At 45.6% G+C, this 71,499-nt stretch overlaps 1 protein-coding gene and 1 long non-coding RNA gene across 2 annotated transcripts; both read right to left on the bottom strand.

Annotated features, from left to right (window-relative positions):
* Window positions 1–10,866: 10,866 nt before the first annotated feature.
* LOC118009124 lies at window positions 10,867–18,164 on the bottom strand. Its single transcript, XR_004678821.1, has 4 exons — window positions 18,057–18,164; window positions 11,888–12,044; window positions 11,482–11,518; window positions 10,867–11,087 (listed from the first exon to the last, which is right to left on the bottom strand). It is a non-coding gene; the product is annotated as an uncharacterized LOC118009124 (long non-coding RNA).
* A 12,179-nt stretch (window positions 18,165–30,343) lies between these two features.
* On the bottom strand, window positions 30,344–67,490 carry SLC15A1 (solute carrier family 15 member 1). Its single transcript, XM_035003146.1, has 22 exons — window positions 65,545–67,490; window positions 64,854–65,025; window positions 64,613–64,754; window positions 63,577–63,696; window positions 59,355–59,454; window positions 59,042–59,132; window positions 57,120–57,203; window positions 54,720–54,802; window positions 51,840–51,926; window positions 51,203–51,292; window positions 48,801–48,845; window positions 48,665–48,697; window positions 48,488–48,576; window positions 47,958–48,039; window positions 46,064–46,183; window positions 44,871–45,017; window positions 43,826–43,875; window positions 34,858–34,965; window positions 34,624–34,735; window positions 33,486–33,629; window positions 32,234–32,341; window positions 30,344–31,303 (listed from the first exon to the last, which is right to left on the bottom strand). The coding sequence occupies exons 2-22, from the start codon at window positions 65,008–65,010 to the stop codon at window positions 31,112–31,114; spliced, it is 2,184 nt and encodes a 727-aa protein (XP_034859037.1). The 5' UTR covers window positions 65,011–65,025; window positions 65,545–67,490; the 3' UTR covers window positions 30,344–31,111.
* Between the last annotated feature and the right edge of the window lie 4,009 nt (window positions 67,491–71,499).

Raw genomic sequence — 71,499 nt, 5'->3', positions numbered from 1 at the left:
AAAATATGAAAGCCATGGGATTTGGGGCATGGCATAAGAGAAGAATTTTTCTTTCAATTACCCTCAGTGTTGTTGATACAATGCCAACAACATTAATACTTCCTGAGATGCTGGTGGCAAATTCTGGCTTCGAGAACTTTGCTTTGAGGACTTTAAAAAAGTAAGGTCCTATTCTTTTTTTTTTTTTTTTTTTAATATTTTTGAAATTCGGATTAGTTTGCGTCCGAGTGGATAAACATAGTAGATGTGAAAGCCTTCATGGTGGGTCTCTGAAATTGGCCAGAATCCACAAATGGGAAGATTTCCGTACATAGTTAACAAATTGTCACATAAACAGGTTCTTGAGATGTAGCAACAAGCGAACATCTGAGCCCTCTGCGGAGATACCCACCTATCCCAACACTTCCCTCACTCCAGTCTCACTCTCTCTCTGCAGCCACCTGACTAAGTTAGAGGCTGTCCGCTGCTCTCGCTGCCCCACCCCTGCCCTGTGATTCTGAAAGCACAGGGTGGCCTCCACATCCATGGTTCTCAGCCAGGGGCTGTTGGCCCCATCCACCCCCACCGCAAGGGATATTTACCAATGTCTGGGGAAATTTGGGGTTGTCACAAACAATGCACAGGACAGCTCCCCACAGTAAAGAATGATCCAGCCCAAAGCGGCAGTGCTGAGGTTGAGAAACTGTGATTTAGGGATAGGAGAAGTGAAGCTAGGATGTGGGCTTCTGGCCCTGGTCCCCTGTGGCCGGCTGCCATTTGCAAAGGTCATGAGCCAGTCCTGCAGCTCCACCCCAGTGACCTCATCAGCTTCTAGAAACCGAGTGCCTGAAGCCTGACCCAGACAAAGACTGATCTCACTGGAGTCTGCTCACTAGCGGATGCGGGGAGCTGGACCTTGCCCCGAAAAAGTGCCTGTGACATCCACTCCTGCTTCTTCGTGCCAGTCGTCCTTTCTGGAACACCTGTTTCTCAGCGCAGTAAGCTTCCTGCAAAACCAGTTTCTCAAGCTGGATGGCCAAATCCAAATCTCTTCCTTGATCGTGTGAACGCCAGGCACAAGGCGACATGCAGGCCAGACCTAGCCCAAGGGGAGGGGAAATTGGCCAAGAGGAGATCCTAGCAGAAATGCTCGTGAAACAATCAAGCCAGAATGAGGAAGTGCAACTAACACTGGCCGAAACCCCACCCAAGGGACTTTGAGGACACGGCAGGTCCATGAGCTCGGTCCTGAGAGTTGGCTTGTCGCACCAAGAAGGGAGAGATGAAGAGGAAGCAGAGACCGTGGGATCCGAGAAGAAAAGGGTTCACCGAAAGGATAAAATAATGTCCATGCCTTGAGAATCAAGAAAGGGAAATAATTACCTGACCACGGCTTGGGGAAAATACTTCTTACACCATCTGGCTCCTTTTTTTTTTTTTCTTTTCACGTAAACTCTACACCCAACGTGGGGCTCAGACTCTGCCACCCTGAGATCAAGAGTCACGTGCTCTACTGACTGAGCCAGTCAGGTGCCCCCACCATCTGGCTCCTCTTACTTTAGTTTTGTATTTACCGTACAACTCTGACCTCAATGTTTTGTTTTGTTTTTGAGGTCATGCTTTTCTGTTGACCAGATAAAACGAAGACTTGACTGCTTTAATCGCAAATTAATAAATGAGTATTTTGGTTTTGTTGAGTCCCACCCATTCCCTCTTGGGAGAGTCTAAGCTGCAGGACCGGTGGTGCTGAGGGTCAGGGAAACAGAGCTGGAGGCCTTTGGCATCTCCCAAGGTGACAAGATGAGGGGCCATCTTGCTTCCGGGGGAAGTCTTTCCATCTCAAGGTATTAAAAATGGTTTTCAGCATGAGTGGCTCTCTGTGCAGATTGGCACTGACACTAAGGCCCTTGTCAGTCCCTAGTGGTTGACAGCATCGTAGAGGGAAGATAGAAAATCAGGCCTCTGTCCCACCAGGTCATTTGGCTCTTCCTCTCCCATGGAAGAATTTCGCTCTCCCATCAGTCCTGCTGAGTACATAATCTTATTAATGAACCAAGACAATAAAAGGTAAAGAAAAGGGAGAGGCTTTTAAATCCAGAGGAGTGGGACACATGGAGGAACCCAAGCCGGTCGGTAGGCATGAAAGGTTTTTCTAGCAGAGAACTCAGCAGAATCTTGAGAGCAGTTGTCAAGGCCAGAGTGGTTAACCGAGCAGGGGCCAGGTGAGGCATTCTCTCTCAGGGTTGTGCGGGGGAAATGCCCCTGGCTCTCCGAGCTCCCAGCCCCTGCTCACTCTCGTCCCTCCCCTGGTGGTTTAGGCCTTCTTCCAGCTGCTCCAAGGGCCAGCTTCTGGAATCTCTGCAGTTTCAAACCTTCTGCTCCAGACTTTGCCATTGCCCAGTGGATTGAGGCTGCTCAGATTCTGGGTCTGCTTCTCTGGTCTGGATTCCCCACTTGGCTTCATCACACCCAGACCTGCCCGGACAGAGTCAATGTACAGGTTCCACCAGAGGTGAATGAAGGTCGAGTTCCTTCCAGCAGATCCCACATGCTTAATCTGAGATCAAGGCAACAGAGAGAGAGTCCAAGCTGCGTCGGGAGGAAGATCCCAGCTGTACCGTGACATGTGCACATTAAGGTCCCTGGAAGCCCCGTGGACACGTGGTGGCTGTGAAGCCTGGGTCACGGCCAGGAAGGGGTGCTCGCGTGAATCGTCTCCACAACATCGCCTAGGAATAGGCACGGTGCCGTGAAGAGATTTCTCAGAGTCCACACTGTCAGAGGCACCTGGGTCTCCAGTCCTGGTTCGGCCAAATCACGACATTGGAGGCTAGAGCCCAGAACCTGGACTTGAGCCAAGTTTTCCTAGCGGTTCTTATGGACTCTAAAGAATGAGAGCCACGGTGGAAAGAATGGTGAGCTTAGGACATAACCCTGCAGCAAGGAATTATGTCCGATTTGTGGCATCCCTGGTGGATTCTTCTTACCTCACCCTTTTTGCTACTGCTATTTTACCTTTACGGTGAGAAGGGAAGTATTTTACTTTTACAAGAAAAAATAAATAAAACAAAAACAAATACAACGGATAAAAATTTTAAAATATGAAATCAAAAGGAGGAACGAGGAATTGGATGGAGAAGGATGTGGTGGACACAGGGACGTAGGCAGGCAGCCCTGATGAAGACAGGACCTGCCCGGGGCAGCGGCAGAAGGAGAGGAACGTTAAACCCAGACTTACAAAACTTGGGTTGGATGCCAGCTCGGCGCTACTGGCCATTAACTTGGGGTAAGACGCTGAGCCTCAGGTTTTTGTGAAACCCCGAATTTAATACCTGCTGACATCGTGCCAGTCCCTGTTCTCAGTGCTTTACCTGGATGATCTCATCCAGTCATCACAGAAACACGTTGGGATAGATACAGTTATCATCCCAGTTTTCCAAGTGAGAGACAGAGAGGTTAAGTAACTTGCCCAAAGATGCTCAGCTAGGAAGTGACGGAGCTGGGAAGTAAGTATGAACGTGCCTCGTGAAGCTTATGTGTCCGGAGGCAACTGGGTTTTTTTCCTAGTGGCAGAGTAATTCCCTTTAATCAGAAGGAAACCTTTAGCTTCTCTGTGCGATTGTCTGCTCTGTTCCCAAAGGGTTGCTTTCTCTGAGATCAGCCCTAAGACAGACTCCAAACTGGTCTGCTGGCAAAATACCAGCCCTAGCGGGACAAGTGAGTGTTGTCCTAGGGACGCCCAGTAGACACCAGCATCCTCACGCCACATCTGCCCTGGGACTCGAGGTGTCGCCTGCACTTGAGCCTCCATGAGCCGGCTCTTGGGCCAGAGCGTGGCTTTCAGCATCAGCACATCTGGGCGCCCAGCCCAGCCCTGCCACCTGCCGGCGTCAGTGGCACCTCGGGCCATTCCTTTAACCCACGGGCTTCAATCTGCTTGCTCTGCGGGCTGGGCGTGCGGATTACTGGGTTTTTAAAAAGCCCTGCGGGCAGCAATGTCCACAATAGCCAAACTGTGGAAAGAGCCAAGATGTCCATCGACAGATGAATGGATAAAGAAGATGTGGTCCATATATACAATGGAATATTATGCAGCCATCAAAAGGAATGAGATCTTGCCATTTGCAACGACGTGGATGGAACTGGAGGGTATTATGTTGAGTGAAGTAAGTCAAACAGAGAAAGACATGTATCATATGACCTCACTGATATGAAGAATTCTTAATCTCAGGAAACAAACTGAGGGTTGCTGGAGTGGGGCGTGGGGTGGGAGGGATGGGGTGACTGGGTGATAGACACTGGGGAGGGTATGTGTCTGGTAAGCGCTGTGAATTGTGCAAGACTGTTGAATCTCAGATCTGTACCTCTGAAACAAATAATGCAATATATGTTAAGAAAAAAAAAGAAGAAGAAGAAGGTAGCAGGAGGGGAAGAATGAAGTGGGGGAAATCGGAGGGGTAGACGAACCATGAGAGACGATGGACTCTGAAAAACAAACAGGGTTCTAGAGGGGAGGGGGGTGGGAGGATGGGTTAGCCTGGTGGTGGGTATTGAGGAGGGCACATTCTGCATGGACCACTGGGTGTTATGCACAAACAATGAATCATGGGACACTTCATCTAAAACTAATGATGTAATGTATGGGATTAACATAAGAATTAAAAAAATCTAAAAAAAAAAAAAAAAGCCCTGCGGGCGATTATACCGTGCAGCCGGCATTGAGCCCCTCTCTAAACTTCCCGTTCCTTATGTGTAAAATGGGAGTGGCCATTTATAATCCAAACTTACTTCTTGAGCACCTCTTAGGCATTTTCTCATGTACTGATCTGAAAAAGCCCAGGGATCCAGCACCCCGTATCTCCTCTTTCACGCTGAGTTTGCGGTTAGTGGCAGAACCGAGACCCAAACCCGGGTGTTCAGAGACCAGCACAATCCCCTCCATGCCCGACATCCCTCCAGTAACATGTATTTTTCACACGCAGTTGTTCCGAGTTAAGAAACTCCCAGCATAATGCCTGGTACGTAAAAAGCTAATAAATGTAAAATACCTCATTATTAACTTGACACGGGGATTTAGTCTAACCTTCATCTTCCCAAGTGTCTTGGAGCGCTCATGCTATGTTTTGTTTTGGTTTTGTTTTGTTTTTTTAGGGGCAAGGCAATATGCCCCTCTTCAGTGATTACTGGATGCATAAAACTCAAAATTGGGGAACTTACCTCCAATCCTGGATTTCCCAGGTCAGCCTTGCTCAGCCACGGTCGGCCTCGGGTGGGCCTTTGGGGCCACTGTGACACAGGATGCGTTTCCTGGAGCAGAACAGCACGGTGGCCTTCCAGCCAGGGTGGTGGGGGTGCTGGGAGGTGGTGGTGACGCAGGCTGGGTGCGCTGCATCCCCTTTGTCTCGTTTCAGGAAATCTTGGCCCGTTGTCCTTGGTTGGCTGGGTATCTGGGGTGACTTCCTGCTGCAGTCCAGAAATCCAGGGCTAAGGTCATGGCCTGGCAGCCCCGTGGGCCAGCTGAGGGCTCTGAACCCTCCAGGCGACCGTCTGGATCACAAGGGGGCGTGTAAAGGGCACAATATGTCGGCAGAGCCTTCCTTGAATCTCCCGCCCCCGCCCGCGGCCCACTTCACCTGCGTGCATCAAAATCACCTGCAGGGCTTGTGAAAGCACCCATTTCTGGCCTCACGCCCAGAGTTTGATTGAGTACAGCTGTGCGTTTTATTGATTTATTTATTTTATTTGCATTTGCATTTGCATTTATTCTGTGCAGAATTTACTCCCGGGCCCTAAGTTTTTGTTTCTTCAGTTTCTTCTGGGCTATCTTTTTCTTCTGTGCAACCTCCTCTTCTGGTTTGGGAACAATCTGCTCTTTCAGTAAGGATCATCTCAGTGTGGCAGGGAGAGCTCATGTATGGGTTAATCCGACCACGAGCCCTGTACATTCTACGCTGCATTTTGGGGGCTTGTTCACCTGGATGTGCTCAGTGACCAGAGAATCAGCATCTAAACCCTTAAGTTCAGCATTACTCTCTGCATTTTTGAGCATGTGCAGTAAAAATTCAGCACTCTTCGTGGGCCACCGACCCTGTGTCCACCGCCACTGTTCGGCCTGGGCACACCAACCAGCTCCACCATTGTAGCGATGGAATGGCACACCCTGCTTCTGTAAAGTGATGTCTTTCAGGTACTTGGTGGCTTTTCAGATACGCATACCCTTGATGGCCTGGGCAGTTTCACGTGCGTTCTTAAAGTGAACACGAAGATCTGAGCCTCTTGATTTACATGATTGTGTAGGGTTTTCTGGGTCAAGCGAATAGCGAACCATTTTCAGAAGTCACCTCAGGCCGCTTAGGGGAAGAGGAAGAGCAGTGGCTCCGGGGAGAATTCCCAGCTGTGCGTTTTAACTCGTTCTCAGATGCTGCCGCTGATCCAGGGACCACACTTGGAGAACCACTGAGCTTGGGAGACAGCGGTCATGATTGCCTGCTTTGTGAGGTCCCCTCTTGGAGATGCCGACAATGGCTCTGAGGCAACCTCATGCCTGGCCTGGCCCGGGAGCTCCTCCTCCCCTTGGTCACGCTGAGGCCAGAAGCCAGGAGGCGGTGATGTTGGGCAGACGAGGACCGGGGGTCTAGGAGCTCCAGTGTATTGGGTCGGGTGATACCCAAGGCTGGACGGGGACAGTCTGTAGCTAAGGAAGTCTTGCACGCTAGTCGTCACAGCGATAGCAAAGTCCAGGGAGAAGTGCAGGGCTCAAACATGGAGAAAGTCTTCAAAAATAATGGCAGGCGAGGTCCGGGGACTACGTAATTTGGAGTTGTGACACTGATGAATGGGGATTCCACCACCAAAACGGGTCCTTGAATGGAAGGACTTGATATTCTTTTTCTTTTTTAAGATTTTATTTATTTATTTGAGAAAGAGAGAAAGCGGGAGATCACAGAGGGAGTGGGAGAGGGAGAAGCAGACTCACCACTGAGTGGAGAGCCCGATGCGGGGCTCGATCTCAGGACCCTGAGATCATGACTTGAGCCAAAGGCAGACGCTTAACCGACTGAGCCACCCAGGTGCCCCCAGAAGGACTTGGTATTCTGTATGCTTTACACTCTGGGTGCAAAGGCAGCAAAGGGAAAGCATTGCCCTGTGCTCATAGGGGAGCGAGTAAAACTGAAGGCAGAGACAGGAGTCCGTGGGTGTGCTCTGCTCCTGATGGGGCTGAGGCAGAGGGGCTCAGGGTCCCATGAATAACTCTGGCAGAGCCATGTGCAAGTATCCGTGTGATGGACACGTGCTTGTTGCCAGGGGAAGCCTAAAAAGAATTTTTTGTATGATGCTTAGTGATGCAAGAAATTGATCTCAAGAAACCGTTTTGGTAGAAAAGTCTGACGTCGATGGCTTTTGCACAGTGTAGACAGTTAGCACTCAGCCCTCTCTTGGGTTGATCTAGAACTGGCCACTGCTTTGTATCTGCTGGGTCTGTCCCAACCCCGGAAGCATCCCCTTCATTCACTTTGGAAATTGTACTGTATTCTGCAAAATGACTAAGAGCAAGCAAGTTGGCAAAGCTGAGGCCAAGATTGGTTATAACTCTCTCCCCGCAGTACATGGTGAAGCGCTGGCTGAGCCCCGAGCCTTTCCCGAGATCTTCCATTAATCATTCAGGCTCTCTGACATTTCCAGACCAAATGAGGAAAGAATATGACCTAGCCTGGGAGTTACCATTTGTTCTTAAGAAAAAGCTGTACACTGCCTCATTATAATAAAAAAAAACTATTCTCGACCCACTGCCCTTCAGTTGGTAAATTGTTCTTATCAGAGCATCTTCGTATCATTAGACGGATGTGGGCTCCAGGGGCGCTCGTGTCCAGGTCAGAGGAGGCTCACCCCTTGCCCGAGAGCCTCTAAGAGAACCCCAGGATCTGAATGCTTAGCAGCCTCCGGTGGTAAGCTCGAGACAGTGTTGTCTTTCCTCCTGATGGAGTTTTAATTCCACCGCAAACCTGTATTGGCTAAAATAAGGTTCAGTGATAGACAGGGAGCATTAAGATGCGTAAGCACAAGAATGGAACAGGAAGTGAAAGAATTCCAGCGTGTGACAGACAGTGACAAATGAGCCAGGCTGAGAAAGTCTCCCGGGCTGATAATAGCTTCAACATTGTACTTGTACCAAAAGGGGCTTGGAACAGAATGAGAGAGACAGCGAGTTTGATAATAATGCTCCACACGTCTCCTCGGAGGGACTTTTGAAAACATTTCTCCTAAGTCAAGAAAGGTCTGCAAAGTGGCATCCAGGGCATTCGCCGGGTTAAGTATTCACATGGGTGTCATTTCGAGAACGTTCTCAGACCAAACAGACATCACTGCTGTCACCAGCCAACTGGGATGGCCCTCAATCCATTTTTGGCTACATTTTGATGACAAGATGAAATCGAAACATCGCTGGTACGCAGTGGTTCCAGCCACATAGATGTTTGTTGGCATCTGCTTTGTGGATGTCTTTCCTTTCATGCGGGGCCTTAATTCTGTAAGGCCTCCAGGACTTTTGTGGGCAGTACCAAGAACAAACAAGAGAAGAACAATACTGGCGTTAGCCAGGACGTCTAGCCCAATCTAATCTCTGATAGGTACACACATTTGGGGGCCTGGTCTGGTGTGTGTCTTTCTAATCCCCGGAACATCCGACATGGCTGAGCTCACACTCTCTCATAATGTGCAAGAATCACTTTTAAGGAAATGGGAGTCTCTTCCCAAAGGCTTTAGCATAAAGGATGAGGGCAAGGGTCACCTCCTCTGAATATTTTCATGGAAAGTTCTTCCATTTCACGAAGGAAGAGCTGGAGAAAGTGTCTGCAGCTCTATCCCGCGGGGTCTGAGTCACTGTTTCTGTAGGGAAGCTGACTCAGCCTTTGTCTGAAGGGTGGGTGGCAGAGAAGAGGCAGCCTGTGGTTTGTATCTGGTCATCCGTCTCACCAGGCATCAGATTCCCCCAAGGGCTTGCCAAGCAGAGTTCTGCTGATGCTGTGAGGGTCGTCCATCGTGGTTTCCTCCTGCTTCCAGGATGACCTCTGGTGGGACCTCTGTTTGCTTTCCAAAGGAGACGGGCCAGTGCGTCCCTTCCCATGCAGCACCAAAATGACCCCCCCAGGTCTGAGGCCGGAGTAACTGGAGTATCCCTGTGGGGTAGGTGCTTCCAGAACATGTGAAAGCCACCCCAGGCTCCTGTCAGACCCTCTCCTCGTCGGGGGAGGGCGGGCTGGGACGCTTGGCAGGCCTGTCAGGTAAGGCAGTGTCGGGATTCTGGAAGCTGACAGGTGACACATGCCATGACGTCTTTCATAAGCCTCTGCCCGTGGCGACCACTCACTTTGCTCCATCCTAAAAATCATCTCTGGCCCCCTGGACATGTCATACAGACTCACCTTGGCAGGAAGGAAGGACATTGCCCTGTCACTCCGCACCCCCGCCCCAGGCCCCCCATCCGCCAGGCTGGACGGCATCTTCTCTCTCCCGAGACAAGAGAAGTTGGTCTTACCTCTATGGAAATAAATGAAGACCAACCAAACCAGAACAGTGGAGACTACTCATGCAGCGCTGGCTGGAGCAAGGGAGCTGGACACTAGCACTTGGGTTTGGCAGAGACGGGAAGCTCAAAGGGAAGGTTCCGGGGGTGCCCTGATTGGAGGCTGCTGGCCTGGGGAGGCTGGAGGCGGGCTAACTAGAATCGGGGTGTCCTATCCATCGGGATGATGGATTAGGGTGCACATTTGGTTTTCTCGGATTGGTGCTAAGTTGGAAGAGGGTCCAAAAGGGAAGCTTGCAGCTCTTTGTCAAGTCCTGACCATTTTTGCCCAACTGCTCAAGTGGTTGTTGTCTCGCTCCCTGGACTGGTTGCTAGAGGCAGTGATCTGACCGCCTACAGGACTGACTTGCCCCGCAGGCTGGCTTCCGAGCTGTCCATGAATGTCCTGAGATGCCTCTCCCTGCCCATGCACCTGCTTACATGCCCAGCCCTAAAATAACTTCTTCCTTAATCAATCTTTCTTCAGCCCTCCCCTTCTCCTTCTAAAACTCCATCTCCAAGTACGGGGTCTTGGTGGCCAACTGCAAAAGGCGACCTGATTAAGGTGTGATATGCCTGCAGAGCCTTCCCAGATGACTCTGCATCTCTAGAGAAGATGCTGGTTAAAGCTTATGCAGCTCCAATTCATGCGAGTTCTGGGGTGTGATTCAGGGTAAGGATCCCCGGCAGTTCTGGGAGGGGAGTATCTTGAAGCGGATAATTATGTCCTGTGTGGTGGGAGGGACTCCTTAATTGCTGAGCGGACAGCCACACCCCAGGGCAGGGCACAAACCCAGGACTGAACAAGGGATCTGAAGTCACCCTGGAGTGATGCAGTTCAGAGGACTGTCACCACACTGGGTTGTTCCCTGGCCCCTCAGGTTGGAGATGGACCATCACCAGCTCTCACTAGCTCTCTCAGGTCACTTCCAAAATTCTGTCCCCATAGCTTTGGGTTCAATATTCTGATGCTCATGGAGTGTGTTCTGTTCAGATAAGAGCCCACAAGGGGAATATCAATGGTTAGGAATCTGGGAGAGAAGCTGCAGAAGGCTGGGTCTGGACCACCTTTGTTGGGTCAATAGGATTTCGTGTCTCCCTACTTGTCTTTAATGTGAAAATCATGTCGCTGATGCTGGACAAAGTATGGGGAATATAATAAAAACAAAATTGACTCCTGACCCCCAAAGCCCCTCCACGAAGGTAGGAGAGAAAGAAAACAGGTTTATTACGGAACCACATTAAACCGGAATGTGATGAGCATCACAGGCCAGCAGCCAGAAGGGTTGCAAAGACAGAAAGCATCTCTCTTCATAGCTAAGTGGATAAGTCGTTTACATTAAGCAGGTTTCGAAAGGTGGAGTCAGGTGAAACTTAGGTGCATCCCCCCCTGGGGAAACGGGGTGTTACCTTCCTTGATGATTACAGACAAAGAGATGGCCCCCAGGTCTTTGAGGACACAATCCTGAGTTGTGAGACTGGCAAGTGGTTTCTGTGGCCCATAAAAAAGATTTATGACCATTTGAGAAGGATGAAGAAAGGAATCCTGAAAGAAAAAGGAAAGGTGGGGAGTCTTTTTTCCCCTTCCTTTTCACTGGGAGAATGAAACTTCTTATTTTGTATTTGTATTTGCCCTTACAAAAGCCACCCCTGAGTCAGGAGTCAGGGACTCGGGAGCTGGTTTAGGGGACTGAGCCAGAACCCAGTAGCCATCAAGCCTGTGGGATGGCCCCGGGATGTGGGAGCAGCTCCCCCTTGGGATGAGTTTCTCTCCTCCCTGGGCCACCAGCAGCCACAGGGAGGGAATAGAGCCTTGTTCCTGGCTAGAGACACCCAGGGGTGGGGGGTGGGGGGGGCGGGATTTATAAGGGCTTCTGTCCTCCTTTCCTTCCTCCCACACAGCCCAACCCCCTCCCTGCCCCACCCTCTTAGATTCTCACGTTTTTATCTCCGATCTTGACGCACAAGATAAGGTTTCTATAATGGAAAATAAGAGCAAGAACGAGTCAGGTGGTGAGTCAGAGCCATTCAGCCAGCAATTTCAGAAAGGGCTGACGCTGGGGCTGCCGCGGGAGGCAGAGCATCACAAGCCTTCCTTCCCCCTCCCTCCGAGGAAGGCTCTGGAAACACCGCCCCTGTCCTGCTGTTCCTTCCAGGGCACTCTGGTGGAGTGGGCGTCCTGCAGTTTCTGAAACATGCCCTCCGCGGCCCAGGCCCCTACAGTGGGTTTCTAGCAAAGCTGTCAGAGGTTGTGAAAAAGATCTCGATTAAATCATAAGGTCAAAGCCTCTGCCTCTAGACGGGTCATGACCTGATGTCCTTGGGGCAGATAACTGCTGGTCTTACCTTAAATTAAATGCTGACCTTGCTACAGTCTCCTGCTCATTCCTGCTCTTTTGTTCGCTCATTCCCCTCTTCAACAGAAATGGATTGATGGCCAGCTCCGTGTTGGCATCGCTCCCACAGTGTGTGGATGAGGGACAGCTTCTGCCTCCGCAGGTCCCTACAGAGAGAACAAACGCGTCAAGCTGTGGGGTCTGAGCCATCCATCCCTGCCCCCCGCCGGGGTGAGCCCTGGCAGTCACCTTGGCATATGCTCTGAATCCTGTTGTTCCTCACCTGGCTACCCAAAACCCAGGTTCGGCTGCTGTCCCTGGAAAAGCCAATACTCAAGAGACGAGTTTTGATTAGAAAGGAGTATGAGCTTTGTTCCAGAGGCCGGCCACCTGCGGGAGAAGGCAGACTCTTTTTTTTTTTTTTTTTTTTAAGATTTTATTTATTTATTTGAGAGAGAGACAAGAGATAGCAAGAGAAAGCACGAGCGAACGGGGAGGAGAGGGAGAAGCAGGCTCCCCGCTGAGCAGGGAACCCCATGTGGGACTCGATCCCAGGACTCTGGGATCATGATGAACCACCCAGGCGCCCTGAGAAGGCAGACTCTTGCCCAAAAACCAACTCCGAGGTTTCTGCCTGGCCCCATGATTTTTAAAGGAATTTTTAGGGCAGTTAACCAGTAAAAGGGAAGCAGTGTGGTCTATAACACTTGATTATGTGCAGACCCAATGGTGCCGGCTACAGATGTTACCAGATGTTCAGAGGTAGTGGGGGGCGGGGAGTTTGGGCAAGAGGGCTTGGTTGGTTCTGAGTCTTTCTAGGAAACAATGCATGATCGATAGATAAAGAAAGGTTTAGTTAATTCATCACTCAGGCTGAAGCCACTTGCTAAAGTTGGCTGAAGGGCCTAACTGGCAGCCTCAACCTTCCCAAATCTTCAGCAGGAAGACCAGGAAAGCTTTCTTGAAGAGCACCTGGCAGATAAGGCTGCTAGGACGCGGGGCGCCTGGGTGGCTCAGTCAGTTCAGCGTCTGCCTTCGGCTCAGGTCATGATCCCAGGGTCCTGGGATCGAGCCCCGCATCGGGCTCCCTGCTCAGTGGGGAGCCTGCTTCTCCCTCTGCCTCTCTCTCTCTCTCTCTCTGTCTCTCATGAATAAATAAATAAAATCTTTAAAAAAAAAAAAAAAAAAGGCTGCTAGGACGCTTAGCTGTGGTCTCGGCCTGGGGCCACAATCCATGATTCAGCTGTGCTGTCAGGTGTGCCCGTGCAAGGTCAAGGAGCCAACTTCGTCTTTTCTCGGGCACGCCCATCCCAAGCATCTAAGTTATCATTAACTCTGATCAGCATAGTGATAGTCAACAACCTTATATCTCCTCTGTTCTGCCTTGGGTGAATTCTTCCATTGCCCTTGCCCCTGGCCTCCACCCGATAGGGTCACCCCACATTTGGTGGCCCCCCCATCCGAGACCCCACATTGACAACATTTGCAACATCCGTCCTTGCCCTGGCAAAGCTAAGCCAAAAAAAATCTCACATCCCCACTGAGTTCAGTTGATAGCGAGTGACTAATACCCTAAAGTGGTTTAGTGATCACAAGAGAAATTACTGTCTCTACATCAAAACGTTAAATGTAAAAACTGACTTCTAAGTTTTTTCATGATACCATTGCAGTAACAATTAAATACTTTCTGGCGATATTTCAGATTTATTCCTGTAGCCCATGAGTTCAGACTTTGCTGAGTTTAGTCTTTGATATTTGTCTTCAACATCAACTGGGTATTGATTTTTTTTTTAATTTTTATTTATTTATTTGACAGAGAGAGAGATAGCGAGAGCAGGAACACAAGCAGGGGGAGTGGGAGAGGGAGAAGCAGGCTTCCTGCCGAGCAGGGAACCCGATGTGGGACTCGATCCCAGGACCCTGGGATCATGACCTGAGCTGAAGGCAGACGCTTAACGACTGAGCCACCCAGGCGCCCCAACTGGGTATTGATTTTAACAGTCAGTCATTCCCATCCAGCCAAAATGATCATTCAACGCACCTGTAGTCACAGAGGATACCCTTATGCTGAGTCTACACAGTTCTAAGTGACTGGCCTATGGGGAAGTCGGGGTGCGGGTGGGTGTGAATGAAGGACAGTGAAGGCAAAGATCAAGGGTAACCAAACAGCTGAAGGAGTTGTGAGCTCAAGAGCTTGTGTGTGATAACATGAATCTTGCAGCTCACCCTACACTGACCCCCACTTCCTTCTCAAGGAAGGGGTGTCTGTGTTTCTTTTTTGAGGCCAACGTTCTGTTTGGTATGAGCATTTTAGCACTTGAGCTCCCATCTTGTCCCCACTCTGACCCTGAGTTCTTTTGTCCCCAGGCCTTCTTTTTCCAAGACCTGGATCTTGCCTTGTCCCCAGTCTTGAAGGGCCCCAAAGCCTGCTCTTGAAAGCCCAAGCTTGTAGCTGCGTCCCTACTGCCCAAGGCCAGGTTCCGTCTCCCAGAGCCTACCCTCGACTCCACTGCATGCCCTCTCCTGAGCTGAGCACCAACTGTCCAGCATGGGCTGGTTCTGCTCCTGACCTGACGTGAACTGAAGCCCCATTAACAGGGGGCACAGCCGCCACACTATTAAATAGAGAAGTGTGCTTGATTGGAGCTTTCAGACAAAATAAATTGGAATTTAAGAAATCTTTGGAATAAATAGGTAAAGGAAGAAAAACATATCAGAGGTACAGACATTTAAGAAAATAGCTCTTGTACCAAGCCACACAATACCTGGCCTTGAAATGATACTGATTTTACGAGTTAACAGGGAGTGAGGACCCTAGGAGGAATCATACCAGTTCATGGGGGAGGGCAAGCGGATAGCTTACTGCTACAATATCTTACTTCATCGTGATTCTGTGTCTAGAACAGTGGAGTAGATATCCAGAAAAATGTGCCGTATAATCAAATGAATTGGAAAATTCTTCCACATCTGCCTTTCCAAAGCATGCTTGTTAAATTTTGGTTTAAACATTTTCAGTGCTTAGGGCGCCTGGGTGACTCAGAAGACTGAGCATCCAACTCTTTTTTTTTTTTTTTTGGTTAAGATTTTATTTATTCACAAGCAGAGGGAGAGAGAGGGAGAAGCAGGCTCCCTGCTGAGCAAGGAGCCTGATGCGGGACTCGATCCCAGGGCCCTGGGACCATGACCCAGGCCGAAGGCAGCCGCTTAACCGACTGAGCCACCCAGGCGTCCCAGCATCCAACTCTTGATTTTGGCTCAGGTCATGATCTTAGGGTCGTGAGATTGAGCCCCATGTCAGGCTCCATGCTCAGCTGGGAGTCTGCTTGAGATTCTCTCTCTCCCTCTGCCCTTCCCTCCACTCTATCTCTCTCTTCAAATAAGTAAATAAATAAAATCTTAAAAAAAACCATTTCCAATGCTTACGTTTTCTCTTTTAAATTTAAACTTTTTATTCTGAAAAAAACCCTCAGACATCAGAAAAGTTATAAGACCACAATAAAGTACAATAAACTCCATATACCCTTCATCTGAGTTCACCAAATTAGTCATTTTTACACATTGCTTTCTTGCTCTAATTTTCTTCTTTCTTTCTCTCCCTCACTCTCCTTCCTCTGTCCCTCTCTCTCACTCATAATATCTCGTAAGAGCAAAGACATTCTCTTACCCATGGTACAATTAGTCCAAGTCAGGGGATTTCATAATAATTCTATTCTATTATCTGACCACACTCCTCAAACTTTTTTCCAATGGTTTGACCATCTATTGATAATTTTAGCTTTAATCAATCATTACAATGATGATTCAAAATGCAATGTTCTATAATTCCTTCTACATTTATTAGCCCTTTAAAACAACCCAGAAAATTGCAGATAAAGCTAAGTTCTTCCACTGTTTCTCAGAGGTAGGGTATAAAATTATTATTTTGATGCAATATTCCACCATCGATTCCACATAGTTTCATTTTTTAATTATTTCAATCCTTGCTTCATCTGAGTACATTGTGACATATGGAGCCAACTTAATTTTTTTCCCAAGTAATGACCTTATTTTCTTATCACCATTTGTTAAAAGTCCATGTTTTCTCCCAATGATTCGCTATGACACCTTTATCAAATTCTAAATTCCCACATAATTTGGGTCCATTTTGGTGTTTATATTTTATTCCATCTGTTTGTCTTTTCATGGCCCATAGTCCCTGTTTTAATTATAAAGCTTGTGTAATATGTTGTGCTATCTGTTGGGAGACAATTGTCTCTGGGTTTCTTGCAGTTTTGCACATCTTTTGAGCTGAAGATGCCTTTGTTCTGGGCTATCTTTCGAGGATATACGAATAGCAAAGAGCCGTGGATGACAGAGATCATTTCTCCTGGAAGCAAAGGGCAGGCATACTTCCATCATTATAAAAGATCTGGGCTGCCTAAGTTCAGGGTTTCTTCCCTGTCATGCAACCCACCTGGCTCTCTGTGTCACCTGTGGCAGCTAGGGCATAGGAACCCACACAGGAAAAGGTTGATAATGCTGACACTCTGCTTTAGCCAGGAGTCTTGTGTCTTCTACCATCCCATGAAACTGTGGGAGGCTAACTTGTTAGCTTATAGGTAGGGTAAAATCTCTGACCCTTCCCCAGTTGTTGACATCACTTTGTAAGGGAGTCCTTCCTCAATGCTCCTCTTGGTTAGAGTTTTCCTGGTACTCTTGCATGCTTATTTGTCCAGTAACCTCTAGAATTAATCTAGTTCTCAAAGTCAATCAATCAAACAAAAACTTGTATTTTATATGGAGCATGTTAATTATACATATCAATTTCAAGAGAGTCTACAGCTTCATTGGTGAGTGTTTCCCTTTTCTATGTTCTCATGGTCAATCTTGTAATCCAGGTCTTTATCCATTTACACTTGAACTATGGGACTTCTTAAAATCAAATCTTGGATTTTATTTTAAATAAATGAAAAGAAAACCCTTTTAAACCTTAGGATGAAAAGCACAGTGGCCAAAACGTGGTCTGTCATTAAAATAGAACACACCCCATAGGGCTTTCCTAAAGGTAAGTGAATTCATGCATGTGGGTCAAGCATGGTAAGAACTCAACACACGGTAGTGATTGTGATTATAACTATTTCTTTTTTGCAGCAGTGATCTTTCATCTCATATGGTCAGAAAAATCCCAGTTCTAACCATTTTCGTATGTGCAAATATGTATGGTGAGGACGCTTAAATAATTCTTATAATATGGAAATACGATTTATTGGGTGCCTATCTGACATGGGTACATTAATTTGACTAATATGGTAATGATCACCTATAAATAAAGTCCTCTCCCTAAATGTATCTTTTAATTGAAAACATTTTACATTTCTCATGGAGGCCACTACTTCATCATTTTTACAATTTAATGAGGATGAAAGCCCTGCTCATGCAGGAAGAGATAGTAATGGATGGTTTTGTTCCTTATCAGAACCATTAAGATAATTCTGAGTCCTCTGTCCTTGGAAATGTTTGGGTCATAGACTGAAACTGATGGAAGGCACAATAATCCCGTTTTTAACTGGAATTTTCTTATTTGCTTTATTCAAAGGTGTATTTTTCAGTTCTCATTAATTCATTTAGATATTAAAAGTCCTGCCTTTTCTGCCATAATAAAGTGCCCAAATGATTTCCATGATAACATGCTAGCCTAAATCTGAAACGTAAAGTAGTCGTTAGTTGTTAAGAACAAGCTACTGGTGGCATAACAACCTTTTCCAGGGGCAGGAACAAAACCCAGGCAAAGCCAGGTGGGATCTGAGGCATGGTCTCCCAGCACCAAACCACCCCCACCCCATTCTTATGGCTCCTTAAGCCCCATTCCAGCTGGAGAAACCAAGAAGCAAGTTACCATCAGCTGGTTGGCAGGGATGAGAAAACCGGATGAGCACATTTCTCCGGAAGAAATATGGCTCATGAGGAGTTATGAAGACAAGCGGGAGAAAGGCACTAACATCAAAGTCAGCCCTGATGATGAGCTCTGGTTTCAATCCTCTGCCTCAGTATTCCACCCCCCCCCCCCCCCCGGCCCAGGTCTTTTGATAATTTAGAGAACCAGACCTGCTGTAATCTGAAGAATTCTACATAAAGAGACATACAGAAATGTGGCTGACATCCCTTATTATCATGCTCACTGGCTTTCTTTGACAACTTACCTTTGAAAAAAGCTTCAAGTGCATGGACTGGTTCTCTAAGAACATTCTAGCTGAAACCATATTTCCTGTTTTTTCCAGGGATAGTTTCCACAGGCCCTTCCAGATCCGGTCTCCACCCATCTCCTCTCCGCTCTCTGTCCCGGGACGCTGGTCTATAGGGACGGTATCAACGTCTCCCTCGCTCTGGCTTCTGGTTGGATTCAGCCAAGGAAAGGCGGGAGGAGAAGGAAGTCCAGAACTCCCCCTTCCGGACTGCCTTGGTTGGCTGCATCCCCTACAGCTGAGGTGATCTTTCTGGCTTTCAGTAACGGCTCCCTCCTTTTGCCCCTGAAGTCTGGCACTGGTGAGGTCTTTATTAGACCCAGGTGCTTAATGGTGCTGTGTTGATTCCTCCAGCTTTACCCGCACCTGCTATGGCTCCTAGAGCCCCTCCTCATGTCCCCTCTTTGAGTGGGCCATCTCTTTTCTGCTGGGGGCCTATTCTAGTTGCCCAGGGCCGCTGTGACAAATACCCAAGATGGAGCAGCTTAAAATGACAGAAATTTGTTCTCTTACAATCTGGAGTTTAGGACTCTAGAATCAAGGTGTTGGCTGCCAACAGGGCCATGCTCTCTCCGGAGGCTCTAGGGAGACTCCTCCAGGCATTTCTCTCAGCTTCCGGTGTTACTAGCAGTCCTTGGCTTGCAGATGCATCGCTCCGATCTCTGCTCCCTCTTCACAGGGCTGGCACCGCTCTTGTGTCTCTGTCTCTTCTTCTAAGGACACCAGTCATATTGGATTAAGGGCCCACCCTACTCCAGTGTGACTTCATCTTAATTTAAGGACATCTGCAAAGACCCTGTGTCCAATAAGGTCACATCCACAGATATAAGGGGTTAGGATTTCAACATATGTTTTTGGAGGGTTTGGAGCTCAACCCACAACAGGGCCCAACCGATATGGTGCCTCAAGTGGGCTTTTCTCTCCCTCCAGATTCCCATGACCCCTGGTCTCCTCCACTGGTCCTCCTTCTGGGTTCACTTTCTTCAAGTTGCTCTCTTTCTTGATTTCTCAATTACCTCAAACTCTTCTTTCTGTCCTGGTCCCATTGCCACCCATCCAATGTTTTTTTAAGATTTTATTTTGTATTTTTTAAGTGGAGCCCCACATGGGGCTTGAACCCATGGCCCAACCGAGTCCACGTTACCTAAGTAGGTTTAGGTTGGGATTTCTGTGACTTGCAGCCGAAGGCAAGTGCACCACCAGGTTTTCCTTTTGTTTTTTGTTTCTTGTTTCTAACCGACTAAGCAGATGGAAAATAACTGAACACAAAACAAATCAGAAAACCACTTTCTTGGATGCAAGATGGCCAGATCAGAACTTGAGGCTGACTGGTTCTCAGTGTCAGGATGTCGATGGGGGACACTTCCACTCTTCCCAGACCCCTGGGGTCTCAGCCCCATCAGGTCTGCCCTGAGTGGACGCCGCAAACAGGCTCGTGGCTGGACGTCCCGTGGGAGGAGCGCGCATGGCACGCTGACCTGCCAGGCGGCTTTGGGTTTGGGGAAAACAGGTCAGGGAACCACACCTGGGGGAGGAGGCAGCTTTCCCATGCACTATGAACAGACTGCTAGAAAGAATAGAGACAGAAAGCATATTCATTAAAAAGAAGGCTGCAATTAGGACTTCTGGATAGAAATGAGGACTGAGCACAAATATTTACATCTACTCCCTCCTTAAACTCACTAAATGACAGTAAAGATGGTGAAATATATATTTTTAACTGTATAAACTCACAAGAATTGGAGAGAAGACAATATTGACAGTTTTGGAAGCCGAACAGCAGATAGATGAATGGTAACTTAGCCGACTTCAGAAAACTGGATCCCAAGCCAGTAGTAGGGAAGCGACAGAACTCGAATTGCATGCATACATATACACACGTTTGCACGCACACACACACAGCTGAGGAATCAGCAGCCCCAGCACCTTAGGAAGCAGGCGTGAAGGTGGGGCAGCAGGTAGGAATTCGATCATTAACCTCCCCGCCCCCCACACAGCTGGGTGCTTCCACCCCCCCCATCTCAATGGCGGCTTCATCTCTGGAGAGGGTAAAACCAAGGGTCACAGGTTCAGGAGACAGCTGACACAACTGGGGCTAAGGTGCTGGTTAACAAACAACAGGTGGGTGTAAAGGAAGGTTTTCCGCATGAATGTAAGCTCCCCCCTCCCCCCACCCACCCCTCCTCCTCCTCCTGGAGCTTCCCCACTCCCGTCTGGATCTAAAAAGGCCACCTTCTGGGTTTCTGCAATAAAATGGTTCATCCAGATTTCCCTATCTGTAGACCACGGTCATGTGCACAGAGCTTCCAACCAGCTCTTTAGACCCCTCCTCTTAAATCGGAGTAGACAGCCAAGAATCATAATTTATCTGAGGAAATGTGCCATTTGAAAAACAGACTAAGAAACAAGCGACTCAGAAAAAAACGGCTTAGAGGGAATAGAGACAACGCAGGGGAAGAAGACTTCAGAATACCCGTAGTGGTGGTCTAGAAGTCAGGAGGGCAGAACAATCAGCCTGAAATAGCTGGATGTGACCATAAATAACGAGTCAGGTAATTAGAAATACCTTTTGGATTAAAGACAGGAGGGCAGAAATTAAAAAAAAATACATTAGAGAGTTTGGAAAATAAATCAAGGATTTCTCAAAAACAAAACAAACAACAACAACAAAAAAAGTAGGGGAGAAAGAATAAAACAATTCAAGTCTGGTCAAAGAAGAGGAACATCTAAATACCCAGGAGTTCTAGAGAATGGAGGGAAGATGATTTTTTAAGTTTTTAATTTTTATTTTTTAATTAAAAATTTTTTTTAAAGATTTTATTTGAGAGAGAGAGAGAGAGAGGGAGTGCCAGCAGGGGTGGGTTTGATGGGGGAAGAAGGGGGAGCGGCAGAGAGAGAAGCAGACACCCCACCGAGCAGGGAGCCTGATGCGGGGCTCCATCCCAAGACCCCGAGATCATACCTGAGCCAAAGGCAGTCGCTTAACCGACTGAGCCACCCAGGGCCCAAGGAGTTTTTTTTTTTTTTTAAAGATTTATTTATTTATTTGAGAGAGAGAATGAGAGAGAGCACATGAGAGGGGGGAGGGTCACAGGGAGAAGCAGACTCCCTGCCGAGCAGGGAGCCCGATGCGGGACTCGATCCAGGGACTCCAGGATCATGACCTGAGCCGAAGGCAGTCGCTTAACCAACTGAGCCACCCAGGCGCCCCGCAAGGATTTTTTTAAATTCATGAAAATGTCCCAGAATCAAAGGAGAGGAGTTCCCAGATGGAAAGGGCCACAGAGAATCCAGCTCAACAGATAAAAATAGACTCATGCCTGGGCCAATGGCTGAAATAGGTGATGGGGATTAAGGAATGCATTTGTTGAGATGAGCACTGGGTGATGTATGGAAGTGTTGAATCACTATATTGTACACCCAAAACTAATATAACACTGTATGTTAACTGGAATTAAAATTAAAAAAAAAAAATGGACTCACACCAACATCCGTCACCATGAAGTTTCAAATTCCCAGAAGCCAAGAGATGATCCTACAAGCCTCTAGAGAGAACGTTTTCCTAGGAAAGATCAATAATCAGAATGGCTTGGGCTTTTCAGTAGTGACACTGAAAAGCTCAGAGACAATGGGGATGGTCTCAGAATTCCCAGGGAAAATAGCTCCCGACTGGAACTCTACACCCGGCCAAATGTGAAGCAAATGGGAGACAGGATAAAAACCTAGACATGCAAAACCCAAGAACAATTTACCCCCCATGTCCACTTCTCAGGAATCAACCTATAGAAACGTGCCCGACCAAAACCAGGAGTAACTAAGGGAGAAAGGGGCATGAAATACAGGCTAGGGGAGGTCACAAAGGCAAGAAGTGATGGGGATTTGAAGATCATTTTACAAGGATCTTTTTGGCCTCCAGATTGTAATCTGCTAAAAAAAAAAAAAAACCAAACCCAAAATTCAACTGAGTAAATGTGAAGATCTAATTGGCTTTAAGTGATTCAGAATCAGGCAGCAGTCCACCCGGCCAGGAGGGGTGGGGTGCCCCAAGGGGGCATACAAAATGGAAGGTTTTTATAGGAAGGGGAGGGCGGCAAGAAGTTATTAGCTCAAGAAAGGAAAGGATTATTTTTGGCAAGGTGGACTTCCTTTGTGGAAAGGGCTGGGGGGGGGATGTCTCATCATGCAGATGAGGAAGACCCCATCTTCCTTTGGGGGATGGAGAGGGTCCAGGTGCAGATCACCTCATAGGTGCTAACCAGAAAATTCCAGATTAATTGGCTTAAGATTCTACTCCTGCAGAGGTTGAAACTGCCTTTAAGTCTTGGCTTGCTGTCCTGGGGGCAAGTGACTCCGCCCTGGGCCTGTGTTTTTCTGTTTAACAAATCCCTCAGTAGGTTCCAGAAGAAACCTCTTGAAGATGATGAAATTGCTAGGACGTGTCATGTATTTGGTCACATCGAGAGGAGATTTACTAAGCCGAGGGAGATCTGGAGGTTGAATTTGTGAGGATCTGTAGAAAAATAAGCAACCTTGAAAAGGAATGATTAACTCCAGGGCCAACAAGCCAGGGTTATCATCGTGCACCAAGGGGAAAACTAATCACAGCGTATGGTGTGGCTTATGTGAAGATCACACCGACTCGAGCACAACAACGTACCAGTGAATATTGATCTAACTAAAATCACCACGTGGCTGTGCTGAGAGGATGGGGACCCCATCCTCCCCCTCATGCAAGTGCACATTTGTCGCTGCTGTGAACGGCAGGGTGTGCATCGAGAACAAATTCTCCTTCTCTACAGTAGGAAGTTAACATAGAAAGCTTTAAACTGAGAAGCCAACCACTGGTTGTATAAGCAGGCTATTTGGAGGTCAACAATTAGTTGCAAGAGTTCAAAGTGGTTGCCCCTAGGGAGTGGGAACCGGGCGGGGCAGGAAAACCGGAGGATTGCTATTTTTCAAAACAAGTCTTGTAGAGATCTTTGCCTTTTAGACTTTGCATGTACTGATTTGATAAAAGACAAAAAACTAGTTTTTTTAAATGCGCTATATTCGTACAGAGTATTCAGGGCGGTGGATTGGGTTTGGACAGACATTTTGATCGAGGTGGGCAGTAGATAGATTTCACGCACGCAAAGCTCTAGAAGCCGACCCGGGGCCTTCACCGCCATCTTGTAAACGTAACGCTGAGGTAGTAGGTGCCGGGCCTCTCTGCGCACAGTCTTGCCAGGCTATTGATTACCTGACTGCTTTTCACACCTCCCTAGGTGCTGTTTTCTGTTTCTGCTGCCCAAACCACATTGCTTTAGGGTCCACCCTTCTTCGTGGTTTGTTTATTTATTTGCAAGGAGACAGAAATTTCAGAGACCAGTCCGGATGCTTCATGTGCACTTTAGTCTCTGATAAATGCCACACCCAACTGATACTTGGTTTTTATCCACATGGATTTCAACCTTCAGCCTGAAGATGGGACACGTCAACACCGCCTACCTCTAAGGCTTCGTGGGCCTGGGCCGATGTTGTTGGCCCGGTGACAGGAGAGGATCAGGAAGGGGGATGGCCAAGAAGAGAGGCTCGAGGGGCACAGGAGAACGCCTGCAGGGAGTTCCAGCAAAGGGAGGGACTATTTTAACCTGTTGGTAATCTTCCCAGGGCAAAGATGGGGAGCCCAACTCAGGCCCGGAGGGAATCACATCCCATTTTGTTTTGTGACAAAATAAGGGCCAAGCAGGGCATTTGTATATAATACTCAGAGTCGCTCTGCGCAGATGCGATACACAGGAGAAGAAGAAAAGGTGTGGTGACCTAGGCTGGCATACCTTGCTTGAGAAAATGATCTACAAATGAGAAATGTCTGCACCAGGGCTTCCAAACACCACTGAGGATGTTCCTTAGGAGACCCCTTAACACATCCCCACTCCCCCCACCAGAGGAAAATCAGCACATGTTGGCTCAAATAAATTAACATTCTCCTTTCCATAGATTCTCAGGGGTCACAGGCTGATTTGAACAGATCCAGAGAGCAAAGGGCCCAGAGGAAGGGCAAGGATGTGGGGGGTGTTTTGTGGTTGACAGAGGTGTGACCCCCAACATCTCATTACCCTTGTTGTAACAACAGCATGGAGGAACGCAAACCTTGGCTGGAGAAGGTGAGATGTACCCATGAGAGGTCCACAGGAACAGAAAGAGGACCATGTTGTAGCTCCGGCCCCATGCTTCTGATGCCCGTCATCGCAGTTTCTAGTGACTCATGATGCCTTAGAACTTGCAGTTTCCCCAGGAAAGATTCCTTCGGGTCGATGGGAGGCAGTTCATAGTTTTAAACAGTTGTCTTGATGACCCACGCTACATCTCCACGCACTTGCTAGATCTAAAGTTGTTGTTCCAGAAGGGCACATATTATCATTAATCGTAGTGTTGGCCTGTTTTTACTTTCTATTGTGCTGTTACACGATACCAGATGCTGGTGGTTTTTAACCTTGGTTGCTTATTAGAATCCCTGGGAGCATTGAGAAAAAAATGGATGCCCGGCCTGCAACCCCAGAGTTCCAATTCTAGTGGGTTAGAGCGGGGCCCAGGCACGGTATTAAAGAATGGTTTCATTCTCAGGTGATTCTAAAAATCAGCCAGGGTTGAGAAACCACTGTTCTGAGAGCCTCCTACAGACATGCATAAGTCCACAGTGTGGCCCACAAGGCCCACATGATCAATCTGGGTCACCCCTCCCTCGTCCCTTGCTCACCACACTCCAGACACAGGGGCCTCTTTGCTGTTCTCAAACACACCGACTGTATTCCCATCGGAGGACATACGCCCTTGTTAGGGCCCGTTCTGGAATGTTCTTTCCCTAGGCATTTGGCTATCTTGCTTCCTCACTCCATTCAGGTCTCTGCTCAAATGTCACCTCCTCAGAGAGGCCCTCCTTGGCCGCTCCATTTAAAATACCAGCCTTCCCCAGTCTCTCTCCCCTTACTTCATAGCACTTGTCAACATCTGCCATTAGTTATGTATTTACTTATCTGGATGACATCAGTGCCTGCAGAACAGTAGAAGCTTAATAAATATTTGTTGAATGAATAAAAGAGTGGACAAGGATATATGTAAAATCATGCAAACTCGGGCTTGAAGGAAGTGCTCCGTAACCACGTTTCTTTCCCCGACTCACAAAACCCCAGTTGCTTACTCACTCTGCCTGGTGCCATCCTGAGGAACAGTGACCCCAACTAGAATTTGTACCTGAGTCCCAGACAGAATGGAAGTCCGCTAGTGCCATTCCCAAGAAAGAAGCTTCTAGAAATAGACCCTTGGTATCTGATGAGGCCCTCTGATGTGTATGCATGAAAAATTTATAGTAAGCATTTCTGACATTTACAAAAGCCTTTTGTTGGCACCACAGATTGCCAAGAATGTTCTCGTCCGCCATCTTGTGGCCAAGCTGGGGCACTTCCAGACAAACTGTGGGTCATGACCAGGCTTAGTCAAAAGGGAAGTTCCGGCAGCTGGGCTTGGCCAGAGCCATTTGGCAAAACACCTGGGGACATTTGACCAGGCCCCGGTGCTACCAGTCTTCTTAGGTTCCCATTTTTTAGAAACAGCAAGCAATGGAGGTGACTGCTTGGTTTGGCGGCTTTTGCTGGGGGACAGCTCAGAGAAGTGCCTGACGGCCACCTGCCCCAGAGCCCAACATTGCCTGACCTTTGTCCTCCTATTCTGACATGAACCCAGTCACACCGAGACCCCTATGATTTGGTCTGGGTAAATAAAGGCTTGTAAACGTCACAAGTTTATCTATTTATTAAATATATTAAATTATATATTATTTATATATGTTATATATTAAATAATATATATTGTATTATTATATATATATTAAAACACATTTAGCACAGTGCAGGTGCTTACAAAGGAGTTGTTGGAGGGATGAAATAACAATCGCCAGCCTTTACAGAGCACTCACTGCAAGCCGTGCAGGGTGAAGCCCAAGCACTTTCCATACATAATCTCATCAATCATGTGGCGCTATTCCCGGAACTCCCTTCGTGCCTGACACCCAGGGACAGTTGGTCCCTAAATCAGTCAGCGTGGGCTGCCATAACCAATACCACAGACCTGGTGGCTTAGACAACGGAAATTAATATTCTCACAGTTCTGGAGGCTGGAAGTCCAAGACCAAGATGCCGTCAGGGCTGGCTTCTGGCGAGTCCACTCCTTCTGGCTTACAGACAGCTGCCTTCTTTTATTTATTTGAGAGAACAAGAGGGGCGGTGCAAACACAAGTGGGGGGGCGGGGAGGAAGGGGCAGAGGGAGAGGAAGAAGCAGACTCCCCGCCGAGCAGGGAGCCCGACTCGGGGCTCGATCCCAGGACCCTGAAATCATGACCTGAGCCCAAGGCAGACCCTTAACCGACTGCGCCCCCAGGCGCCCTCACAGCTGCCCTTTTGCTGTGTGGGGAGAGAGGGAGGGGAGAGAGGGAATGAGAGAGGGAGAGAGAGAGGTATGGAGAGAGGAAAGGGAGAGAGAGAGAGGGAGGGAGAGAGAGAGAGGGAGGGAGAGGGAGGGAGGGGGGAGAGAAATCTCACACCTCTTCTTAGGAGGACATGACTTCTTTCATGCGGGCTCACTCACGGGCTCCTGGGATGCCTGCTGTAGGTCCTTCATGCTCATTGGACACACATGGGTGACTTTGGGTAGCTGAGTGGGAGATACTAAGAATTCCTTCCAGGTTTGTAAACCAAATCAAGGACTCAAGTAAGTCCTACAGAAGTTCATTCTGACCAAGAACTAAAATCCAGGCTGAACAGCAAGGGGCAGCTGAGCGTGTCATCTCCGCCCCAAAGTCCAGTTTCGGGAAGGGTTCTTGGCATCTTTGGTGGTGACGGCAAGGCCGGGGAAAGCTGTCAAACCGAGTTCTGGGACAGGTGGCCTGAACCTCCCTTCTCTCTTTTTTCTGCAGCGAGAACGCCCCGAAATGGGGAGTCCTCGTTCAGTGAGTGTGAACACACAGTTCAGCAATGGGAGCGCTCTTCATGCCACTAGACTCTACACTTAAAAATGGCCACACGGCAAGTGGTGTGATGTATATTTTACCACAATTTAAAAAGCTGGCACATTGTCTGCCGTCCTCTGCCTGCAGTGAGGTGCCTGTCTCCTTTTCTCTCCAGCACGTCCCTGGCCACCACTCCTGTGGCTCAGGCCCCTCCCCTCCCCCCCAGGCCACTGCCCCTCTGGGTGAGACCCCGGCCCCAGCAGGCGATCTTCAGAGCTAATCCCACCGACCCCTGATCCCCCAGAGGAGCCACCGCTGGGACTCCCACCGGCAACCAGGGCGCACAAAACTCAGATCCCTGGGAGCGGCTTCCAGGGCTTTCAGAACATCACAAGGTCCTTAGAGGAGCCCTGGCTCCTTCTGAGATGGTAAACGTGTTTAATCTTGTCTGTTTCTTGCTCTGAGTGCAGGGTTTACCAATCTCTCCTCCCCACATATGGCCCTCCTTGGCCATCTAGCCCCGCCCGGGGCTGTCCATCCTGGGCTTCGAGGGAACTGCTGCCCCTCCGAAGCTTTCTGGGACCCCCTTCACCATGCCCTGCCCCCCCATCAGCTGTTTGCATTTTGCTATGTGGAAGGAGACGGAATAGCCCGGGGGTTAAGAGGCAGGTCTTTCTCCTTGCTCCCACTCGCTTGGGTTCAAATCCCGGCTCGGCCCTCTGCTGGGTAGATAGTAACTTAAGCTGGTTATTCCTCAGTTTTCTTATCCCAGAAATGGGGGAAATAAGACCTTCTTTAGTATTGTTATAAGGATCAAACTGAGTTAATCCAGGCTGCCCATGAAACGTTGGCAGCGAGAGGCAGGTTTGTGGCGTGGCTGGCCATCTGGGCTCTGGAGCCAGACTGTGGATGTGACCTTCGGCAGATTACTTGGTTTCTCTGTGGCTGTTGTCTCCTCTGTCGAATGGGAATAACAACAGTAATCTACATTATAGGACTGTTGGAAGGATTAAGGCCTGTGAGCTTCATGCAATAGCGTGTGTAATGCTCTGTCTGCACATAGTGCCCAAGAAATGTTGACTACTATTGTTTGCCATTTAAAAAAAATGAGGCTGCCCAAAAAACTCCATAACGTATGACAAGATGTATGCAAAATGGGCAACAAAAACCCAACCTGGACATACATTTAATCAAGTAATTTTATAAGGTCTAAAATAGTAAGATAAATATTTTGGCACCCCAAAAGAAAAAAAATCCACCAAATTTTTAAAAAACAGCAAGAGAAATATGAAAACAAAACAAGAATAGGCCGATATGAAAACGATTCATATGTATGTTATAAAAACTCCTCAAAATAGTTTGGCCTGAAGGTACAGTCTTCCCCGCTTTCTGAAAGTTCACATTATGACACTTGACTTTTATAGAAGACCTACATTCGTACCTGTTTTTGCTAGCAGAAAGAAATCCAAAGAGGATTTTTGCTTAAAAAAAAAAAAAAGGTGAAAAGCAAAACTAGCAGGAAAGCATGAGGGCCCAAAAGACCCTGGGTTATTGATTCAGCCGCATATGTCCCCTCAAGCTGTCCCCTCCCCATGACATTTGCTACTGTCCAATGTCTTGCACCTAGAACACCCATGCTGGCACCTGTCAGTCTGGATGATGTTTGGAATGACTCTGGGAACTTGGCCCCAATCAGCACAGTGCACCTGTTTCCCTTGGTGCTCTCCTCACATCATTCAAGGGCCAACGAAGACCACGTAGTCATCATTTCCATCCATATGCAAAGCATACTACAGTGTTAATATCGGAGTCGAGCGGGGAGTTCATTCAAATATTTGGGAGCCTACCGTGTGCCAGCTGCCCTGAAACAGAGGATTTTTACAACCTCAGAGTGTGTGGTATTCTTTGCTTTGCAGGAGAAATGAGTTCGAAAATGTGAGACTTGCCCAGTGTTACCCAGCAGCTGTAAGCACAGGTGGGACTAGAATATCTCTAGAGGATTTAGGATTAGCCCTCTTTCAGTTGTTGGCAAGAGAGATAATGCCCACCGAGTGCTCATCACTGTAGCCACTGGTTTGCCCCACCAGCGGCACATTATGTAAGCGGAGGGCAGAAGGATCGCAGAGGCAAAATTAGTAGGTTCTTGTCGCTACTCTTGCACGCCAGACTTCGTTCATTGGGATCATTCCCATCTTCCATCACACCCATCCCAGCCCGAGGTTTAAAGTGTTTGTATAACATGTCGAGGCCCACCGAGATCTGGAGAACAAAACACATACAGAGAGCTTTCAGCCTAGGCAGAGCTGGACAGTGAGGACCCACCAGGGCGTAGGGTATGGGACAGCACAGGGGGGAGACAGCCAGGCTGGGGGGATGGGAAAACTCCTGGGGGAAGCGGCCTGCATCCTAAAGATGAAGAGGACTCAGCCAGGCAGAGTGGGTGGGCAAAGTTGGTAGAGAATGCGTGTCTCAGGACCTGATTTTTCTTCTGACCTGGAAATGAGAACCTGACGCATTCCAGAAGAAAGTCACTGTTAGTCGGATCGGTGTGAGCAGAGAGAAAGGAGATGTGTCGTGAGGAAAAAAAAAGCCTTGCAGGCCTCAATTAAGAAATGAGGGCTTGATCCTAAGGGTAGGGAAGGTCTTCAGCAAGGTTTGAGACTCACAATGTGTTTCTCACTCTGGGTTTTGAGCCTCCCCTTCATTCAGTCTCCACAGTTCGATGATGAGCTTGTGCATGAAGCATCTTGGAAGCCCACCCTGGGCCCTTTCTCCTGATGGGTCACAGGAGCAAGTCCCAGCATTCAGAGCTGTGCACAAGTTTGAGAACAGCTGCTTGTTTTTGTAGGAGTGACAAAGTAGAACTACTCTGGGTCTCATACCTGAGATAAATACCTATAGGACGAATCAAGCATGAAGTACTTACAACATTTTACAACAATTTTTGTTCGAGGGAGCGCCTAGGTGGCTCAGTTGGTTAAGTGTCCAACTCTTAATTTCGGCTCAGGTCGTGATCTTGGGGTTGTGGGATCGAGCCTCACATTGGGCTCTGCGCTCAGTGTGGAGTCTGCTTGAGATTCTCTCTCTCTCTGCCCCCCCCCCTCTAAAATAAATAAATGTTTTTAAAAAAAGGAATTTTTGTTCAAGCAGAAAAAATGGTTGTATTGAGAAAAACACTTCAAGATGGTACATAAATATGCACCTGCAAAGCTCTTAGTAATAAAAAAGAAGCATAGGTATCTATATCCCCAGGAAAAATAGGACCAGGAAGAAACAAACCTTGATATTTCATGTTCCTGGAATTTATTGTATGTGGCCATTGCTTTTGTTCATACTTTTATCAACTCCTGATGACATTTTATTGAGCATACACAACTTTTAGAATCGGGACACAGGTTAAGGATTTCTTATCCTACCCCCAAAACACACTGACACTTATTCTTAAGAACAGGAATGTATTTCATACTTGAAAGTCCAAAAATCATTACTGGCCTTTACCTGAGTGGTCTTTTGAGTCATACAAAATTTAAAAAGAGCTAAGGAATGGAAAAAATAAAACAAAAAAAACAAAAGGTAAAGTTATCAGTTAATACGAGCTGGTGCTTATTATTACATGCCATTCTAAAGCATGTAAATTCACTTTTCACATCGGCTCCTGCCTCATTTAACGGTGTTTTCAAAGAGGGTTAAAATGCAAACAATATGGAACTTTGCCACCCCTTCAAAAAATGACCAGTTAGTCCAAAATAACTTCATTTATGTGGCAGAAAAGGAGTTAAAGGCAGGGTGTGTATTCATCGTTGTAGAAACAAGGGTGTATGTGTGTGTATGTATCTCCATGCTTTAAATATGACTTTTCTTAAAAGGAAAGGACTTCTTCCAGAGTTTTAGGTTCATTGCTGGCTGCTTGGAAAAGAGCTTTCTTGGTTCACAATTCTGAAGTCTTCCCCATCAGAATGTCCTGCAACCAGGGGACAGAAGTAAGGGCACGTTCTGGACCCAGTCCGTCTTCCACTTGCTTCCTGACATTCACATCTGGGTCTGCGAGACAGGAGCCGTCGTGGAATGTATATGCATCTTTTCCAGGTTCTTTTTCTCATCCTCATTATCAAATTGAGCTTCAATCTCCGCCGGATTGATGTAAGTATAGAATCGGGCCATGATGGCAAATATTACGCAGACAGCCAGGAGCAATGCCGCAAATAGAATGTACTCAGCCCACTTGGAAGGAAGTGGAGTTGGAGCAAGAAAAAAACAAAAACAATGCATGTTATGGTACTGTATGCATTGTGAGTGCATTTTCTTGCTACGTCTAGGTAGAAGGTGCTCTGCAATTAAACTGTGATGGAAAATTGGTAGGCGACTACCATAGATACAGAATGACCAGCTTTTCTTGAATGCCCAAGTATAAAGATAACATTTTTGTAACCACACTGGAGGGCAGAAACCAAGACTCTGGGAAGATGAGAGAAAATTTCTGAAAAACCCATGTTAAGGGACAGAGCTGGCCTCTAGAAGGATAGGGACCAACAGAACAGCACCCAGTACTCTTGAGCAAAAAATAATGTGCTGAATTGTTCTAACTTAAGACCTCCATATTATTCTTTGGCAGAATCTTGAGGTTATGAGCACACAGCATGAGCCCATGCTCTGATGGGACTTGAAGGGGGGAGTGAAGAAACAGATAGGGGAAGGGGCAACCTCCTTAGGCGCCATATGCTGAAATGCTGAAGGAGAGAGTTTCAGTTTCAGAAAAGCCCTCACTTCATGTTAGCTGGAAAAATTACAACCACCTTCAGAATGGCTCTAACTTTAGGTGTCATGAAACTTTCTGGAAAACATGTTTGTCTTGGGGCCATTACGCTGCATTCACTGAAGCTAGGAAAGATCTTTCCTTTAATAGGAAACCATATTAGGGTATAGGCACGTTAACCCAAATCTGGGTATTTTGGTTGTCACTTTCCAGCTGTACAACACCAAGTAGAAATATGAAGAATCTGCACACACTAGGCCAAAAGCCCATTTGGTCATCACCCTCTCCAGCTGGTTTTATTCAGCCGTTAGCCTAGATGACCATGTGTATACACAGGGGGTGAGGGAGAGTCATCACGACGATCACGGACACACACGGTCTCTTTCCCCACCTCATACCTGTTGGCTGATCTGGCCTGCTCCTGCTATTATGAGCACGATGATGTTGCCAACGGCCACCGTCAACAGCCATCCTGCTTGAAGCACTGACTTCATGTTGGAGGGGGCCTGGGGAAACAACACCCCAGGTTGTTGGGCTTCTTGGGCACATATGTCATACGCCATTGTTTACGGTCGACCCCTATCTAGATGGCAACCACGGAGCTGGAGAACACACTTACCAGTGCATTTAGTTGGGCAGTCTGCCCTAAAAATGCACATCGGAAGTCAGGTTGGTTCACATATAAAAAGGATTATCACTCGGATAACAAGACACCCCAAACACTCAGGCCCGAACATACAAGAAGCCCTTGTTTCCCACTCTCCACAGCCTTGCAAAATTGTTGTCCTGAGTTAAGTGGGCAAATCTATAGATGAATCAATTCTATGTCTATAGAAGAGTTTCCAAGCAAAGCCATCCATCCCATTCTCTTTCCCCTAAATGGAAGCCGCTCTCTGGGCCAGAAGCTTGCTCTGCTGTGAGCTTCGCTGCCATGTCACCGAACCCCTCTTGTCACCTATGATATAGTCATTTTATTCGATTGTGAGGTCATCACAGAAAGGGATTGTCCAACTCATATTTACGATTTTTACTGCAAGACTTAAAGGTGCTAGGCGTTGTAGGGCCACAACGACCTTAACTGTATTTTGATGAAATTGTTGAGAAACTAGGCTCTAATTGGCAAAATTTACCTCATGAGTCTCATCTTTAACAGTTGAAAGCAATAATATCTTTTAACTTTTGAAAGCTAGGCCTTAATCAGTGTGTTTACTGGTAGTTCTGGAGAGATCTCACCTGAGCCTTAATGATTACGAGTACACAACCCAGAAATGAACACCATGATGAACAGCTGACATCGTTTAGTTGTTTCAGAATATAGAATCTGCTGCCTATCATGATCCTGGTCACAGTAATTAATATAGTTTTTCCCACTCAGGACTCTAAATCTCTAGGAAATGAGGTGGGAATGCAGAGTCATATGACATATGTGCCCAAGAAGCTAAACAGAGTCATATTATTATTCAATAAAAACATGACGGGTTTCTCAAAAAACTTGTTTGGCGGAAGATACCATAATGCTTTCTAGAATCTCCCCCCGCCCCCCAGAATCATTTAAACTATAAATACATTGCTTATTGAAGTTAGGGCCCAACAGCATTTTTTGAAGGCAGGGGTGTGGGGGAGGGGTGCTAGAAACAATGACCAAGAGACCTGAGAATATGAGAACTCCAGTCCCGTGATAGAGAAAACCACCTCTCCGCAGGTGAGGAGGAAATACTGCGGGATCTGCAGAGCCATGTTAACCGTGTTGGGTGGAATATCTTCAAACATGTGCAATTTGGGGCAGCCAGTATCCTAAACCAATAAGGCAAAAGCAAGAAGAAATTCAAATGGAGAACTGCTTCTAGAATAAAAACTGCTCAAACAGGCAAATGGAGTTTGGACTTCTAGAATCACGTCCTATGATTTGTCAAGTAAGTACACTTTTTATTTTTTATTTTATTATTTATTTTTTTAAAGATTTTATTTATTTATTTGAGAGAGAGAGAGACAGCGAGAGAGGGAACACAGCAAGGGGAGTGGGAGAGGGAGAAGGAGGCTCCCCACTGAGCAGGGATCCCAATGCGGGGCTCGATCCCAGGACCCTAGGATCATGACCTGAGCCGAAGGCAGACGCTTAATGACTGAGCCACCCAGGCACCCCAAATAAGTACACTTTTTAAATGGCAATATGCAACAGTGCATTTTATCCTCATGCTGAAATGGCCTTGGTGGGATTTGAAAATCTGTCCACTAGTGTTTTCCTCTTAAATCAGAGAGCAGATTGGATGTCAGATTTGTTTAAAACATTGCCATCTCTTTGAACTCAAAGTTCGTAAGTCCATGTAAATAGTCTATGAAGAGGCATCAAATACTGGTCAACGTGGACTTTCAGTCAGACTCAGTCAGTCTATTTTTATTCTAAAAATAACAGCAAACTTAAGTCAACAGTAAGTTAAAGAATTAGTGGTGAACCGAATGAATTCTAAGCCCATTTAAAACACAGATGCTAATATTACTTCCAGTTCAATCATTACCAGGTTCTAAGTGTTTAGTAGAACTTCTGATTCAGGGGCGCCTGGGTGGCTCAGTTGGTTAAGCGACTGCCTTCGGCTCGGGTCATGATCCTGGAGTCCCAGGATCAAGTCCCGCATCGGGCTCCCTGCTCGGCGGGGAGTCTGCTTCTCCCTCTGACCCTCCCCCCTCTCATGTGCTCTCTCTCTCTCATTCTCTCTGTCTCAAGTAAATAAATAAAATCTTTAAAAAAAAAAAAAAAAGAACTTCTGATTCAACAGAACGACTTACTGACCTGCTTTCCGATTACATAGGTGAATGCACTACCAAACTCAAGGCTGGGTGATTGGAAATCATTTACACAGTCTTTTGGAGTCTGTTGTGTTGAGTTTATTTTAACGTGTTTTCTATGGAAAGAGAGAATAATATAGTTTAACATTCCTGGTGTTAACAGCTTCAATGTAGTGTTTAAAGAAAAAGACTTGAAATCCTTGAACTTGGGAGCACAGCGTCCAGGACAGGTACTTACACGCCGGAAGAAAAAAACTGATACTCGCTGGCATTGTGACTGGTCACATTCACATAAGCTTTCTCGCCCATTGTGATGTTGAGGCTCTCATTAAAACTATTTACAAATCTGAAACAGAAAACCATTGGTTTTGTGACTGGACTATGGGATACTTTGCTTTAGGTCACAGTACGTGCACCTGAACTTGGGCTGTGCTCTCTTTTGGAAGGAATTTAAGATGTTTATGGAAGATTTCTAGACTTATAAAGGCAGAAGGAAGCCACCCTAGGTTTGTCCTTGTTCACCCATTCATGAGAACACACCCAAAAGAAGTGACCGCAGTCTTCTGCCTGGAGCTTTTCTAAGTACTTGGTAACTGGGAGCTATTTCAATGGTAGGTTGGGATATTAGCCTGGATGGAAATAGGAGCTGGTCCCTGCTTCAGGAAGGCAGCACTTTGTGTTCCTTGCTCAGAAGCTTTAGAGCTAAAGGACCAAAGTTGAAGTTGCTTAGTACCCTAACAGTGTCCATCCGGTCTTCTTTCTGGGGGTTGAGGATGGAAGGCCATTTTCTGTCCTTGACCTCTGGGAGCCTGAGCAGGGAGGGGCCCCAAAGAGTGGAGAGGAAGAAGAGGGTCGGTCCAGCAACCAGAGACAATTTTGGGGAACTCCCCTCAGAGAGGGAAGACTGAGTCTGTAGGACCTGGAGTGATGGTGACTGGCACTCTGCTAGAATACAGATGGGGGTGTAGCACCCACAGGCCCTGGTGCTAGGTCTCAAGGCTTCCAGGAGCTGCCAAGTCTCCTATGCCTAAGCTTCACATGGAGCCAGCTGAGTTGCTTGCCTTCAAAGGGCCATATAGATGGCGACAGTGTGGACAGATGATTAGATCCCTTCCTTCAATGTTCCAGGCTATAGAAGACCCTGACACTCTTATAGTATATCAGAGAGAAGGGTGCGCCCCGAATACGACTAGTTGATTTTTCTTACCAGACAGCTGAATGAAAGCTTTCAGCAGATTAACCAATTTAAAGAATGGGCAGTAATAAGATCGTATACCCAAGTATTGCAGAGAACAATTTAACCTGTACATTCCTAAAATACGTGGCCAAATTTCATCAGCTTTGTGGCAAAAAGTAATACTGGTCAAATTCTAGGTACTGGGAGAACATTTCTCTGAATTAAGCTCAGGCCCTAAAGTCCCTGGGCATTTCACTTGGTGTAGTTTGACAGATGCTTAACATAGAAAACGGAACCCTGACCCGGGTTCAACAGGGGCCTCATAGTTGGGTGGACGCCTCGGAGTGAAATGCTGGCTCATAGGGTGACTCTCTGTTTAACATTTTGAGGAACAGTTTTTCAAAGTGTCTGTATCATTTTATCATTCTACATTCCCACCAGCAGTGTAAAAGCCTTCCGATTTGCCCACATCCCCACCCACAGTTGTTATTGCCTGTTTTTTGGTTGTTTTTGTTTTGGTTTTTGGTTAGAGCCTAGTGAGTGTAAAGTGGTATCTCTTTGTGGTTTTGATTTGCATTTCCCTAATAATTAAAGACAATGCGCATCTTTCCTAGGCTTTTTGACCGTTTTTATATTTTCCTTGGAGAAATGTCTTTTTTTTTTTTTTAAAGATTTCATTCATTTATTTGTCAGAGAGAGAGAGAGAGCACAAGAAGGGAGAGCAGGAGAGGGAGAAGCAGGCTCCCCGCCGAACAGGAAGCCTGACGTGGGGCTCGAACCCAGGACCCTGGGATCATGACTGAAGCTGAAGGCAGATGCTTAACGACTGAGCCACTCAGGCTCCCAAGAAATGTCTCTTTAAATACTTTGCCCATTTAAAAAAGTGTGTTGTCTTTTTACTCTTGAGCTGTAAGAGTTCTTTATGTATTTGGAACCTCTTATCAGATATATGATTTGCAAATATTTTCTCTTATTTTATGGGCTGTCTTTTCTCTGTCTTGATATCACTTGTAGCACTAAAGCTTTCCAATATGATGAATCCCAAGTGACTATTTTTTTCTTTTGTTGCTTGTCCTTTTGGCTTCATATCCAAGAAAACACTGTCTAACCCAAGGTCACAAAGATTTACTCCTATTTTTCTTTTATAAATTTTATTGTCTTAGTTATATTTAGGTTTATGATCCACTGTATACATTTTTGTGTGTGTTATCAGGTAGGGTCTGACTTCAGTCCTTTGTGGGTATCCCAGCTGTCCTAGTACCAAAATTATTTTAATAAAACCACAACCATCTTTAAATGAAGATTTCTTTTTAATCTACTTATGGTCAGTTTTGCCCTGACCATACTCCCTCCTTGAAGTATCTTTTTCAGTATGACAATCATGAAAACCAAGGATTGAAATAAACTGAACTTACAACCAAGCCCATGCATAGATTTTTCTAAATCTTAAATTGAGCTTTTTAGAAACGAATGAAGCATATATAATCACATCATCTACACTAATGAATAAAAATACCTGTAAGATATTGATTTTTTATTTTTCTCAATCTCTTAATATATTTTTAAAGTATTTATAGTGTACATATTAATTTGGTATAATAATTATATGTATAATTTTTAACAGATACCATATTCATGCATTATGGGTATAAGCTCAAATATTTTTATTGGATGTGATAAAAGCTTTAAGGCCACCTCTCTAGAGAAACTTTGTACATGCGGACAAAAAAAAAAATCATATATGAATGTGAATTGGGGCACTGTTTGGAAAAATGGCAATAACCTAAATTTCCTTGAAGAAAAGAATGGATAAATAAATTGTGGTATATGCATGCAATGGAATATTATATAGTAGTTTAAGTGAGTAGATAAGGGATACATATAGTAATATGGGTAAATATTAAAATGATATTTTATAATATACGATATTGCAGAACATACACAGGACAATACATTACGTTTAAAAACATGCTCAAGAACATTGTGAATATATACATATGTAGCAATATGTAATGTTAAAAGATTCATGAGAAAGATCATATCAAATTCTCAACTAATTTTGACCCAAGTATTGTCACTTTTTTTTGAGAGAGAGAGAGCGAGCGAGCACATGTAATTGGACGGAGGGGAAAACAGAGAAGGGGAGAGAGAATCCTTAGTAGGCTCCATGCTCAGCATGGAGCCCAATGCAGGGCTCGATCTCACATCTCTGAGACTGTGACCTGAGCTAAAATCAAGAGTCGGATGCTTAACCAACTGAGCCACCCAGATGCCCCAGTCACTTCACTTAAAGGACTCTGTTGAAGGTAGTCCATGTAAGTCTTGCAACTTACGATACCACATAATTAAAACAATTCCATTTTGTTTAAAATTCTGTGTACTCTTTTTTTAATTCATATATTACTCCAAAATCCAACCTCCTGACTTTCTCAAAGTTGTTCTATTTATCAGTTAGTTTCTGACACTAGTTTTTCAGGACTTTCCTTTTTTATGGATTGTCTCCTGGACGTTGCTGAAATAATAAATCCTTTGATGCATTAAAGATTTGATGTTGCCAATTACAAGAAAAGAGTTTCTGGCTTATCTTCTACCACATGGGTGGGTTGGCGGGGTAAAATGTTGCTGATTTTAGGTGTCCTTCTTTCCCAAGATCTCAACAAAGACCATTTAAAGAAGAATGAAGCTTTAGCATAGCACCAGAACAAGAAAGGATACCACAGTTTAGACTGTTCAAAGTTTCCAAAGTTAGGAGACATTTCTGTAGAAATCAAAACAATGGTTCTGAGCCACAATGGACATCCCAGAGGTACTTCCAGCTCAGACTCAGATACAAAGATTAGGAAAGGGCCAGATGACCAGCAACAGAAGATTTCCTTCCAGAACTGATAGGATAGTTGTATGTATGTGCAGGTATGCAGGACAGAGGAACAATCCAGAAGGCACAAAAGAAGATGTTATGGGCTGAATTGTGTCTCCACCCCAACCCCAATTCATATGCTGAAGTCCTAACTCTCAGGACCTCAGAATGTGACTGTATTTGGAGATAGGGTCTTTTTTTTTTTTAAGATCTTATTTATTTGAGAGACAGAGAGAGGGAGAGTGTGTGCGCACATGCACGAGTCGGGGGAGGGGCAAAGGGAGAGGGAGATGCAGGCTCCCTGCTGAGCACAGAGCCCTACGTGGGGCTTGATCCCAGGACCCCAAGATTATGACCTGGGCTGAAGGCAGATGCTTAACTGACTGAGGCACCCAGGTGCCCCTGGAGGTAGGGTCTTTAAAGAGGTAAAATGAGGTCATGAGAGATCCAAGATCACTGGTGTTCTTATAAGATTAGCACACAGACACACAGAAGAAAGACCATGTGAAGACACAGAGAGAGGATGGCTATCTTAAGCCAAGGGGAGAGGCCTCAGAGAAAACTAACCCAGCCAGTGCTTTGATGTTGGACTTTTAGCCTCCAGAACTATGAGGAACTAATTTTTGTTGTTTAAGGCTTCCAGCCTGTGGTACTCTGTGATGGCAGCCTTAGCAAACTCATACAGGAGAGAACAAAGAAAATGAGAAGGAACCAAAAATCAAAAAGACCTAGTGCTGGCTACTACCCACATGTAGTTATACTGCAGAGAGATGTGAGAACACCAAGGAGAAAGAAGATCCCCAAAGCTTGGTAAAAGGAAACTTAAATCACTACAGAGAGTGGCAGATGTTGTGTGTGCGTGTGTGTGTGTGAGCACAACTAGGCACTGGATGCCAATAGACACAAGCCTCCAGAGTTCTGGGAAGAAAATGGTGGCCAACCTATGACCAAGTATGAGAACAGAAAAGCATTTTCAGGCAAGCAAGGACTTGGCAAATTGCCTCACAGCTTTTCTTGGTCAGATATTTGAGCACAAGTCTGCAGCCAAACAAGAAAGATGACCCAGAATTCAAGAAAGAAAGGTGCTAACCTGGGCAGACAGTGAAAATTCTATGAGGACAGTGGCATCACAGGACTACAGAGCAAATGGCCTTGTTACATCAAAGAGCATGCTGAGGAGTTGGTTCTCAAAGAGGAAGGTGAATTCCCTGGATCCATTCTCTGGATCACCCTGAAGACAGAAGCTCATGCTTTTGCCAAAAAGAGGCCAAGTGAGTCACAGGAAAACACAAAAGCTGTGCAAGAAAACCTTGGTTTAAAGATGTGGTACCACCAAACAATTCAGGGTATGTAATCGGATATTCTAATTAATCTTGACATTCAGAACATTTCCACTTGAGGCTATATTTTCAAGGATATAAAGTTACATTTCTTTCCCTTTCAGACTTTTATTACATTGTGACTAATATTTTGATAGTTAACCTGTAAATCCTGTTTATTAATCATTTTTAGAATTGACCTAGCACATGGAGTACACACAAAGATAAATATTACAAAGGTTAACAATGTGAAACAAGCCAGAGGTAAAGAGATGATTAATTAATTAATTAATTTTCCCATCTTATTTAAAAAGTGTATTTACAGGGGCGCCTGAGTGGCTCAGTCGGTTAAGTGTCTGCCTTCGGCTCAGGTCATGATCCTGGAGTCCCAAGATCGTGGGATCAAGCCCCGCATCAGGCACCCTGCTCAGCGGGGAGTCTGCTTCTCCCTCTCTCTCTGCCCCCTCTAGTGCTCTCTGTCTCCCAAATAAATAAATAAAATCTTTTAAAAAGTGTATTTACAGTAAATTGGCTTTTTGGTGTACAGTTCTATGAATTTTAACACGTCTGGATTCAGAGAAACACCATCGCGGCCAAGATACAGACCAGTTCCATTGGCCCCCGCATCTCCCTCATGCTGACCCATAGCCAAACCTCTCCTCCACTCCTAACCCAAGGCAAACACTAATCTGTTCCCACATCCTTATTTATTTATTTATTGGCCATTTCCAGAATGCCATGTAAATGGAACTACACAGTATGTATGTAACTTTTTGAGACTGGCTTCTTTCATGGCATAATGCATTTGAAATTCATTTATGTTACTGTATGTATCAATAGTTCCTTTTTTCCTAAGTGATATTCTGTTGTATGAATATACTATAGTCTATTGTCTGTTTATCCATCACCCACTGAAGGTCATTTGGGTGACTTCCAATCTTTGGTAATTACAAATAGAGTTTCTGTGAACATTTATGTTTAGGTTCTTATGTGAACATAAGTTTGCATTTCTCTAGGATAAATATCTGAGAGTGGGACGGTTGGGTTGTATGGTAAATATACATTTGACTTTATAAGAGACTGCCTCACTGTTTTTCAGAGTGGCTGCACCATTTTGCACTCCCACCAGGCAAAGCACGGGAGTTCTGCTTGCTCTATCTTCTCATAAGCAGTTAGTATAGTCAGTTTTAAAAAATTATTACATCCATCTAAGAGGTATGTCAGGCAACTCACCGTGGTTTTAATTTATATTTTTTAATGGCCAATCATGTTGAGCATATTTTCATGTGCTTATTTGCCATCTGTATATCTTCTTTGGTGCAATGTCAAAGTCTGTTGCTGTTTTTAAACTGGGCTATTTTCTTTTTCTTTCTTTTTTTTTTTTTTAAGATTTATTCATTTGACAGAGAGAGACACAGCGAGAGAGGGAACACAAGCAGGGGGAGTGGGAGAGGGAGAAGCAGGCTTCCTGCAGAGCAGGGAGCCTGATGCGGGGCTCGATCCCAGGACCCTGGGATCATGACCTGAGCCGAAGGCAGACGCTTAACGACTGAGCCACCCAGGCGCCCCGGGTTATTTTCTTATTATTGTGTTGTGAGAGTACTTTATATGTTCTGGATACAGATACTTAGTCTGATATGTGATTTGTAAATATTTTATACCAGTATGTAGCTTACCTTTTCATTCTCTTAACAGTGAGATTGACAGAACAAGTGTTTTTAGTTTGGAGGGAAATTTAATTCACCTATGTCTATATATCTATATGTATGTATTAAAATACATATTATTTAGCCATTAAGTAGAAGGCAACCCTGCCATTGTGACAACATAGATGAACCGAGAAACATTAAGTGAAACAAGCCAGACAGAGAAAGACAAATACTGCACGGTATCACATATATATGGAATCTAAAAAACAGTTGAATTCATAGAAAAAAACAGTAGAGGGGCGCCTGGGTGGCTCAGATGGTTAAGCATCTGCCTTCGGCTCAGGTCACGATCCCAGGGTCCTGGGATCGAGTCCCGCGTCGGGCTCCCTGCTGGGTGGGAAGCCTGCTTCTCCCTCTACCACTGCCTCTCTCTATCTCTCTCTCTGACTCTCATGAATAAATAAATAAAACATTTAAAAAAGAAAAAAAGAAAAAAACAGTAGAATGGTGGTTGCCAGGGACTGGGGGGTAGGAAACAGGGAGATGTTGCATGAAAGGTACAAACTTTCAGTTCCACGATGAATAAGTTCTGAGGTTCTAATGTACTACATGGTGACTATAATTCCTACTATATTATATACTTCAAACGTGCTAAGTGGTTAGATCTTAAGCATTCTTATCACACACACATATAAAAGGTAACTGTAAGGTGATTGCGTTAACTTGACTGTGGTAAATATTTCACAACGTATACATATATCAAATCATACTGTATACTTTAAATATATTGATTTTGTCATTTGTACCTCAATAAAACTGGAAAAATCACAGAAAAATAATGCTATGATTTTGATAGTAATTGCACTAAGCCTATGGATCAATCTGACATTGTCACTATATTAAGTATTCTAATCAATGAACCCAGCGTATCTTTCCATTTATTTCACTCATCCTTAATTTCTGTCATAAGCCTTTGGTAGTTTTAGCTCTCAAATCTTATATATGTTTTTATTAGATTTGTACCTAGTATTTTATTTTTTTTTGGAGCTATTGTATAGTTTTAAAATTTCAGTTTCCAATCATTCATTGCTAGTATATAGAAATATGATGCTTGTTGTCGATCTGATATTTTGTAACATTTCTACACTCATTTCTTTTTTTTATTTTATTTTATTTATTTATTTTTTAAAGATTTTATTTATTTATTTGGGAGAGAAAGAATGAGAGAGAGAGAACACATGAGAGGGGATAGGGTCAGAGGACGAAGCAGACCCCCCGCCGAGCAGGGAGCCCGATGCGGGACTCGATCCCGGGACTCCAGGATCATGACCTGAGCCGAAGGCAGTCGCTTAACCAACTGAGCCACCCAGGCGCCCTCTACACTCATTTCTAAACTCACTTATTGATTCTATGAACTTTTTTGGTAGAGTCTTTGGGACATTCTGTGCAGGTACTTATGTCATCCGTAAGTAGGAATAGTTTTTATTTCTTCCTTTCCAATCAAGATGCTTTTCTTTTTTTTCTAGTCTCACTGCACTGGTGTTCAGAAGGATGTTGAATAGGAGTGGAGGGTGTGGACAATCTTATGGGAAGAGCAATGAGACTTTCACCATTAAGTATAATGGTAGCTTGGGTTTTTTAGATATCCTTTTTCAGAGTAAGGAAGTTCCCTTCAATTACTAGTTTGCCGAGGGTTTTTTTAAAATCATGAATGGACACTGAATTTTATCAAATGCTTTTCCTGCATCCAGGATGCAGGATATGATGATATGGGTTTTTCTCTTTAGTTTATTAAGATGATAGATGATATTGATTTTTTTTAAATATTGAACTGCTTTACATTCTTGGGACAAATCCCTATACTCTCATTTTTTAAAAAAATTTTATTATGTTATGTTAGTCACCATACAATACATCATTAGTTTTTGACGTGGTGATCCACGATCCATTGTTTTCATATAACACCCAGTGCTCCATGCAGTACGTGCCCTCCTTAATACCCATCACCGGGCTAACCCATCCCCCCACCCCCTCCCCTCTAGAACCCTCAGTTTTTTTCTCAGAGTCCCTAGTCTCTCATGGTTCATCTCTCCCTATACTCTCATTTTATAGCCTTGCTGCAGTTGGACTTTACTATGGGAATGCATTACTTCCATAAGAAGCTATCAGCTTCTTAAACTTAAGTTTTAAAGAAAAATACATACCTGATTCCATTTTCTCCTTTTTCTGGCTTCTGGTTAAGGCCATCCTTTACCTGACAAAGAAAGCATTTTCAAATCTAATCCTTTAGAATAAATTTAGATTACCATTTCAGCCTTTGAGAAGGAGAATGATGTTGACATTTATCCTAGGAGCTAAGGGCATATGATTACATTTGCAGGGCTCCATCCTTCAGTCCTGGTTCTCCTGGAGGTTAAATAAGCCTCTACAATTTTTAATGCTTGCTTTCTAGTGGTTCCACAGAACACTACTGTCCAAGAACTGAGAATGAGTCACTCAAGAGCTCCCTAATAAAACACATGACCAAGATGTCTTAATTCCATATTGCAGTTTTCTAGGTGACCTAAATTCACCTTACAGAACACCCACCACTCCTCCACTCAGTTCAACTCTACCTTCATAGTTTTCTAATATGCTGAATGGCCTATCTAGATGATGATATTTTGTTGTGAAATATTTTGTATGTATTTTTATTGCTTTTTCCTGATATGTTCACTATGTTTTTTCAGAGACTGTTTTAATTCTCCAGTTACCCAGTGCGAATTTTTTAACCAATACAATTAAAGATACATCTCAGAAAGTTGCTAAGAATGCTCATATGTACTCTGTGTGACTTGTTATACTCATACACACGCCATACCATGCCCAAAAGTTCTTTTTTTTGGTGGGGGGGCAGGCAGAGGGAGAACCTTAAGCAGGCTTCACACCCAGCATGGAGCCTGACGTGGGGCTCGATCTCACAACCCTGAGATCATGACCTGAGCTGAAATCAAGAGTCAGACTCTTTAATTGACTGAACCACCCAGGCACCCCCCCCAAAGTTCTTTTTAAAATTTTTAATTAATATTAACCCTTCCCATCCACCAAAGTTTTATTCAATGTTAAATGACTTGTATCCTGGAAAAATGAAGAACTTGAGGATTTACTTACATAATACTACATGCGGTAAAACAAAGTCACACCACTGAAAGGCTGTGTCTCCAACATCACACATAGTAAAGAATCAGCTGTAAGTGTCCAACGACTTACCACTTGGTAATAATTGGGGGCCCATACTAGAAGGGTATGGCGATGGCCCTGCTCAAAGTTATAAATCACTGGAGTGACTGGTGATCCAGGAGAAGAAATGTTTATATTTATCAGTTTGTCTCCATCAAAAGTCATAGATTCATTTGTCTATAATGGGAGAAAAGGAGTCACAGTTAATACCACAAAGTCTTGTTCTGCACTGTGTAACTGAACATTATCATGGCATATTAGTTGACATCTCCAGTTCACTTTCATACACATCAAAAAATGCCTTGCGGGAGCCAGCATCGGTTTGTCTCAGCCCCCCACCCACCTCTGTCATGAAGTTGTCTAGTGTTATGCAAGAATTATACTTTTGCCCAGCATTTTACTTTTTATTTCTTCTTCTGAAAATACATGTTCTGGAAATCATTTCTACCATTGGGCAGAGAATAACATTAGGGATAAAGGAATAACTCTGGTGAAAAATCAGTCCTGGGCTGTCCAAGCACCAGAAGTCAAATTTTCTTTTTTCTTCAAGATCATCAGTTTGGTAAGCTCTAAGGGAGTGGCTCTCAACCGTGGCTGAACAGGAATGAGACCAGTTAAATCAAAATCTCTGAGGTGTGGGGATTTTCAAAGCTCTCCAGGTGATTCTAATGCAGAGTCAAGGTTGAGAACCTCTAATTCAGACCAGCGACCATCCAGATGAAGGTTTTCCAACCTGGGCTCTGCTGACATTTGGGACCAGATAAGTCCCTGTTGTGAGACTGTGTGTCAGTCTCCCTGGCTTCCTCTCTCTGAAATGCCAATAGCATGCTCTCAGTTGTGACAATGAAAAATGTCTCCAGAAATTGCCAGATGTCCCTGAGACGGCAAAATAACTTCTGGTAGAGAAACACGGACAGAGCCTTGCTATTTAAAGGGTGGTTCCACGAACCAACCGCAGCAACTGTCCCCTGAGAGCATATTAAAAATGCAAAATTTTACAAACTCCCCAGGCGATTCACATGCCCATTGAAGTTCGCACATGCCCATTGAAGTTCGAGGCACACTGGTCTAGAGTGAAGCCCAAAGGAGACCGAGATACTAAGGCATTTCACTTCCACGCTTGTTGTAGGAATTATATAAGGATCGAGAAGATCAGTTTCTCCCAAGCCTATTATAACTCAGGTCAGAAGATAAAAAGGAAAGTCGCATTTCCTTCTACTTACTTGAGTCATTTGGGGACATATCACCTCCGTTCCAGAAAAAGATATAGTCATGTTACCGTTTCCTATATTCAATACTTTAACTTGGACTTCGTTTTGCTTGGGGAAGACTGGGAGAGTTTTCTGAGCAAAATAAAAGAAAATTGGCAGTGATGCCTTCCACGCAGATTGAAGATAAGCTTGGCCCCGTCACCAGCACCCCCGCCCTCCAGCCGTGGAAAGCTGTCTCGGCTGAGAGACCAAACACCCCCAGGAGGCCTCCAATTGCTCGCCTCACGGCACCCAGAGGAAATGATGTTTGTACAGAACAGGGAAGTAATCACAAAGAGGCTGCTCTTGGTCTTAACACCTCCAGGCCGAAGAATGCCAGGTTATGAAGCCTCCTATCTGCGGGGACCAGAGTAAACACAACCCAAATGAATGTGTATCTTGCTGTGGCACCTCGGATCTGCTCTCCTGGGAGGCCAACATCGTCCTAACTCTGGGAGCCTCAGCCACAGCCCTGACGGTGCCCTAAACAGCCTTTCACAACTAATCTATGCCTCTTGCCTCCACACATTTGTTCAGGGGTCCTGCCTTTTCCCAACAGTGCTCTCTCTCCAATCCCAGGGTCCCTGAAGCAACCCTTTCTATGCTATTCTAGAAGTCCCTTCTCGTTTCACAATTCATTTTGCACAAAGCCGTGTTCAGGAGTCAGTGAGTACACCCACATGTGCGGAGCACTATTCACAGTAGCCAACACTGAAAACAGCCCAAATGCCCACTGACAAATGGATCAACCAAATGTGGTTCATCCCACAGTAAACTATGATTCCACTGTAAAAAAGAAGGAGATTCTGACACCTGCTCTGATACAGATGAACCTCGAGGACATTATGCTCAGTGAAATCAGCCAATCACAAGGGACCAATATTGTACGAATCCACTTACATGAAGTACCAAGAGTAGACAAACTCATAGAGACAGAAAGTAGAATGGTGAGTGCCAGGGGCTGGCGGGGGGTGGGGGGGAGGTGGGAGGTGGTGTGGGGAGGGTAAGTGGGGAGTTGTTTTTCAATGGGCACAGACTTTTCGTTTTGCAAGATGAAAAGTGTTCTGGAGATGAGTTGCACAATAATGTGAACACAATAATGTTAAACACTCCTGAAGTGTACACTTTGAAATGGATAAGATGGTAAATTTTTGTTATGTATTTTATCACACTCAAACATTTAAAAAGAAAAATTAGAGAGAGAGAGAAGCAAGGAGGGAGGGAGGAAGACAGAAACAGAGAGACAGAGAGAGGGATACACACAGAGACAGAGGGGAGGCGACAGAGACAGAGAAAGGAGGAGGGGACAGAGGCGGGAGGAGAGCGTTTGCCTCCAGGCTCACACACTACACAACACCCGTCGCTAGCCTGCTTTCACATTGAGGGCACCAGGAACCTGGTTTAGGGCCACCGTGGGTCCAGCAGACTGAGGACTGGCGTGAGAACTAACATCGCTAGAAACATCAGAATACAAAAGGCATCTTCCCGAAGACCGTTGATACATTTCCAAACAGACTTTCTAGGAGTTCTGATTGTGAAAGAAGAAGTTCTATAAACTCCCACTCCCATTATAAAAACCATGTCCACAGAAACCCCCTGTGTAACCGCCATCCCCCTTGGCCCCGCTAAAGCACACCCATCCCACCCTCCTCCTGGCCACCCCCTTCACAGTGAAGAGCATCCGCGGTGCACGCTGCCTGGAAGGGACAATTCTGCCCCTGTGGCATCTCCACATCGTCCCGTCCCTAGCTCCAGGACCGTCTGTTGGCAGAGATCCCGGCCTCTCCACGGTCCCGGAGAAAGACGCCTTCCGAACGCCCCACCTGACCCGCACGAAAGGCCCCTGGGGAGTCAGAGGGCCACTCACATCAATTTCCACCTGCACAACTGCCGCCAGCACAAAAGCCATGGAAGCCAGGAACATTCCAACTGTCATCTTCTTCAAGGAGCTGGGAGACAAGTGTAAGAGTGACTCTCTGCCTGCCTCCTACCAGCGATCACACTCCTATCCCACCATCCGCCCGAGCAAAACTAGCTTCCCTACAAAACACCGAAGGAAAATGTCTCTTGCTCTCTTACTTATGATCAAGACTAAGAGGGATAAATGTAATGTAGCTTCTTATTTGCATTTTTACATTTAATTTCTAGAAGCTATAGCTCAGGCGATATGTCGGATGATAGTTAACATTTCTATTGTCTACATATATGCAAAGGTTTAATTAGAAGCTTTTCTGGCTGCCATGACTAGCACTTTTATTTCAAGGGCAAATTTCTAGAAACATCAGCACACAGGCCTCTAATTCAAATATGATTCTTTAAAAACCCTGTCATATAGTTGGTGTGGTGGGAGGCGAGAGATTCTTTCCCGACCCCAACTCCAACCTGCTGGTCACCTACGTGAAACTGAAGCCACATTTTGCAATCAGGGGATACACCACGGCATCCATGATGGGGACCATGATCACGATCAAGATGGCGTTCACGGTCTGCGGGTGAAGTGGAAAGGAGCCATTAGCCGTGGTCTCAAAGGTGACTTTGAACTCAGAAAGCAACGTCAGTATTTTTTTTTCCTACCTGCATCTGATCCGGCTGAATTTCAATAAGTCCCTAAAAAGAGGGGGGAGAAGTCTTACTGATAGGTTACTGAAAGGGATTAGAGCAAATGAACAGTGACCAGGGGAGGCAGAGAAGCTTGATACCCCAAACTTACAATTTTCCCACTCATAGTTGTTGCTTGCAGCGTCCACCTGGAGCCCTGAAAAACAAATACGTTTGCTGCATCATTTGGGAACGTGAGTTTTAAACATTTTACAAGTCAAGGTCGAGTCTTTTCCAGATCAAGAACGAAGTCTGGAGTGTTACGGGATTTAAATGTTTTTTCAACATCAAGTTTATCTCCCAGCTCCACTGTAACACTGGGTAAAACAAAATACCTTGCATTTCTGCTGTACAAATTAACATGACATCTAGTTCTCCCCCCGCCCACCCCGGCCCACGAAGAATCTGCAAAGCACTAGTCTGAGATGCAGCTGTCCTCAGGAAATACAAAGATGCACGTCTGAGACCTGTTGGAAAGCATGACGTCACCTGCAAGGGGGAGGAGGCCACGCCCACAGAGGCTAGTCTACGTTCACTGGCATCACAGCTTCAAGAACATCATTACTGCTTAAGGGCCATTTCTGACAGTCTAGGCTGTCCCGAGGTAGAAATCCATCAAGCCAGATTTCAACCTGGGCAGCCTAGTTACATTCAACCTATTTTGCTTGAAGAAGACTCAGGACTGGGGCGCCTGGTTGGCTCAGTTGGTTAAGCGACTGCCTTCGGCTCAGGTCATGATCCTGGAGCCCCGGGATCGAGTCCCATGTCGGGCTCCCTGCTCAGTGGGGAGTCTGCCTCTCCCTCTCTCGTGCTCTCTCTCTCCCATTCTCTCTCTCTAATAAAAAAAAAAAATCTTTAAAAGAAAAAAAAGAAGACTCAGTACTGTACAAATACACGTGATTGTTTCTATGGAGGACTGAACGCATAAAGGTTTCAACATAATCTGTCAACTCCATTTAGAAGGCATCATGGAAAGGCAGGAAATAAGCCACTGCTTGAATTCTTTTTTTTTTTAAAAGTAATCTCTATACCCAACGTGGGCCTTGAACTCATGACCCCGAGATCAAGAGTCACATGTTCTACCCACTGAGCCAGCCAGGTGCCTGTGCTTGAGTTCTTAATAGATGCCAGTCATGGGTCACTTTATACACAGTCTCTAATTTGATCCCCACAGCCTTGCCATGGGTGATTACCCTGCCAGGAGCGTTATGGGATCCCCCCAGTCACACAGCTAAAAGCTGATGAGTGTATTTCTAGCACAGGTCTGATTCCAAGAGCTGGTTTCTATTCAACATGCAAAACTGCCTCCCTGTGAGTAAGATACTGGTCTAAATCCCATACTTACATATAAGGAGATTGATGTGTTTGCTCAAATTTTTTCCAAGAGATGTTTTGCCCTTATAATAATCCCTCCTGGGGGCGCCTGGGTGGCTCAGTTGGCTAAGCGACTGCCTTTGGCTCAGGTCGCGATTCCAAGGTCCTGGGATGGAGCCCTGAGTCAGGCTCTCTGCTCGGCGGGGAGCCTGCTTCTCCCTCTGCCCTTCCCCCCTGCTGAGGTACGCGTGCGCGCACGCGCTCTCTCTCTCTCAAATATAAAAATATAATCTTTAAAAAAATAATCCTTCCTGCACAATAAAACCTTGTAAATTTTTTTGAAGCTCCGGTTTCTAGAAAAAACAGTATCTTATAGCTTTGGCTACTGAGTATCATGCATTGAGTTGTTTAACCCAAATCTGAAAATTCCTATATCTGTGGGAACAAGAGCAGGGCAACAAGGCAGTGAGCTGGGTTCTAGTTCCTTGCTTTGGTCAGAATGACTTGGGCAGTCATTTCACATCCCTGGATGGTACTTCTAGCTTAAGTGTTCCATTTCAGAGCGAGAGGTACCAAGCCCCTCTCAGCTTAAATATTCTATGGATCCCATAAAAGGCAATATTGTACATCCTCTGAGCATACTGTATCAGAAAAACTAACTCTTTATTCTCAGTTTGACGGGTAAGAGTCCTAGATACTTTGATCAAATCTTTCCCAAGTCTCCTTTATTTGACCACACCTAATTTTCTTCATTGTTTTGCAACAGAAATGTGGATAGAACCATCTAGAATTTTTTTTTTTTTTTAAAGAAATTCAGTGTGGGGTGCCTGGGTGGCTCAGTCGGTTAAACGTCCGACTCATGATTTTGGCTAAGGTCATGATCTCATGGGTCGTGGGATCGAGCCCCAGGTCGGGCTCCGTGCTCAGCAGGGAGTCTGTTTTCAACTCTCTCTCTCCCTCTACCCCTCCCCCAACTCGCTCACGTGCAGGCACACACACTCTCTCTCTCAAATAAATCTTAAAAAAAAAAAAAAAGGAAACTCAGTGTGATCTAACACTTAGTAAATAAAAGAAGTATAAAAAAGGAACCAAAGAGAATGTTTTTAGGAGCTAAATACTAGGTACCTCCCCGTCCGTGGTAGCGCCCATAGAATGTCTGCTAAACCCAGAAATCTGTACAGAAACACAGCTTCACACTACCTGCTGGTCAAACAGGGCCCAGAACATTGGGAGTGGAAGGTACAGGAACATCACCCTCGTAACCATCTTAATTTGAGAGATGAGCCGCTCCTGTGGATGAAGTGGGGAAAGGACAAATCAGCCACGACCTGTCACTCACAGCTATGAGCAGTGTGGTTTTAGTGTAGACATACTTGCATCCAGAGCCAAGCTGGGAGGTAACTAATTGCTCCAAAGAATCTTACCCCAGATTTTTTTTTTAAGAAAACCCCAAACTCTTCAGCTATTTAAAAATGCTTAGAAGGCATTTTGCTAGAATTTCAATGTACTTCCAATAAATGGAAACCCCATCACCAACTGACTCTTCTGTTTTCAAACTAGTTATGTGATCACAATCACATATAATTAATGACAGATTTTGCCAAATGAAAAACTTATGAAAAGATAATATGGTTTCCAGATAAATTCTACCCATTGTTTATCAAGCCCTGCTCCATATTAAAAAACACTCTTGCCTGGTCTTATTTAAAACCCTAATCGAGTTTACAAGGCTACAGTGGATAATTTTTCCATGTGTCCTGAGTCATACGAATTGCGCCCAGGCTGCTCGCCTCCTGGAGGAAGACCCGGGACCACCGCAGCGGGAACGACCACTTACGTCGTATTTCTCTCTAGCCCAGTCCAGCCAGTGCTCCCTCTTGGGAAACGCCTTACTCCGGTGCCTAAACCTATTTTTGAGGGCAAACTGAAGGAAGGAAGAAAAATCAGATTTCAAAACAGAACCGACTACTTTATCAGGGAAACACATTTCAATAAAACTGGCTTTCAGGGAAAACTGTGTTTGTGAGAAAAGACGGATATAAATTGTATACACACTAGTGTAATGATGAGGTGAAAAGGCATAACCTGCATTTATTTCTAATTTCTTTCTAACTATGAGCCTCTGAGTGGAGTAAACAAAGTCATACTGTTGCTACTGTCTCTCCAGAACCCCTGGAGAGGAGCGTTCAATGGAAATATAATGTGTGCCATTTGTGATTTAAGTTTTCTGGTAGCCGTACTAAAAAGATGTATGGAGACACCTGAAATTGATATAATATGTACATCAACTATACCAGAATTAGGGGCGCCTATGTGGCTCAGTGGGTTAAGCGTCTGCCTTTGGCTCAGGTCATGATCTAAGGGTCCTAAGATCTCAATCTCTCTCTCTCAAATAAATAAATAAATAAATAAATAAATAAATAAAATCTCTCTCATTTGAGAGAGAGTGCACGAGAGGGGGTAGGGTCAGAGGGAGAAGCAGACTCCCCACTGAGCAAGGAGCCCGATGCGGGACTCGATCCAGGGACTCCAGGATCATGACCTGAGCCGAAGGCAGTCGCTTAACCAACTGAGCCACCTATGCACCCTTGAATAAATAAAACCTTAAAAAAAAACTATGCCAGAATTAAAATAATTAAAATAAAAATATATATAAGTGTAAAAAGTAACAGGGAAACAGGTGAAATTAATTTCAAATATGTTGTATGTTATTTAACCCAATAAACCCCAAATATGATCTTAATATGTAATAAATTAACAGTAATGGTAAATCAATAATGAAATAATTATGTAAACAATTATCAATAATACCAAATACTAAAATTAATGAGAATTTCTATATTCTGTTTTTCATGCCAAGTCTTCAAAATCCAGGGTATATTTTACACTTATGGAACATCTCAGTGTGGATGCTCAGTTTTTATCAGAAATGTTGGATTTGTGTTTACTTATAAAATTTATGTTTGGAAATGTCAATTTATATACCTAAGCTGTTCCAAAGATACTTAAAAGTTTTCCACTCACTGGGCGGAGCATCGGTTTTAAAATTTAAGACTGAGAACCCAGTATCCAAAAATACATTTATAAGACGTTACGTAATTTAGATTAATTTGAATGAAATCCAATTTAAAACTCGGTTCCCAGTTGCACCTGCCACATTTCAAACATTCCACAGCCACACGTGGCTGGTGGCTGCCAGGCTGAGGGCGCAGGTCCACCATATGAGCAGCAAGAGAAGGAGATGACACAGGTGGCTGGGGGACACGTGTGTGACCACCAGGCAGGGACTCAAAGTGACAGGCCGATTTCAGGATACCAGGAAGTACGACTCTTGTGACTCTAAATAGCTTCGCATTGTTCTTTTGGAGTTTAAGTTGTCAAGTCCTTGTTAAGGAAGGACTTGGAGAGCTAACTGGTCAGACCCCTTTTAGCTTGCACAAAAACATTCGTAGTGGGAGTTGATCTCATGTGAGCGGAAAGTACAGGAGGAATATTGGCAAGAGGAGGGAGGTTTTCAGACTGTGAGAGGACGTGTTTATTTCACGAAGTGACATACACGTGTATAATTTAATGCAATAAAGCCAGGTAAAGGGCAAGTAAAAGACTAAAATTATTTTAAGGCTGTCTTTTCATCCAAAAGACTATCCACACATGCGTTTTTTTAAATAAATGATACATTTCCTCCGATTACACAATGTATCTGTATATTTAAAAAATGGGGACTATTTAGGGGGGGAAAGTTATTTGATTCCTTGTTTGAAAGATTCCCTATGCTCAACATTTAATTCCTGCCTTTACATATGTCCATATGCACGTTATGTATACCACATAGACGCATACAGAAGAACCATATCCTGCATGTTCCTGTCACCAAATAGTCTTTGAAAACAAGGCTTCCAATGGCTGCGTAACATGGCTTGATGTACTATGAGTTCAGCACTATTCCTCTGTTTCCAGCAATTTGGTGTTATGAAGTTTCGCTGTTATAAATATTACATTGATAATCTTTGTATGTGAATCTCTGTTCATTTTGTGTGTTCATTTCATTTCATTTATTTTTTCAGATTTTATTTATTTATTTGTGAGAGACACAGTGAGAGAGGGAACACAAGCAGGGGGAGTGGGAGAGGGAGAAGCAGGCTTCCTGCTGAGCGGGGAGCCCGATGCGGGGTTCGATCCCAGGCCCCTGGGACCTTGACCTGAGCTGAAGGCAGATGCTTAACAACTGAGCCACCCAGGCGCCCCCATTTTGTGTGTTCACTTTAAAAAGTTCTTTTCTTTTTTTTATTATGTTATCTTAGTTGTCATACAGTATTTTCTTCGCCTTAATTCCTGAAAGTAGCATGGCTGACACTTTCCACACTTCAGAATGTTGATACACAGCACCAAACCACGCCTCTCCCCTTCGGCTTCATGCCTTCCCAACATCAGCCAGGGACTGCCAGTTTGGTAGCTGAAGAGTTGCTCTGCTTTGCCTTTCTCTGACCTCTGATCTAATTTAACAGTTCAGGAGCCCTTTCTATCCTCCCTGTTTGAGTTCTGTTGTGTCCTTTTCCATTTGGTGAGTTTTATAAGAAACTTCAATTTATCAAAACAGCTAAGAACAATAATAGAATGTTTAAAGAAAAGTCAATGCTCCATTGCATTTTACTTTAAAGAAAGTAGAAGGTTCTGGGGCGACTAAATGTCTTCGAGAGAAAGCAACCGAAATACTTACGCCAATGCACTTGACAACTTTAGCCATGACATTACCCTGGGGCTGAAACTTCTTGTACATTCCACTGCCAAGGATGAACACAACTGGGAAGGCAAAGAAGATGTGTTAACAAGGCATTTGACAGAACTGCCTGTGACCTATAAGATGTGCTTTTATTTGAGTTATAACCTTGTTTTGGAAACACTGGGATGACTCACAGAATGGTCTTGCTTACCTGTCTCCCCGTTTAGAAAGTGCTTTGGATCCTAACAATCACCGGAGCTTCTGAGTGATGGTATATTTGTGTTCTCACACACAAACACGGAAGCCTATTACTACCAGAACATAATCTTTGATGTAAGAATGACACATACAGATTAAATGAAAATTTACCTAATGCCAATTGAATACAGTGTTTGGCCTAGATAAGTAGTTTTTGAAATCCTCTCTATCTCCTTACCCAGAATTAGAGAGAAGAAGGTGTGTGTATATATATATATATATATATATATATACACACACAAGTCTTTTAGGGGAGTGTGGCAGTGTTTAAAGAATTATGGAAGAAAATGGGGACAGAAAAAAGGGGAAAATATTGAACTCTAGCACAGGTGTATGGATAAAGCGAAATCGCTACAAGCTGAGCACAGGGTTAAAGGGGGCATACTGAGCGCTCTTAAAAACTGACAAAAATCAGAGAAAGTAACAGTGCCGGCACTACGTGATTTGAGTGGGAGGCTGTAAAGGCTTGAGATGGTTACTGGGCTCAGTTTCCTTCTTGTACTACTGTTACAGATGGAATCATGCCCCACCCGCAAAAGATGCTGAAATCCTTACCCCCAATATCTCAGAATGTGACCTTATTTGAAAATACAGTCTTTGCGGTAGATCGAGTTAAGATGAGACCATTGAGGGGCGCCTGGGTGGCTCAGTCGGTTAAGCGGCTGCCTTCGGCTCAGGTCATGATCCCAGGGGCCTGGGATCGAGCCCCACATCGGGCTCCCTGCTCGGCAGAGAGCCTGCTTCTCCCTCTCTCTCTCTGCCTTTCTCTCTACCTACTCGTGCTCTCTATCTCTCTGTCAAACAAATAAATAAAATCTTAAAAAAAAAAAAAAGATGAGATCATTGGGTGGCCCTCCTCCAATAGGACTGGTGTCCTTCCAAAAAAGGGCAAATTTGGACACAGACGTGCCCACAGGGGCAGGCCATGGGCAGACTGGCGTTACGCTGCCCCAGGCCAGGGAACTACCATGGGTAGGAAAGAGGCCTGGAAGAGATCCTTCTCAGTAACTTCACAGAGAGCACAGCCCTCCTGCCATGTTGATTTTGGACTCCGCACCTCCAGAGCTGTCAGACGATAAATACATTTGTGCTGAAGCTATCCAGTGTGTGGTATTTTGTCATGACAGACCTAGGTAACGAAGACACCTACCATCATTCAATATAGATTATCCTATGAGAAAACTGTCACACTTCCTAAAAAGCCAGAGCCAAGAAACTAATGTGTGAATGAATGTATCTAACAGATACATATATTCCTCCCAAAAAGAAGATATTCTAGTAGCAACATTTTTTTAAAAGATTTTATTTATTTATTTGAGGGAGATAGAGCGTGCACAAGTGAGCATAAGCAGGGGTGGAGGGGCAGAGGGAGAGGGAGAAGCAGGCTCCCTGCTGAGCCAGGAGCTCGATGCGGGACTCGATCCCAGGACCCTGGGATCATGACCTGAGCTGAAGGCAGACGCTCAACCGTCTGATCCACCCAGGCATCCCGTCTAGTAGAAACATTTTGAGATGATACATTATGGAAATCTAGATACTCATTGGAAATATTTAAACAGCAACTGGACCAGGTTGCCTTGTCTCAGGCAAGCTGGAGATGAGCGCATGTTGGTAAGAACAAAAGCTTTTGGCCACGGGATCACCTAGTCTGACAGATTCTGTCACTTTCATCTTAGTCTGCCTAAATAGTATCAAACCTTTCAATGTCCAGCTCAATGGATCCCTTTTCCTGTAAACCCTTTTTTCACCTTATTTCCTCTGAAACAATATGCCAACTCTGCTTTGATTCTCAGAGCATGGGAATTATTATTACAATTTGTTCCACGAACTTCTTTTTTTTTTTTTTTTAATTTTTTTTTAAAGATTTTATTTATTTATTTGACAGAGAGAGACAGAGTGAGAGAGGAACACAAGCAGGAGGAGGGGAGAGGGAGAAGCAGGCTTCCCGCAGAGCAGGGAGCCCAATGTGGGGCTCGATCCCAGGACACCGGGATCATGACCTGAGCCGAAGGCAGACGCTTAACGACTGAGCCACCCAGGCGCTCCTGTTCCACGAACTTCTAAAAATTGATTGCAATAATTAATGTGAGGGTCTGAGCTGACCACAGGATTGTATTAATTCAACTGATTTCTACTTACTCAGAGATACAGCCATGAGAGCTGCAGGAACCCCAAACGCCAGTGGGTAACAAGCTTGTTTACTGTGAATTCCACACTGTTGAACTGAGGAGAAATGATGAGATTAAAATTCATTATGGCGTTGGTAATGCTCATATGGTTACCATTTTTAAAAACCCCTAACTGGTTATTATATATTGTTTTCACTGAATGACTTATGCATGTGCCTTACTGATTTCATTGGCAGCTGAGCCAAGCAGCTTTGGAGTAGAAAGTGCAGGAACTGAACACAGTTTCTAATCTTAGCCCCTAAACAGATGCTGACACTGGCCAAGCCAAAATCAGTGGGCACCCCTTACGTGGATTTTCTTAGTGGGGGAGATAGAAGTGACCTGGATACAGTAACTTAAGACAGGGGACTCAGTAAATAAAATCAAAAGTACCCTGGGAAATCAAGATTGTGTGTTCCTGAATTCATGCTAATTAGAAAGCAATTAGATGGCCCAGGGCAGGAGTCAACAAATGTTTCTGTGAAGAGCCAGATAGTAAATATTTTAGGCTTTGTGGACAACGGGCTCTGTCTCAACTACCCAACCCTGACTTTGTAAAGATGAAAGCAGCCATAGACAGTAGACAAATGGATGGTCTTGTCCAGATTTCTGGATCTGGCCCATTGGCCATAGTTTGCTAACCCCTGACTGCAGATCTATTTTAGCTCTGAAATCCTAGGATTGGTAAGGAGGAAAATTCAGACTTTGGAAGGAGCAACAGAGATTATTGTGGATTCTTTCAGTGGAATGGTGCCTCCAGGAATAATCTGATCCGAAAGGGGTCTGATTTTGTCTTTGACTAGCTGGTTCACAGTTCTGTAGAGAAAGAAGTTAACTCGTAGAAAATTGATAGTTACGCAAATGTTTCTCGTTCATAGCTGTACAAATGATTCCAGTTCGCGGCAACACCAGAGGACTCTTCCCTCTGTGAAGAATACCAGTCTCTGTTGCTCAAATCCTTATTTGAGCTGATTGTGTGGCAGTATTCCAGTTTCCTCCTTAATTAGTTAAGTCATACATAATCTCGGCACATGCTCATTTCATATTTGTATGAGAGCCACGATTTTATCTTTGAAATTACCCTTTCACACATTCTGCAATTCAAACATGCATAGAACATATTCTAGTAGAAAGTGGAGGCGGGGGAGGGGACGGGGGAACATAATGCAAGAGTACAAGCTATTCAATGTTTATACAAAACCAGTTGAAATGGGGTTTAAGTGTCATCTTCAAATAACTACTCCATGCAGAAATATATAAATCCCCACAAAATATTTTCTTTCATCATTTAATGCTTTGCAGTGTGGCCACCAGGGTGTTGTTTTGGTCTAATCTGTCCCCAAATATTCCTTTTCATGTGGGAAATTCACAAACTCTCAGTGGAGTATCCGCCAGCACATGGCTGCTGTCTCATTCTCTTTCCTGGGCAGTTCTTTTAGAAATAGCTGAGATGAGATGAGAATTTCTTTTAGAAAGAATAAAACTGTGCCCATTAAATTCTTCCTAGCTCACTGAACATCACTGGGGAGCAGAGCTTGAAAGCAAAAATATCAACTATGCCCCATCCAGGTGTGGTTTCCAGATAGCACCTCCTGTCTTATCCTTTACTGTGAACAAAGACTTTGCATTAATAATCATTTAGAAAAATTCATTGCTATACTCGGGATGGTTTAGATTCTTCAGTGATCCTTGGGATCAGGGGGTCAAAAAGATTAGAAAAGACAAGAAGCTCATCTTCTGGATTTCCAAGTGTATAGTATGTATCTAACAGCGGAAGTATAATGGGAGAAAAGAGGGACAAAACGAACACACAAACAAGGACTTAAACTTTCCACCTGACTTTCTCTCCATAATTAAAAAGAAAAACAGAAGTCCCCTTCAGATATTTTTTACCTCTGAGTATTGGAGTGATGATAGTAGAAAGCAAGCTTCCAGCATTAATGGCCAAATAAAAGATGGAAAAGAATCTGTTTCTTTGTTTTTCCTGTAATAAAAAGGAACAAGTTTACAATATGACTTTGGTTATATATCAAGGGATAAAATGTAGCTGATGATCTGTCTTCATTCTAACTTAGTTTTGGTCAGTGTCCTACTTTCAACTGTCCTTGAAAAGAATCAAATGGAGAGCAGACTTTGTATCAGGGGAATGTGACTCCGGATGTTTATAATTCATTTATGTAATTTCTGCGAAGGTGCATGATCTTACCTGGCCCTCTTCAAACTGATCTCCACCAAATGCAGACACACAGGGCTTTATCCCTCCAGTTCCCAGAGCTATCAGGGCCAGGCCAATCATGGACAGTGCCCTAGGGAAAGGAGAAGGTTTATTGCAGAAATGTGAGATTCTTTCTTTCTTTCTTTTTTTAAGTAGGCTCCATGCCCAGTGTGGAGCCAAATGTGGGGCTTGAGAGCAAGACCTGAGCTGAGATCAAGAGTCGGACGCTTAACTGACTGAGCCCCCACCAGGCACCCCAGAAATGTGAGATTCTTAAAAGCAGGAGCCTCTCTCTCCTCTAATGTCCCTCAGAAGACCAGGCACAGTGGTTCTTTTTGGGTTCTTGGCCCCAATTTCCAAGGTAGGGAGGGAGTTTCCCACACCACCAACAAGCAATTCTCACACAGCCGCTGGGTGTCCTACAATTCAACTCCATTCTGACATTATCTACCCAGAGAGAGCATCGAGTTCCCCAGGGGAGGGGCTTGGTCCTCTAAGACTGCCCCCCTCTCTGCCCTGTCAAGATGCAAGCCTGGTTGTTACTTGTGCTTCTGACTGACTGGCTACAGCTCGGAGCTTCCAAAGACCCTCTCCTTGAACTTCAGATGCCACTCATAAGTCCAGGTTATTACCTGTGCTTCTGACCTACTGGCTACAGATCAGTGTTTCACACGACCTCCTCCGAGGGTCCAAGGAATTTGCTGGAGCTGCTCACAGGACTCAGGAAATGCTTTACTTACTAGATCCCTGGTTTACTATGAAAGGATAGAACTCGGGAACACCCAGATGGAAGAGATGCGCAGAGCAGAGTAGGTGGGAAGGGGCGCGGGGCTACCATGCCCTCTCCAGGGCGCCACTGCCCTGCACCTGCACGTGCTCACCAACCTGAAAGCTCTTCCAACCCCGTGCTTTCAGGTTTTTATGGAGGCTTCATTACATAGGCATGATTGAGTAAATCATTGGTCACTGGATATTAATTCAATGTCCAGCCCCTCTTCCCTCCCTCGAGGTCAGGGGGGTGTGAATGAAAGCTCCAATCCTCTAATCACATGATTTGTTCTTTTTTTTTTTTTTTAAAGATTTATTTATTTATTTGAGAGAGAGAGAGTACAAATGGGGGAGGGATAGAGGGAAAGAGAGAGAGAATCTCAAGCAGACTCCATACTAAGCGCTGAGCCAATGCGGGGCTTGATCCCAGGTCCCTGAGATCATGACCTGAATGGAAACCAGGAGCCAGCCTCTTAACCGACTGAGCCACCCAGGCGCCCCTCACAAGATTGGTTCTTTTGGCAACCAGCCCCCATCCTTAGGTGGGGGCCAAAAGTTACCTCTTTAACATAACAAGAGATACTTTCCCTCTCCTCACTTAGCGAATTCCAAGGGTCTTAGGAGCTCTGTGCCCCAAACAGAGAAGACCAAATATATACTTCTTACTATAAATCACAGTCCCACAGTAGTTAGACAAACAAGGGGCTCAGCCTGTTTGAGAAGATGATTCACGGGAATGCAGTCTTGACAGCTGAGTGAAACTTGAATTCACAGGTCTTCACATTAATACCATTATCTACTATTTAGAAAATACAAAGCAATAGCTTGAATACTCAGTGAGGATTTGTGTATGGGATTCTTCTGTAGCCTTATCATTTTCAGTCAAAGAATAGGTAAGTGAAATATTTAAGCACTGTCTCTGGTACAATCATAATAGAATCATAATAGTCGTTAAAAGACATTGGAAAACATGATTTAATTGCAAAGCAGAATATCAGGTAATATAGTATGAGCTTAACTTGTTTACAAATACAGAAAACTGGAAGGAAGTAGAGCATAAGATTTATTACTATATTTTTTACAATGATAAAAGGCATTATTTATAATAATGGAAGGGATTAAGGGTTAGTTACTTTATTTTTTTTTTTGAAGATTTTATTTCTTTGAGAGAGAGAGTCAAGCAGGGGGGGCAGCAGAGGAAGAGGGAGAAGCAGACTCCCCACTGAGCAGGGAGCATGACATGGGGCTTGATCCCAGGACCCTGGGATCATGACCTGAGTCGAAAGCAGATGCTTAACTGACTGAGGCACCCAGGTGTCCCAAGGGTTAGATACTTTAATTTGTATTTTCTAAGCTATCTGTAAGTATTTTACCTCCTGAATTGAATAAAAAAATCACTCATAGAATTTACCAACTTTCATTTTATCATTTTGTTAGATTTATAGAAGGCACTGCAAATTCCAGGTTATATATGTGTTTATTCCATATCTTCCTGTTTGTAAATATGGCTTTAAAATGCTAAAAAATATTTTATGGAACAGATAAAGTCAAGGAAGATACTGCACACAGAAAGGATCCTTGAAAATATCATGCTCGTCTTTCTTGGATTAACTGGCTGAAGCCTCTTTTTTTAAAATTTTTAAAATTTCTTATTTTATTATGTATGTTAGTCACCATACATCATTAGTTTTTGATGTGGTGATCCCATGATCCATTGTTTTCGTATAACACCCAGTGCTCCATGCAGTACGTGCCCTCCTTAATATCCATCACCAGGCTAATCCATCCCCCCACCCCTCTCCCCTCTAGAACCCTCAGTTTGTTTCTCAGAGTCCATAGTCTCTCATGGTTCGTCTCTCCCTCCGATTCCGCCCCCCTTCATTTTTCCCTTCCTTCTCCTAATGTCCTCCATGCTATTCCTTATGTTCCACAAATAAGTGAAACCATATGATAATTGACTTTCTCTGCTTGACTTATTTTACTTAGCATAATCTCCTCCAGTCCCACCCATGTTGATGTAAAAGTTGGGTATTCATCCTTTCTGATGGCTGCGTAATATTCTATTGTATATATGGACCAATCTTCTTTATCTATTCATCTGTTGATGGACATCTCAGCTCTTTCCACAGTTTGGCTATTGCGGACATTGCTGCTATGAACATTGGGGTGCATATGGCCCTTCTTTTCACTTTGCCTCTTAATAGAACTTGTGCTTAGTGCTGTCACTCCAAGCATTTTTTTTGTTTCGTTTTGTTTTGTTTTTATTTTGTTTTGTTTTGTTTTTCACTTTAAGCATTTTAAATGACACCCGAACACGGCCAATTGGATGATACTCCCTGCACTCTTGTGAGAGTTGTAGGCATGCTGTAATATGAACTCCATGAAATAAACTAAGTAGCTAAGCTTTCTTGAGCACTTCTCACTTGCCAGGCCACGTTGTAGGCGCTGTACTCGGACTACAACAGTCCCACCCGAGGTAGGCAGTAGTAAAAATGAGAAGACCTGAGCATGGAGGTTAAGAAACTTGCTCAAGGTCACACAGCTAGCAAAGGGCACAGTCAGCATTTGAACCCACGTAGCCTGGTTCCAAAGTCCCTGTTCTTAACTGATATTGTAGAAGAGAAACCGGAGGCACGGGGAAGGTGAGCAGCCCGCTTCTTAGGGCTCCTCTGTGGGTAGTTGGGCATCAGACTTTGGATCTGAGCTGCTGACCTGGGCATAGAGCCACTCCCTTCCACCAACACAGTGCCCTATGGGCACCACACGTGCTGCCACAAGGGACCTGGTCTAAACAGCAATCGGATTGACTAATAAACCAGAAACGCAGGAACTGCAGAGACTAATTTGAATTTCAGTGACTATTTTCCCAACCCATAAGATGGTTTACTCATAGATCAAGAAACTGAGGCACCAGCACAGGAAACAAAATAAATCTTTTTAAGTTGTCTATTGGGCCCTGTAGTGATGGGAAATTAATCTCACAGAGGAGGACTTGTCTGTAGCACCTTCTATCAAGAACCCAGAACAATAGGGCTGGACCAAATACTTACAAAACTGAATTACTGAGAAATAAGCAGAAGTATGGTACCAGAAGACAACCAAAGGTACCGAGTCTTGAGGAAACCTGGCACAATTAGGGATCAAGGTCCGTGGGAGTTATGTCCCTCTAGGGAAGATCAAGATTAACACAAGTATTCCGTGCGCTGACCGTGCCTCAGGTTGAGATGTGCCCAAGACAGCAAGAGCAGTGACTCCGGACAACTACGAGGATGGCGACATACAAAGACCCAACTCTTAGTCAACTAAACAGCTTTCTCTCTACTGATGAGGAAGGAAAGGCCTCCTTACCCTTATGGTGAAGTTCAAGGAAAAAGATGAAACATTTGAGCACCACGGAAGCAACCAGTGGCTGGGTGGGGTAGGGCAGCAGGTAGGGTTAACTCACACATGCACGGAAAGGTTGTCGGGGGTTCCATCATGGTTGAAGTCTGTGAGGTCAGTAATTGAGCTCACCGCAGTGACCGCCTGTCCAATGGTGTAGACAATGGAGAGCGACACAATTGTCCTGTGTTGAAAGGGGTTAAGAGAGTCCAAGTTAATTGCACGAGAGCCGTCCACTTCCTCCTCTCCCACAGAAAGGCCTCCTGCTTCAAAATGCAACAGCCCAGTCATGCGTATACTTGTTCCTCAAACTTGAGTCAGGTTGGTAACTCTCAGAAAGGCAGCCTGTTGGAGGATTTGTCACCCGGCCAGCGAGTGTAGAGCAAATTGGCTAGAGCCAGGGGAAGGAGGAAAGGTCTCTTTCACCTTTGAACTACTTGAAAAACTCAATGTTTTCTTCTACCTGACTACCGAAGTGAGAACACCTATGATTAAACAGTAAGAGAGACTTATCTTGTGCCTGGTAACAATATTTGGCCAGCAGTGGGCCATTGGTTATTTTTGTATTGAACTGAATTCTTTTGAGATAGTTCATGAATTTGGCCCCAGAAGAGCCTCCACTTCCTTGCTCATTAAGTCCTAGGGACTTCTGGATGACTGTCTACTGGGTAACACTCTTGAAGCTGTTCCTATGGAACTGGGTGAGCGGCCCACATCCTCTCTGTCCAGCGAGCAGTACGAGCCTCCCAGCAGTGGGCACATACATCAGGGAGCTTTTGTGTTCTCTAGACTTTAACTCTGTGCCTCACACATGATTAATGATGGACAGTATCCCTGCTACTATTTCAAGAAGAGACAAAGATGTTATCACTGTTTGGAGGAAGAAAAAAACTTACCAGTGCTACCTGCATTCTCACTGCTCAATGCCAGGCACTGTGCTAGACTCTGGGGATAGGATCTGAGCCGAAATAGGGCCTAGCAGGCTCTCCTAAGCGTTTGATGGGCCTTGATTCCTTGTTCCCACCGTCCATCCTTCCAAACCACAAAGCTTATCATTATTTTTGGGCTTATTTCTTCACAAGGAAGCTGTAAACACTCACTTGAACTTTCCCAGCCAGGAGTCAGCGATCAATGCGCCCAGAATTGGCGTCATGTAGCAGAGAGCCACAAACGTGTGGTAGATGGCCGTGGACAGATTATCGTCCCATCCAATGAACCGGCTGAAGTACAGAATCAGGAGTGCTTTTTGCAGAGGGCAAGGGGGGGAGGGAAGGGAGACAAAGTTAGGAGCTGTGGTAACTCAGGCTCTTCACTCAAGGGGAGGAGGGTGAAAATCATTACCTCTCATTCCATAGTAGGAAAATCTTTCACAGAACTCATTGACCACGATGAAGAAGATGCTCAAGGGATAGCCAAAGCAATTCTGACAAAAGGAAACAGTGTAGGAATGAAACATGCTCCTCGCTGGCCCACGTTCACAAATGAATGTTAATGGCATGAAAAGCAGCTGGTGTATATTTAGTAACTTGTCACTGACTATCCAGACATGGAATCTAGAGTTCAAAGTTTTTTATTCCCTTACACGCCACACAGAGACAACAATGAAATAAAGCATCCAGTTTTCTCGTTTGTTCGAGAAGGGCTGGACACTAGCATTTCCTCAAGACAAAAAATTTCCCACAGAAGCTCAGGACTGTCCCTGCACTGATTGATGCGTATGACACATCTGGTAAGTGAAGGAAGCACAGCTGTGAACGTTTAGGAGCAGAACAGCCTGAAGTTTGCCAAAGGAAGCTATGTAGAGAAGAAAAAAGGATACTCACCCATGACTTGGACATTCCTGAAAGAAAACCAAAACGCCACTATTAAAGTCAAGTAATTAAAATACTTTTTGCTGAGCCCACACTCAGACCCTCTGACTTCTCAGGGCAGACAGATGTGCTGTCCAGAAACTTCTAGCCCGCTCTGGTGAGTGGGGCCTGGCATCAGATTTTCTTTTAATTAGCTCCTCAGGCCATTCTCACTGCGGTCAGAATTGAGAGTCAGAGGCTCCGAGAATGGTGGCAAAACCATTTCCTCCTTAAAACACTTCAAAGGCTGCTCATTGTCCACAGGAGGAAATCCAAACATTTTTGCATACCCTTTATGATCTCACAAGGTCAGGGTGTTTGGTGAGGACTCGGTGAGGGAAACATGAAATGCTGCAGGATGCCTACCACAGGATTCGCCCACCTTTCCCCTTACCTGTGACGGCCGTCCTTCCAGCCCCTTCCCCACGCACAGAGGGCTCCCGCGATTCCCAGCTATTCCGGGCGCCCATCCGGAGCCCTTAATGCACACGACTGTACGTAACTCCTGTGTCAGGAATGCCCCAGCCCCTTCCTACACCGTCGTCAACCTTGCACGGCATGACCTTCCCAGAGCCCTGTCTGCCTCCCTGAGCTCCCGGAGTGCAATGCTCCATATTTTTGCCTCCCCTCTAGGAGTATCCATCTCCCCATCCCCAACATCTTTTCCAGTACCTTCCGCAGAGCAGGGCCTTATTGTCAGAAGAGGGAATTAGAAGAGCAAGAAGAAAAAAGGTGAGCATCCACGTGAGCCAATGCAAACCAAGGGCCGTTGACTCGACCTTCTGGATCCTAGGCGTACCCTTCATGCCCCCCGGCCCTGCCCCTGCTCTGGTCTCGCCTGAATTTTGACAAGAGCTGACCCATACCCTGTCTCGAAGCACAGCTCCCTGCCCCAAAGGGCTGCCTGTAGTTACCAGTGCCTGTCACATGCTGCGCCCACCCCCCCACTGCCCAGATCTTAGAGTCCTTTGTTTTGGGGGAACCCTTGAGCGCTCCCTGCCTCTATTACAAATCAGTGACCCCAAAGAATGGTCCTCAAGCTTCAGTGTGCCTCAGAATCACTGGAGGGCTTGAGAGAGCAGGTTGCCAAACCCCACACCCATAGCTGCTGCCTCTGCAGGTGGGGGGGTGGCCCCTTGAGTCTGCATTTCTCACAGGTCCCACAGTGATGTCCCCGCTGGTTCAGGGGCCCCCTGCCCCCGAGAACCACCCACAGGCTGTGATGTCCAGTTGCCTGACTGATCTCCATGAGTAGCTTTTATTACTTCCCCGGCCCCCGAGCAAAGCAGAGACACTCTGTGCCCGCCGTCCAGAGCAGGGAGCAAACACAGAAGCTGGCCTGTCACCTCATATTCTCATTATGTGCCGGCCCTGAGCCCCAGCCCACATGAAACAAAACCGCAAGTGTGCCTGAGGAACTCAGCGCTTGGCCCAGACCCCTGTGGTGGTCGAGGCCCCAGCCAGCCCCCTCGTGGGCCAGGGCCTCGCTTCCTGATTCTGGTCACGCTGTGCTGTGGGCATGGGCACTTCCCCAGCTCAGCATGGCCCCCGGCCTCACACCACATACTCACTTTTGCCCCCTCCAGAGCAGTGGTGCTATTTCAGTCCTTGTCCTAAGGTGGGAAATAACCTGTCCTGGCCTCCCGGGGCTCCAGGCCCCACTCTTGCCATCTGTAAAGTTCTGGAAGGAGATTCCTCCACACGAATAGCCTGGTTTTCTCCCCAGTCAGACTTCCTTGTGGGAAGGGGCTGCTCTGAGAGGCAACAGGTGAAGCATGTGGGCCTGGGGGCAGACGTGTTGCTTTCCGGCTGTGGCCAGGGGTGGGCCCAGCTTCCCTCCGGACAGCCCACCTGTCAGAGGGGGACAACGCCGTGCCCCTCACGGGACTGTTGTAACAGTTCCGAGGGCGAAGCCCCCAGCCCAGGCCTGGTGCCTCACTCAGGGAAGAAGCCGCTACCTCAGAGTCCTCGGCACCTCACACGGGGCTTTTCACAGGGTGGAAACGAAAGGTTTGTTGAACGAACAAGTATTCCAAAGGACGCGTCGTATCCGTCGTCGAGTCCAACGTTCGGATCCTGGCTCTAGCCTCCTTCTGCCCATGAGGCTGCCCCGCGTGCATCTCCTCACTGTCTCCCTGTCCTCCCGATCCCCCCCACCGAGTTTGGCCAGTGGGGAGCCCTGGTGGGACACCAGAGGGTCAGGGTATTCCTTTCCCTGCCTCCTTCCCCAAGGGTCCCCTCAAACTGCCGCATCCAAGGGACAGTGGCGGCTCCTCCGAAGTAGGCCCTCCTCACACAACTCTCCTTCCTGGTTTTGGTCAGTTTTGAACCACTTCCTGTGATGGCCACTACTCTGGGCAGCTGCACTGACATTTGTGACTTCCTGCACCCCTCCCCCAGCCTTTTCTAAATTGTGTGTGTGTGTGTGTGTGTGTGTGTGAATAACCACTCCTACCCTGAGGGTGCCTTCTGTGTCCAGATGGGCCCATGCCCGGTGCAGCCCAGAAGCCAGCTTTCATCAGCAGACTGGGGCCTGCTACTCTCCAGGGGAATAAAAGACCCAGCCAGGAACACCTGCTTCTGAAGAACTGCCCCCAAACGAGCCTGGGGGTGGTATCTGCAGCCCGTTTCATTGCAGAGATGCCCTGTCTTCTAGAGGAAACAGCAGGGCCGCACGATGCACTGCCAGCTTTCGCTTCAGATAATGTGGTCTCACTACTGTCTCCCAAAGACCAGACAAAGCAAGCTGAGCACTGCCTGCACTGGGTTCAGACCGGTCCTTCCCATTGGCCTTGGCAGAAAAGCAGGAGGGCGGGCCAAAGACCCAAACCCAACAGAGACAGCCCAGAGCTTCACTGCAACTGTTCCTTCCACGTGGTTTCTCAGAAAAGATTTCATTCGGCCAGGGTAGCACCTATAATATTTTTTAAAGATTTATTTATTTATTTGAGAGAGAGAGAAAGAGAGAGAGATAGTGAGGGGAGGGGCAGAGGGAGAGAATCCTCAAGCCAACTCCCCACTGAGCGCGGAGTCCGATGTGGGGCTCAATCCCAGGACCCAGAGATCATGACCCGAGCCGAAACCAAGAGTAGGTCATTTAACCGACGGAGCCACCCAGGTGCCCCACATTTTTTTTGAAAAATACTGTTTAGCACCTATTGTTTGCCAAATAATAATGGTAAAGATTTTGTTTACTTCAAACATAAACGGTTATAGAAAAGAGAGCTTTGGTCTTGTTACAACAACCATCACACTCAGAACTACGTAATGGAAAATGAAATCCCTACGCTCACCCAGGAGAAAATCCGAGATTTAGTACCCGGCCATTACCCAGGAAGCTTGTTATTTTCAGAAAGGTGCGCATTCCAAAGAGCAACTTTGATTATGGCGGGGCAGAGGTTGCTAACCTCTTCTGCTGCAGAATTCAGAGCTATTTGGTGGATGCATATTGCAGTCAGCATTTCTTATCTCACATCTGTGTCAACAGGATCGCTCTCTGAGAAAGCTCAAGGGGCGTGCATGTTGAGCCTTATACGTCCGTATCCTGACAGTAAATCTAATCAGCACAGTTGAGTGGTCCTCGGTCCTAGCACCAGCCATGGGTCACTTAGATATAACTACTGATCGGAGTAAATAAAGCAGCTTAGAATCAGGCGTACCAGTGTTGGGTACAGAGTCAACCTTGGCTCCTGTTGTTACTCTAGGCTAGCAGGCCCTTTTGTCTTTCTTTTGGCTAAAGAATTTAATAAAGTAAGCGTACATTATACATTTCTGTGATTACTGACTTGGAGGGAGAGCAGGCAAAACCAAGAAAGACAGTCTATTAATAATTTCCCACTACTTAATGAAATCTCTTCATTAAGGTATTTCCTACTATCTAACAAAGCATATTCCATATTTTGAACCATTTAGGGGTAGAAATTCTAACTCTAATGGTTCATGACCTAGAAATTAAGAATTCTCTCAGCATCATGATGGGCGTGAAGAGTGCATTTCTAGGACTTGGACTTGGGAAGTTGGAAGGAATGAAGAATCTGCTGCTGTCTGAGCAGCTCTTACCTTTAGGCAGAGAGGAAACTCCTCCCCATCATCACCAAGAGTGAAATTGAGGGAGTGAGCTATGTATTGCATTTAGGACTGTATGGCATAGCAGGCAGAAACAGTGGTCTCCAAGATGTCCGCGTCCTAACACCTGGAACTTCTGGATGTGTTACCTTCCATGGCCAGGGGATTCTGCAGATGTGATTAAGTTAAAGACCATGAGATGGGGAGTTTATCCTGGACTATGTGGTGGCCCCAGTGTAATCACATGGGTCCTTAAAAGAGTCAAAGGAGGAGATGTGAAGAAGGAAACAGAGGTTGGAGTGATGGTGATTTCTAGGAGGCCAACATGAGCCAAGGAATGTGGCAGCCTCCTGAAGCTGGAAAAGACATGGAGCCAGATTGTCCCCTACAGCCTCCAGAAGGAACACAGCCCTGCCGACACCTGGATTTTAGCTCAGTGAGACCCATGCAGACTTTTGACCTCCAGAACCGCGAGATAATAAATTCGTGTCATTTTTTTTAAAAGATTTTTTTAATTTATTTTTTTTTAGAGAGCGAGCGAGAGAGAAACAGCATGAGAGGGGAGAGGGTCAGAGGGAGAAGCAGGCTCCCCGCTGAGCCGCGAGCCCGATGTGGGACTCGATCCCAGAACCCTGGGATCATGACCTGAGCCGAAGGCAGACGCTTAACCATCTGAGCCACCCAGGCGCCCAAATTCGTGTCATTTTAAGTCCCTAAGTTTGTGGTAGTGTGCAAGAAGGGCAATAGGAAATAAACAAGGATTTGCCTCAAGCTCTGTACATGTAGGTCTTTATCGCTCACTCACTGTTCACATCAACTAAGACTCAAACCTCCAGCAACTTTAATTTGCCCGCCAAGTGCTCTTTTTTAAATAATTTTTTCCCTTAGCTACATTTTCTACCTGTGGGTTCAGGAGTCCAATCCCATGCCTGTTAAATGGGATCTGGCAGAATCTTTACTTGCTCTGCTAACTTCTGCAGGTTACTCTCCGTGAGCCACCTGTAAAGTGCCGATGATGCCTCCCTGGGCCACTACAAGAAATGAGGCGGTCTGAAAATGGTTTCATAAACCAGGAGGAAAATGAGTTAAGTTGATCGACCCTGGATTCTTTTAGGTGGGAGGGCATGGGCTGTGGGGAGCAGGAGGTTGAGCCTTTGCTTGGGACACCCTTCCTAATCATGTGGCTTTAAAGATTCAAAGCACTTAACCTCTGGCCCGCCATTCCTTCACCTAGAGATGCTGACACCATCTTTGCAAGTTGGTTAGTAAGATCAGATCTGCAGGAATGAAATGAACTTTGCTCTTCACTGCATCCCATGAAGACGGCTGGGGAGTGCAGACGGATGTATGGAACGGGCTGATTTAAGATGAAAATATGGGCAAGAATTTGTGATGGGGGATCCCTGGCAGGGCTGAGAGGGGCTCTCAAAGTAGAGGCAGTCCCCTCTGGGGTTGCTCACACTCAAAACAAGAAGGTCCTTATGACATCGTCCTGGGAAATTAGGCCACGGGGATTAGCAAGTTGTGGACAGAAGAAAGCCAATCTTCTTAAACACAAGCCACGGGGGCAAGCACTCATTTTCAATTAAGCTACTTTTTGAATGGGCAGCACTCCAGCGTGCTGCATGCATGCGGTTGTAGGGGTTTCACGATCGTGTTTAATTCCCCACTGCAGTGGTTCTCAAAGTGTGGTCTCTGGCCCAGCAGCAGCAGCTCCTGGGAACCGTCAGAAATGTGCCCTCTCAGGTCCATCCCAGACCTACCGAATCAGAAACTCCCCGTGTAAGGCCCAGCCGTCTGCATGTGATCAAGCCCGCCTAGTGCTGACGCTCTACAGTCTGGGAGCCCCTTGTCGCTCCAGAGCGATGCAGGGGAGCAGTCAAGGAAAGGGTCTGGTGTGAAGGTGTGCATCCTAAGTGGTGGCTCCACTTAGGTGGTTCCTAAGTGATATGACTCTGACTCCGTTCATTGTGCACTGGGATGACCGAGACAAGTAGATGCCTTGTCTCCACCTTTCCTGTCTCCCGTTCACCGCAGCTGACCTGAGCTTCCCCAGATGGAGCCATTCAGGA

Source organism: Mirounga leonina, unplaced genomic scaffold (genome assembly GCF_011800145.1).
Source record: "Mirounga leonina isolate KUSES-001 unplaced genomic scaffold, KU_Mleo_1.0 Mir_127, whole genome shotgun sequence".
Classification (NCBI taxonomy): Eukaryota; Metazoa; Chordata; class Mammalia; order Carnivora; family Phocidae; genus Mirounga; species Mirounga leonina.
This window is presented reverse-complemented; position numbering and strand designations above follow the sequence as displayed.

Excerpts from the sequence above, each read along its gene's own strand:
- SLC15A1 (XM_035003146.1), bottom strand. The coding sequence starts at position 65,010 with ATGCCATTAACATTCATTTGTGAACGTGGGCCAGCGAGGAGCATGTTT. Across the intron at positions 63,697-64,612 it reads TCCTGGCTGGGAAAGTTCAA|GACAATTGTGTCGCTCTCCA; the intron begins GTGAGTGTTTAC and ends CTTTCAACACAG. Across the intron at positions 43,876-44,870 it reads CCCCCAATTATTACCAAGTG|GTAAAGGATGGCCTTAACCA; the intron begins GTAAGTCGTTGG and ends TTTCTTTGTCAG.